The sequence below is a fragment of the Sitophilus oryzae genome, unplaced genomic scaffold (genome assembly GCF_002938485.1).
Source record: "Sitophilus oryzae breed Bouriz unplaced genomic scaffold, Soryzae_2.0 scaffold_1370_pilon_pilon, whole genome shotgun sequence".
Lineage (NCBI taxonomy): Eukaryota > Metazoa > Arthropoda > Insecta > Coleoptera > Curculionidae > Sitophilus > Sitophilus oryzae.
In genome coordinates this window covers 50,955-112,023 of record NW_022146027.1, presented here as the reverse complement: position 1 = coordinate 112,023, position 61,069 = coordinate 50,955, and the positions used below count along the sequence as shown (strand labels likewise).

General features: G+C 32.6%; 2 protein-coding genes across 2 annotated transcripts; both read right to left on the bottom strand.

The window, feature by feature from the left end:
- Positions 1-24,915: 24,915 nt before the first annotated feature.
- On the bottom strand, positions 24,916-25,497 carry LOC115875311. The gene has a single exon (XM_030890731.1). It carries the CDS (start codon positions 25,495-25,497, stop codon positions 24,916-24,918), a length of 582 nt encoding a protein of 193 aa, XP_030746591.1.
- Positions 25,498-27,813: 2,316 nt separating this feature from the next.
- LOC115875310 lies at positions 27,814-28,473 on the bottom strand. The gene has a single exon (XM_030890730.1). It carries the CDS (start codon positions 28,471-28,473, stop codon positions 27,814-27,816), a length of 660 nt encoding a protein of 219 aa, XP_030746590.1.
- Positions 28,474-61,069: the final 32,596 nt, after the last annotated feature.

The following is a 61,069-nucleotide window of genomic DNA, read 5'->3' as shown; positions in this document are numbered from 1 at the left end:
TTGTTGTACTTCGTTCAGTTGCGTGTTATGGTTTCTTTGTAATGGTCATGCATTTGGTCTTATTTGTGGAAATTTGCATGTTAAGTGTTTCTGCCTGTCTGTTAAAAGCTTGTAGCATTCTTTGGAGGTCGTCCTCTGACTCTGCAATAAGTACTGCGTCATCAACATAGCATAATATGTTTACTTTATGCATTCCCATTCGATATCCTAATCCAGTATTCTTGACGGTTTTATTACTTGATCCATGATTGTTTTGAATAACAGAGGGCTGAGGCTATAAGAACAAATACTAAAAACAGAATTAAATAAATGTTTTATAAATAAAAAGTACTTTCATTAACATTATCTTTTAAGTAGAATTTTTGCATAGAATCTTTTTTAATCGTTTTTTTTTTTTAAATTTATTTTATTGTGTTAGTTAATACAATTATTTTTAGTAATGCGTTTCCTCATTTTTAAAATTACTTATACGCGCATTCAAAATTGATTGATGATCTTGATCAATCAATTTTGTGATCCTGAAAAGAAACCAAAATGCATTAATATGCAGGGTGTTTGATTGAAAAAATAATCCCGATCCACTCACACTTTTGAGCTAACCAACCCTATAGAGAGTTAAAATATTTTCCTGAAATACATTCTCAGTATATACTTTGGTTTGGACTTCTTCTTTTTGAACTTGGAACAAAATTCTCAATTTTTTATTTTTTTTACTCAAAAAATGATGGCGCATGTTTTTTGAGACAGCCTGTATATCGAGAGAGGAAATTTTGTTCTACCAACTTTTCATGTTTACAAAATAATCACGAATATATTTACAGAAATTTGAACGAGACAAGGTATATCTTATCAGTTAAAATCTATACTAATATACCATAAAATCCTTAAATGACATACTGATTAATCACGATCCTGCTCAAAACCACTCAACGTGAAGCTCAATTTTGGCATACCTTTCAGGTTGATTCTAGGGTGTAGAGGTTCGATAAGAAGGGATTTTTCGAAATTCCAGTTCCAAGAGGTGAAACCACCCCTCAAATATTACAATATTTTATTTAAAAACGGTCAAGTTTCCGAAAAACGCTTAAACACGTATATTTTATTTTGTTTTTCCATATTTTAAAATTTTTTTAAAATGTATAGGAATTGTTTCGAAAATGTTTTAGGTCAGTGATTAATCACGATCCTGCTTAAGGGTGCTGACGTAAAAGCTGATTTTGTAAAACAGATTGACTTTAGGGTGCAGAGGGTCGATAAAGAAGGGGATTTTCGAAACTCGAATTCTAAGAGGGTGAACTGTCCCTCAAATATTAAAATATTTTTATGTAAAACCGGTGAGATTTTCGGAAAAAACTCTTTATTATGTATATTTTATTTTGTGTTTACATATTTTAAGATTTTTTATAGAATTTATACAGGTGTTTCATAAAATATGACCATTGAGTAATCACGATTCTGCTTAAAACTGCTTGACGTTTAAAACTGAATTTTTGAAAGCAAACAGTTGACTGTAGGGTGTAGAGGTTCGATGTGGAGGGGTTTCTCCAGATCTCAAATTCCAAAGAGGGTGAAAACGCCCTCTCAAATATTACAATATTTGTTATTTAAAACAGTTAGTCTTTCAGGGAAAACGCTTGGACAAGCATAATTTATTTGGTTTTATATTTTGAAATTTTTAAAAATCATACAGGGTGTTCCAAAAAGTTGTGTAATTTCTTAACCACGATTCTGCCTTAAACTGCTTGACGTCAAAAACTTATTTTTTGGCGAACAGATTTTTCGAAAGTCAAATTCCAACGAGATGAAACTACCTCTCATATATTACCAAGTTATAATAATATCGCCATATTGTTTTTTCTCATGCTGACATAAATGTGAGAAAATGTTATCCAGTTTATTATGTTAATGGAAATTCTTTGGCACCTTTATCACATCACCATTACAAATGATTAATTCGACGAACGAAGTCGCTGGTACCACCTCAGTTTAATAATATATTCTTTAACGTTAAATGGGAATTTAAATCCAGATAATATGCTTGTTTAATATATTAATCTGGGTACACACCAGACTTAGCAAAACAGTGTTCCGATGCGTAATATATTAATTTGTGTCACGAACAAACGGTTTAAAATTACATTTATTAACGCACCCTTCTTGCCACACTGTTGATTATACAAATCCATTTTCAGATGGAGATATTATAATTGGAATTTTGTCAAAAGATCCAGTTATGCTCAAAGAGTATTTAATTCCAAATCCATTCTGCTTTAATGACTAAAGGAGTTGATCTTATAATATATTTTAATTTTAAAAAGAAAAAGTTGATTTTTTGAGAAAGTTTTTAAATTTAACCATACTGCTATTTTTGAAAAGTGAAATTATTTTTTTGGAAAATTATAACAAGTATAAAAGCTTCACTCGGAACATCGACATTAATGGAATAGAATTAGTGGTTTCAAATACGTAGAGATTGTTTCCTCTAATTTGAATGTAAGCGTTTAGAACGTTAAAATTAGTGATAGGAATATTTAATTAATGGAAAAAGTTACCGAACTGTTAACTTTTTTTCCTAATTATACTTCAAAATTGCGAGGAATGTCATTTTGTGCTTTTATTATCATCCGTCTTGAAGGCTGAGAATGCGGAGTTGGTGCAGGACGGGACTGATCGCTGGGTGGTAGAGCAGGCCATTGCATTGTGACGGATGGTACCTCCATTTATAATAGCAGAAAAACAATGCCGAATTGTGCGGCTTTGGTATTTTTGATTTTCGAAAATCCGGTTTGCAAAATAAACTTTTTAGGTCAAGCAGTTTTAAGCAGAATCGTAGTTTTTTAGAAATTACCCAACTTTTTTGGAACACCATGTATGATTTTTAAAAGATTTAAAACATGTAAAAAACCAAATAAATTATGCTTATTAACGACCACTGAAAATTCTTTCGTTACAATTGAGGGCATTTTTCGCCTCTTGGAAGTGAATTCGAAGACTTATCGAACTCTACACCGATCAATCGACCCGCAAAATCGGCTTTAAACGTCAATCAGCTTAAGCAGAATCGTTGTTAATGAATTACCCAACATTTTGGAACAACCTGTATAATAAAAAAAAAAAAAAAAAAAAAAAAAAAAAAACAAAAATAAAACATACTGTTTAAGAGTTTTTTCCGAAAACTCACCGATTTAAATAAAATATTTTAATGTTGAGGATATTATACCGAAAATCCTTCTTATCCGAACCTCACATAAAAGTCAATGGTACAAAATCGGCTTTTGATCAGCACAAACGGGATAAAATTAATCAATGACCGAATTTTTCGAAAACGCCTGTATCCGTTTTAAAAATATTTAAAAATTATCATCGATTTTCGTTCCCCAGCCGTATTTGACAGCGTTTTTTTTTCGACCGTTTTAAATAAAAAATATTGTAATATTGAAACGAGGTGGTTTCGCCCTCTTGGGCTGGAGACTCGAAAAATCTAACTATCGAACCTCTACCCCTTAAAATCCTTCCTGTATCAAATTGAGCTTCTCCGATTGAGTGAACTGGCTGGAAGGGCCTCATGATATCAGTATGTGTCAATCACTAAAATTTTTATAATGGGCATAATAGCTCTTTCACTGGATTTTTAATCATTAAAAGTAGCATAGTACTGGAAAACATTCGCAGAAGCGAAAACTCTGTAAAACGCACTTGAAAATGGGACACCTGTACAAAATGAAGGCACTTTCTAATCGACCCAAGTCAATATTTAAAACCCTTTTTAAAAAAAAAAAAAAAAAAAATTTTGAAAGATTTTTTATTCTCTTAATGGATCTCCTTTCAAAGGCAGGTTGATTTTTTAAAACTTTTCAACGTTAAACCTAATTTAATATTGATTTAACTAATTAGGTCTGGCAGTGATAGGTCGTGTTTCCTCTCCGTCTGTAAAATCTCTAATTTCGCCGCTAGATGGCTCCACTATGACGGTTTCGAAGCTGGCTGACGGAAATCCCGTATCGGATTAGCCGTCAGATATATTGACGGAAGATATCGATATGAAATCACGGATACGATAGATAATTCAATATAAAGGAAAACTGTGATATTGGTTCAAGATAAACGAAAAACATGTTAGAAGGAATGGTGAATCTCGATATCTGAATCTCTACATATCGCAACTGATTTAGTAAAATCAAAGAATAATCATATATTATGTTGAAGAGCAAATGCTAGATTAAGCGGATCGTAACACAAAGATTGAACCTATCTTCAGTTCTTTTACTTCTTATTTTATTTTATTTTTAATTTTAACTTTTATTTTCAACAAAATTAGAAAATTTATATTATTTGTTGGGATTGCCTTCAGGTCACAATTACTTGATTAGGTAAGACATTTTATTTAACTAGATTTAGGAGATTATATTAAGAAAGAAAAAGTTTCTTGTCGACTGTTCCTTACAATATTAAATGATTAAACAAAAAGTTCTGAGATGCCAATTTTCAATAATTCCCATAACTTCCCTAAAATTATTTTTTTTAATCATCATTTACTTTTTAAATAATCTTGAAAAGCCTTATTCCTGCAATAATAAATGCAATGAAATCTCAACTCAGGAATAAGATCACAGACGTTTTGCTTACCAAAAGTATTAAAAGGTTGTGGTGGAGTTAAAAATATGTATATTTTTAAATATTGATATTTTTGGGTTAGGGATGTTATAAAAGAGCTACGAGGTCAGTTTTGGCTTGTGAATGAAGCAAAACATGCTGGGAATAACCAAGAAAGACCATAAAAGAATAGAGCGGATAGGACAAAAGAGCTCGGTAATAGATGTCATCCACACAATCAAATCCTTTAACTGGCAATGGGTAGGACACCTGGCAAGAAGAACGGACAACAGATGGACCACAATAATTAGAGCATGGAACTCACGAGGAATTAAGAGACCTAAAAGAAGACCAAACCCAAGATGGGATCATTATATTAGGAAATTAACAGTGATAACTTAGCCCTGCATAACTAACAATAGACAACAATGGGCTCAACTACAAAGAGAGTACCCAGGGCCGTTCCTGGCGAGCGTGCAGTGCGTGCACGCACGTAGGCGCAACATTTTGGGGGCGCAAAATCAAAGGGCCAATCAGTACTTTGTAACAAAAAACCGATACGCTTTCTAGCCAATAAACAAATACTTAAACCATCATAGGATAAAGTTTGCTTAGAGTCTTTTTTGCGTTGGCCGCACCGAAGTCTAGGGCAATCTGTCGGCAACACATTGATCTCATCTATTTATTTTTCATTTTATTCATTTTATGGAAAGCACTGTTCATTAAAATGCTGTATCCTATCTTATAGGACTTGGTTCTCTCTACAATTTCCTGTCTGACAATGTACCGTTTGTGTCGGGGAAGGGATCATAGTTTCATAGTTGTCGATTTTCGAAAGAAATCAGTACATGTATATTATTTCGTATATTTTTCATTTTATTGATACTATGGAAAGCACTGTTCATTAAAATGTTATCTCTGCTATTAATCGAAATGAATAATACTTCTTGCATTTTATACGGTGTCACTTCCCTGACACTTGTTTCTCAAAGTCATCTCAGCCACACAGATATTTATGAATATTGCGTACACGAAATGCATAAAGACAGCGGCTGTACAAGCACAGCGCTAGCGTGGGTTACATTAATATAAATCACTTCGACGTCAGAGAGAGAGAGAGAGAGAGAGAGAGACAGAAGAATCTTCATTGTTTGGTTTTGTATATCCGATGGAAATTTATGGATGGGGGGTCAATCTAGCTGAAACTTTGAACGTTCCACTATTTCCCCTTGTGACATGATGTTATCCATACGCGTGCCTCCGTTTTTTTTCCCTTCATTTCTCAAAAAAAAGAACGGAAAATGTATTTTAACTGCGTCGAGCCTCTTTAAGGCAGGAGAGACGCTTTTTGAAGCGGATATAATGGAGCATTTTATGCAGATTTGCGTTTCAGGCGGGCGCTTCAAAACTTCAGTGCATTTCGTTATTTTGAGCTGTATTTTTTTGCTTTTTATTTTACTTGTCAAGGATCAGATGTCAAAGAATTTAGATACGGCAGTTTCCTTACCTGCTTCAGTAGCGTATCGGATGTTTGTGTTAATAAATAATTATTATTACAGTATTACAGTTCTCAGCTTTCAATCCGGCAACCCTGCAAGTTTTCAACTCTTTCCCATTTTTTTTTTTCGATTTCCGAGTTTTCGCCGGATCGCTGAAGATTAACGATGAAGATGTCACTCGTGTGACACGTCATTCGTTCCAAAGTCAACTCATGCAAACACCATTGTGTCTAATATCCAGAATAAGCAGAGTCATAAAAAATATTGGCCGGAAAATCGTGACTCTAAAATGGCACAGCAGGAGAAAGGAGAAGGACCGGGATTCCGACTTCGCTGAATAGATTCTAATGAAGGCTTTTCAGTGCAGGGAAAATTGGGCGCTTTTCACCAGAGGAAATATCGCATAATTGCTAGGGAGATATGTATTTGCGGTAAACAAGCCTTTTAATTGGGGCGAGACTCGCGATTGGCGTTTGTCTGATTCGGGTTTCGAAGGTCAGGGGTAGAATAGAGAAAACTAACAGGAATAAACTCAGATCAGGTCGAAAAATCACCAAATTTCTTGTATTTTACATATTTTATAATTAGGAGAAAATTTAAAAAAATATATTTTTGTTAATTTTTGTGCACACTGAAAAAAAGGATCTCTCAGTCGAAATGAATATGATTTTGACCCAAAAGATTGGCGCTTTTCAATAGGGCCAAGAACGACGTTTCTTTGACCAAAGCATTAACTATCTTTTCATAAGCTTTAAAAAATTAGTTTAGAGAATAGAAGAATCTATCTGTCCAAAGTATTTCACTCTTGACCCAAAATTAATATGCAAAGAAGTTCTTGCTACAAGAACAATAGTCTCTTGGATTCATGCAAAAATTCTTGATTGAAAAGGGACATTTCTTGATTAAAGAGACGCTTTTCTTAAACCATTAGCGAATACCATTGACTCAACTAAAATTTATTTTGATCTAAGAGAAGTCTATACATCATATACAGGCATATTACGAGGTATATTATTTTCTGATAAATTTAGGTTTTCCTAGTTTGTAGTAAGTAAAGTGATATTATTTTCCTCGATAGTAGTTATTTCTGCTTCTTCACTAGTTGGTATTTTTTGGGGTGGTTCATCACTCTACAAATTACAAAAAAATGTTACATCACGATTATTAAAAGTAAAGCAAATAAATTATTAAAATTATTAGCTTTGGTCACATTTTGAATTTTTTAATACAACGACTTGAAATTCTAAAATTTTTGTAATTATTTGCATAAAAAAATCGATACCTATATTCTTATACTATCTATAGTCATGCATGCATTATCTAAACAGGTGCATTAAGTGAATGTCTCTTACCTTCCAATATAGCAAATAAATGCTCTAATTTCCATTTTTTCAGAAACTCCTTTGAAGAATCCATATATCCTAAAATTTGTTCATAAAAAATGACAAATGCATATTAATAACGATCTGCGTCTACGATATGCGTTTAAAAAGCAAATTATGCAAAATTCCAAGTGGAATATTCCAATCAACAAAACCCGTGCGCACTATGATGTGCGACCTATGAAATGCGACGTGAGACTGATCGGACTGCCGACTGATTGTATATAGATACCGTCCATCGTCATCGTCTTTACGTGTCGTTATTATTTTTCATCAAAAGAGTATTTAGCTATTGGAAAAATGGCCATGTTTCTTGAATGAAGTACTTCCTAGCATATTTTTCTTATTATCTTAAAAGAAGGTAACTTGCACTTTTTTTTTGGTTGAATGAAAATGGATTCAAGAGAAATTTTCGAATTTTTCAAGAGAACCAGTTTTCTTGAGTTAAGAGAGTTTTTCTTCAGGCAAAATATTTTCTTTTACGCTAAAATAAATTCTCTTGCCACTATTTTTTTTTTCAAGAACGATGACGATTTTAGTTCAAGTCTAATTTTTTTATCAGTGTACGAAAATGAGCCCTTCATGGATGGCCAAGAACATATAAATCGTATTGCAGTGTAAAAGAACTTAAAAAGAAAAAAGAATCTCTATCAACGATAATTTAGAGACGATCGGTATCCATGGATGCGAGTACACTGTTTGCTTGCCAAGGATTTAAACAATGTTTGTGCTGGCGTACTTGTTAAAATGGACACGTCGTGTGAGCGCCATACTTGCCAATGTTGTTTATAGGTGAGGATACTTGCCAAGTACGGAAATATTGGCGTACTTGCCAAGTAGACGAGTCGTGAGAATAAAATATCAATATTTTTTTTTTGTAAAATTATTTATATTTTTGCAGTACTATACTTATCTGAAACCAAAAGAGTTAATAAGCAAAAGAAACGATTCAGATTCAGACAATTTCATCGGCAACAGTATCTGTCTTTTGCTTTTTAATGCGACCGTTAATTCAAGCAAATCTGCCTCATAAAACATCAGTTTTCGTCTTAAAAAAGAGAACTTAGAGTCCTGGTGAAACCCCAAAGGGGAGCATCTTGTCTAAAACTGAAATTCGCACCAGCAGCGAGCTGAGCAGACAGTGGCGGCCACACGCCACGTTCGTTCCTAATATAAAAATTTATATATGAAAGTATGCGGTCATAAAAGTTTACCCGATGTAATGGCGGTCCAACTTTTGCAATTTGGCGTCGGAGGTGACGGGATATTAAAAGTAATAAGTTAAGAGAGAGAGAAAGGTAGAGAAGGAAAGAGCCGGAACCCCGTACTATGTAAATCACTTAGCGAATGCATGGCGTAATCGAAATCCGCCGACGTCTTTGAGATGCAAGCGCGTTTTCAAAGGAGATCGGAATTTCTAAGAGAAAGTTTAGAATTATATCCGACGGTTTGAGGAAAAGGGACAAAAATGGTGTAAAAGCAGCTATCGGCTCCTATAGATTCTTTCTTTACGCTTTCGTGGAGGTAATGCATGGTATTCCATGTAAAGATTGTAATTAAAAAATTTGTTTGGCATGTATAATAATGCCAATATGGCAATGTCCAATATGGCATGCCAATGGCATGCCAAATAAATGATTAAAGCAGACATGTTGTCTATCCCCAACGCCCTTCAAAATATTTTTTAAGAAAAAATGCTGCGGGATCCCGTTAAACGACAACATCATCTATACCTTACGTTTTGCAGATGACCAAGTAGTAGTGGCGCAAGACTTCTTCGACGATCTCGCAGCAATTTTTTGATACCCCTGTATAAATTTAAGAAAGCAATAACATTTTTCTGTAAACTTTCTATTCTCTACCTTTAAACTGAGCACAAGAATTAATTCTGAAAAGTAATGCACAGGGGTGTTAATAATATATTCCTACTTCTTCTTATCACGCCCTCTTCTGCCGAAGTTTGGCGATCCAAATTGTACCCATGAGATTCGCAGCATCCGTCTGTACACATACATTTCGAAGGTGTCTAGCTCTCACATCCATAGAGTAACACAGAAGACGTAGCATCTGGCCGTTTCGAGTTCTGTGCTCCGCACTGAGATCTCGTCTTGTAAATTATTTATTTCATTCCCACGAAGATTTTTCTCGCTTGCTCAATTCTTGAAATTATATCTCTTTTCGGGTCGCACTGACTATTGATGTTAAAATCCTAAATACTCCTAAATACTTTATTGAGGTCACTTGTTCGATTGTTTGTCCCTTGACACGCAGGTGTGTGCATTTATTGAGTCTTAGAAAAGAGACCAATCGTTTGGTCTTGGAGACATTGAGATGCAGTCCAAACATCTCACTATAGTGGACTACGGAATCAAAAGTTTTTTGAGCAAATTTTTCTTTTTCTCAAGAGCTTTGAAAACAGTTTAAAAAAAGACCAAGAAAATGGGAATTTTTTTTGACTTTTTTCCATACATATAGTCATGAAAATTGTCGATTTTGGTCAAGTCACCGATTTTTGTAAAAACTACGATTTTACCACAAAACCAAAGTACTTAAGCTCTAATATTTTTTTTTCTATTCTACTGTAGCATGTAAATATAAATATCTTTAAATATCTCAAAAACGAAAGATTTTAAACATATTTAACCTTTATAATAAATGCATTTTTTTTTGGGGCCCAAGAATCCAAAAGTTTAATAAAATACGTAAATAAGAAAAAATATAACTTTGGTATGGGTCTTAGTTCTGAAACAGCCTGTATATTTCAAAATAATTTTAAATTGTGCACATTGCCTTCCCACATATACCCATTTTTTTTTTAGAATTTAGAATGAGTGGGAGGGGGGTTAATCACTTCGACCTTACAGATCCATTGTGTCCCCCTTTCTTGAATCATAACTCATCATACAGTCCCAGGGCTTTGACAAAAGCCAGTATCTGGGACGGTTTTATAGAGGGTAGTTGTCCATCTCCAATATCAGTGGTACCAAAATTCATGGCACGAATGGTTGTCGTCTCGGCGCACTCAGTGATGAGGTGTACTGGTGTTTCCCCATCTTTCCCACAGAATCTGCATTCGCCGTTTCTTCTTAGTTTCAATCTACTGAGGTGTCCATTGAGGAGACAGTGTCCTGTTAAAAACCCCGTGACAATCCGAAGATTGTTCTTACTCAGACCCAGGAAGATCTGTGATTTTTCTTGATCATAAGCCCTCAGAAACTTCTTCGAGTGTCTTAGACCATTGCAAGATTTCCATTTCAGGTTGCGGATGGAATCTTCCAAGTTCTTGAGTTCCGCCTTGAGTTGGTTACCACTTGGAAAGCAGAACGGTTCTGGTCCAGTTAGTGGAGTGTTCGCTCCTTTCCTAGCTAACACATATACCCATAAAATATTTTGTTTCTACATCTTTCCGTTTTCGTATAATCAAAAGAGGCGAATGAGGTGCGCCACCCTGTATACTTATAATATAATACCTAAATGTCTCACGAACAATCTTATTTTCAATTACCTCAAAATGTTTAATCAAACACGAAGAAAGGAAGCGAAGAAAAAATATCAAAACGTATCGAATGTTCTCAAACGACAGTCATTTAAGTCGCGTAACTGAAAAAGTATCCGTTGTGGAGCCTTCAAGAGTATAGGGACGGGGTGGCGCGCGTGATGTAACTATTTCGGCATCGCAGTCCTATAAATTACCCCAGGTCGAGACGGTACGGGCTTCCCTCGTCCATTACCATAACCTCCCCTGACAGAACCCCCTCCCCGGGGAGGTAGGAGTGGAAGAAAATCGGCGCAATGCAGACCTTTTCACCGATCGGGTTACGAACACCAACTATTTTCCAGGCGGGAAACTTATTTCATATCGTCTAAAACGATAAGAATTCGACGCACGCTCTGATAATGTCGGTCTCGCGGGCCTTCGTTCTATCGCTACCTGCGAAATTGCCGGGCATACATACATGTCTGAGTTTCCAAGGTGCCCATACGTCTTTTTATTTTCAATAATTTCGTATGCTCGGCTGTGGAATGGCAGCTAGATGTCGTTTACTCTGGCAAGAAATATCGGTTTTGATTTTTTGGTGATAAGAAATTAAATAAACGTCCAATAGACCAAGAAAATGTACCACCGATTTTTGTAAAACTACTATTTTACCACAAAACCAAAGTACTATAAAAGCTCTAATAATTTTATGTATTCTAAAAGTTTCATAAAAATTCCTACACACCCCGAAATTTTCAAAACTTTATGATTTTTTAAGAGCTTCGAAAATAGATAAAAACGCCAAAAAATTGGCAATTTTCCTACTTTTTACCATACATACAGTCAGGAAAATTGACAATTTTGGGCAAGTCACCGATTTTGGTAAAACTGCTGTTGTTATTTACTAATTGAAGCACGTAGAATACGAAAATTTACGCAGTTGTGGCCTTACGAGTACAGTGTAGGCAAAGTTTAACCCCTTTCAAAAATCGCTATAAACAAGGTTTCACAAATTCGATTTTATAACAAAATCAAAGAATTTAAGTCCTAATATTTTTATATTTTCTAAAAGTACTTAATGTAAAGTACTTAAGAAACTAACAATTTCATTTCATCATTTATTCTACAAAGTAATATTAAAATATATTACACTTACATTTCCTACAAACCCTGAAACTTTGAACATTTTATCTATTTTTTTAAGAGCCTTGAAAATAGTATTAAAAAAGGCAATTTTTCGACAATTTTCCATGTCATGAAAATTGTCGATTTTGGTCAAAACAAACAAACAACAAAAAAAGGCTTTATTGTACAAAAAGCCAAAACGGCTTCATCGACAAAGCACCCACAAAACAAACAAAAGCACAAAAAAAATACAAACAACAAAAAATACACAATATAAATAATACAATTCAAAAAAATTAAGTCATTAAAATAACAAAAAGAATATACACGGACAATTGCAGAACAGTACGCAGTAAATAGATATAATTTTAGAGTTATAAAATATTAAATACTTGACCTTTGACCAGTGTGTGAGATGATCAAAATTTTAAAATTCAATTGTTCATAATTAAACATCAATAAAAAAGTCTTTTACCGTATATAGGGCTCTCTCCAGTAAGTATGATTTTAGAGCTTTGCGAAATGCGGGAAAGAATGAAAGCGACTTGATATTCAAAGGTAGTTGATTGTATATTTTTTTGGCATTGTACAGTATTGAACCTTTAACTACTTCTGAGCTCGGGGTTGGCAGATAAATATCGTGCTCCGCATTCCTAAGTGGATAGTTATGAGATGGCCTTTCGGGAATAGCAGATATGTGCTTGCGGATTAAACAAACAGATTCAAAAATGAAATGAAAAGAATGAATAAAGAAATTCTGGCAGTGAGTTCTACTGTTCAGTCCCAATAAATATCGAACTGCTCTCTTTTGAAGTCTGAAAATACGATCAAATTTTGTTGCGCAACCCAGAACGGAAGTGCATAGCTAAAATGTGACTCAAAAAGGGCATAATAGGCTATTCTAGGGGTTGAGAAGTCCCAAGTCACCGATGTTGATGAAACTGTTATTATTTTTTAATCCAAGGACGTAGAATATGAAAATGAGCGCCGTTGTGGCCATAAGAGTACGTTATTAGATGTAGCCACATTTCTAGCCATCTTCATAAACTGTTCATAAACAAGGGTTTACAAATTCTCGATTTTAACACAAAAATAAATAATTTAAACCCTAATATTTTTATTTTTTCTAAAAGTACGTAAAATTTCCTGCAAACCTTGAAAATTTTCACTTATAATATCACAAGAGCTTAAATTATTTTCGGAAATTTTTTTGAGGGCACGAATATTTTGAAAATTATAATAATAATTTTCCTAAAATATTCGTGCCCGAAAGAAAATTTCCAGGAATAATTTAAGCTTGCGTGGTATTCGGTAAGAAAATTTCACACCTAAATTTGAAAAAAAAATATTAATCCAACATGACATTTTAAAATAATTTCAATTTGTTAAGTTGGCCAAGGTATTGATGTTTTTGACATATTATGTGTTTTGTCATTTTTGTTTGCGATTCTGTCATTAAGCTATTACTAGTTTTAAAACGTGTGTACGTAGAGTAAGAAGTGTATAGCGAAATGTCGCGATTTGGAAAAGTAAACCAACAAGTCATTAAAGAAGAATTAAAATCATATAGATATATCCATCATATTTCGTTAAATAGAAAAATACCAGCTTTAGTTAAATAAAGGCGGCAGAACTATATTTTTTAGAACATGGCAATTTCGAAGAAATTCATATGTAGGTATATCTAACATATTTCCTTAAATAAAAAATATTACCAACCTTAGTTACATCAAATGCTAAAACTCAAATGGGTAATATTTCAATATATAGACATTGTAGTTCATTCACATTATGATTGTAGATCTTATGTTTACCTTTTCAACTGTCAAAAAATTTCCACTAAAGTTTCGTGGCGCCTCGAAAAAATTTCCGGAAATTTTTTCAGTTGCCATGGTAACTAGTCAACATTAAAGCATGTTATTGGTTGAAAAGTAGAGGTGTGAAATTTTCAAAATTTTATCACCAAATTTACAATTTTTCTAAAAGCTTTGAAAACAGCTAAAAATGAGCAATTTTTCGACTTTTTTCCATACATGTAGTCATGAAAATTGTCGATTTTGGTCAAATGACCGATTTTGATAAAACTGCTGTTCTTTACTAATTGAAAGACGCAGAACACGAAAACATACGCCATTTCTGTACATACAAAACATACAAAATTTCTAACCATTTTCAAAAACTGCTCGTAAACAATGACCGCCCTTTGCAATACCTTGTTACTTTAACTCATACTCTACGAACAAGTGTAATAGAACGACAGTTACCACTCTTATCTCCTCCGCTATTGACCACTTCATTAACCGGTATCAGCGAGCGTCTCGACTGCAGCGAGTCGCAAGATTTCCCAGCGGATTTTCACTTGCTTAAACGCCTTAATCAAATTGTGTGTGCAATTCATCAATTAGTCAAGACCCTTAGTTAAGAGTAATAGACCACTCCGCGGGATAAAGCTCTTAATGCCGAAAGAATTAGTTGGCTCCGATGCCGCCGCCGCGCTACCGGCTCTAATTAAGCCGCTCTTTTCCGTGCCTCGAATTTCAGAGCAACTCGCTGCTCAGACGATGCGACGGTGCAGTGCACAGTGGTTTAAAAATTTAAACAAACTGCACAAGTTCTCACAGAAATATCCGTTTTTTTAAAGAGCTTTGTTTTAATCGTTTTTGGTTCTGTCTAAGTCACTTGAAGGACTTACGAAAGAAAGAAGAAAAATAATTTTCCTAGATTTAAGTAAGAACAATCTTAGGATTGTCACGGTTTTTTTTATCAAGACGCTGTCCCTCCAATGGACACCTCAGTAGTTCTGTGAATGTGGAAGATACACTGAGAAAGTTAATTTGTGAATTTAATAACAATATTGAGGGTTATTTCTTGCCACAGATTATTGTAGCAAATTTACCATCCGTTCTTTTTTAGTTTTACAACTCGTTTGTAAAATCGCTGTATGGCTAATTTCTGGCATATATGCATGAAACTACATTGAAAAAAAGGATCTCTCAGTCGAAATGAATATGACTTTGACACAAAAGATTGGCGCTTTTCAATAGGGCCAAGAACGACGTTTCTTTGCCCAAAGCATTAACTATCTTTTCATAAGCTTTAAAAAATTGCTTTAGAGAATAGAAGAATCTATCTGTCCAAAGTATTTCACTCTTAACCCAAAATTAATATGCAAAGAAGTTCTTGATACAAGGACAATAGTCTTTTTGATTCATGCAAAAATTCTTGATTGAAAAAGGACATTTCTTGATTAAAGAGACACTTTTCTTAAACCAATAGCGAATACCATTGACTCAACTAAAATTTATTTTGATCTAAGAGAAGTCTATACATCATATACAGGATACAGGCATATACAATATACAGGCATATTACGAGGTATACTATTTTCTGATAAATTTAGGGTTTCCTCTCTAGTCTGTAGTCAGTAAAGTGGATATTATTTTCCTCGATAGTAGGTAGTTATTTCCGCTCTTCACCCTTGGTATTTTTGGGGTGGTTTATCACCTACAAATTACAAAAAATGTTAATCACGAATAATGAAAGTAAAGCAGACAAATTATTAAAATTATAAGCTTTGGTCACATTTTGAATTTTTAAATATATTTTAACAACTAGGATAAAGTAAAAATAATTTTACGCCTAAGCACAAAAGTACGGAAATGTATTATTAAACTGACATAAAGTATCAAATGCAACGAGCGCAACAAGAGTTAAAAAATTAATGTTAAGAACTGAGTTTGTTCCTGATTTTAACATTAAGTTTTTTAGCATGAGCCAACACTTTGTGAAATGAATAAACTCGATAACGTAAACCACAGTTTCGATATATAATTACATACAAGGTATGACTTTTAGATATTTTTATATTATTTGGAACATTTGAAATTGTTCGAAAGCTTACTTGTGGCGTTTGAAAAAAGATAGCATGTTCTATTCGGGGTAAAAATTACTTTTTGTGCCTCGGCTGACAATATCAAAAAGTTATTTTAACGCCTAAGCACAAAAATATGCAAATATATTATTAAACTGACATGAAGTGTCAACTTCAATGAGTGTAACCATAGTTTTCGATATATTAGTAATTTACATTAGTTAGCATCATCATGAAAACTAACATGGTTAACAAACGCGCGTCCAGTGCAAAAGTAATGTGTTTTGGTGTATTGTTGTGAATTAGTGTTTTATTTAGTTGTACATATTAGTACAGGCGTGTAGTTCGTGAAAACACGAACTACACTGTACTAACCAACTAATGAACTATTCCGACTCCGGAACGAAAGGAATTAGTTCCCAGTTTCTCAAAGAACTAGTTCCTCATGACCTATTCCGGGATCGAGATTGTACCCGATAATATGCGACGGCGACGGATCGGCCAGCGCGATCGCAGCCGGATGCTAGGTGGAGGGGAGTGCCAGCCTTATGTTACCTGTCCTGGACCGAGCAACCGACTGGAACTAGAGGAACTAAATTAATTAAAAGACTAGTTCACAGGAATCTATTCAGTCGGCAGATATGGATTCGGCCTTGTCTATTACCACAGCCGGCGTAATTAATTATTACAGAAATTGCCGTGGACACTATTTCTTTTGATTTTTAGTTTGTCCTTTGAATATTTTACGGGAATGTTTCACTTTAGGTCCCTAAAATGAAAGAATAACTTATAAAACGAAGTATATATTCTGAATTTTTAGACTAAAACAAAAGCTTGAAGTGAGGAAAATGCAATTTTGTGAAAAAATTTTCGTAATATTTGCTCCAATTGATTTGGTAAACCCTGATTTGAGTTTCTTTTTAATTTTTTATCTGCAATAAACTATCTATATGTTTTAAAACATACGCAATTACACATTTAGTTATATTTCTCTCGTACACCTATAAAAATTATAAAGATCATACTGTGAACAGTTCTAACTGACAACGAAACCCATTAGCAAGCAACGAGGATGTCAATATTAGTCGGGAACTATTGTGAAATAAAGACCTAGTTCAAGAAACTATTCCTCTAGAGGAACTAGAACCAAGGAACTAGAATTTCCACCTCAACCCTAGACGTCATTTACTAAATTAATTTCTACAAATCCAAAAAAGGTTAATAAATAATTGTTATTAGAATTAGTTCATTAATAGCTGTCTTGTCGTGCCGCCGAAAGAAACTGGAACGACACATCAACACAAACAAAAATGGAACAAAAGGAAATGTGCAGATTAAAACGGAAAATAAGTCGGTCGTTCCACGCTTTTCCAACTAAAAACGTTCTTTTTCCGCGAAACGGTTTAGCGATAACGATCTCCCCGGAATTAGCCTAATTCGGTACCTTTTTTATGTCACCTGCATTGCGGCACCACCGCCGGCATCATTATTACATGACAATAATAATGACATTGAAATTTCGAACGCCAGCCAGACACGCCAACTACGTCGAGACGAGGAAAACACACAAGCCGAACGAACAGTTTTCTTCGCGAGAAGACATGAAAACGTCGGTAATTGTGTGTTTGCTTTAGTTAGAAAAAGGAAAAAGGAGTTTAGCTCGAAGACGCGAGTGGCAAACAAATCTTTTAGGACTCTTTATGAATACTTTGACATTTATTTCGTGTTTATTTCGTTGTCGTAAGGTCGTGATTATAATGGGTGAGTCTTAAATAAGTGTAAATATTGTGCAAAATGTGATTTTATTAAATTTTGTAGGGAACCACTGGATCTTCTCTGATTTTCTTCTTCTTGTAAATTCCCTGGCTACTACCTATGTTGCCATATTATCAAAAAAAAAATCTAAAAAAAAAAATTCGAGAAAAAAACCTCATAATCGCGTTTCTGGGGTCAAACATACCACCCCTAAAAAATATTTGCACTTATTTAAGACTCACTCTGTATAATTAGACTTTTGAAGAAATTTTGATTGAAATAATTGATTATTCTGATTTTACGAGTTTGGTCGCCAATCAGAGCTGCAATGTCGCAGAAAACTTTTTATTTAAGTCAAGATTTTTTTTTAGGATATATATTTTACGAATGATTTTTATATAAACTTAAAAATTGAGTTATAAAACCGTATACCATTCTAGCTTTATATAATTTTGTGTGTTTTACCTTTGGCAGCTGTGGCCATTATACCAAAAATATTACTACATCTATATCTCTGACTACTATTAACCAACAATTTGTTTCGTGTGGTCTGGGGTCTGTTTTTGCTTCTTAAATGATTTGTTTATTATTCATTACTTGAAGTGATTGGTAATTTTATCAAATTATACCACACATTCTCTAATACTATTGGTTTGAATTAAACATGACAGTGTCCTTCAATGAAAATCCGAGTTAGTAACTCGAAATTCTATTTCTGAGCTGCAAAATGAGCTAAATGCTTTACCTAGACCGTTATTCAGAAGCTACAAATCTATCCATGAAAATATGCATTAAAATTTACTTCCTCTAGCACACAACCAGAGAATATTGGCAATTAGGGGATTCAATCCCGGACAATTTTATGTTGTCAGGATCCCGGGATTCTTAACCCCGAATCCCGGGATTTCAGTAATAATGCTGCCAATGTTACTTTCAAAGAACATTTTATTAAAATCTCTGGAGACAAACGTAACATTGTGAGACAGGAAATTGTAGAGAGAAACAAGCCCTATAACATAGGATATAACATTTTAATGAACAAGTGCTTTCCATAAAAATCAATAAAATGAAAATATTTTTTTTTTTGTAAAATAAATAATGTACCGATTTCCTTCGAAAAATCGACATCTATGAAAATATGAACCCTTCCTGAACACAAACGCTACATTGTGAGACAGGAAATTGTAGAGAGAAACAAGCCTCATAACATAGGATACAACATTTTAATAAACAGTGCTTTTCATAAAATCAATAAAATGAAAAAAAAATATAATGAAATAACATACATAAATTTGATTTCTTCGAAAATCGACATCTATGAAACTATGAACCCCTTCCTGACACAAACGGTACATTGGGAGGGGATTCAATCCTGGACAATTTTATGTTGTCGGGATCCTGGGATTCTTAACCCCGAAACTCGGGATCCCGGGATTCAATCCCTGGATTTCAGTAATAATGCTGCCAATGTTACTTTCAAAGAACATTTTAATAAAATTCTGGAGACACAAGTGGTACATTGTGAGACAGGGAAATTGTAGAGAGAAACAAGTTCTATAACATAGGATATAACATTTTAATTCAACATTATTAAACATAAATTAGAGTGAAAAATATTCGAAATAAAATAAATAATGTACTGATTTCTTCGAAAATCGACATCTATGAAAATATGAACCTTCCTGGACACAAACGGTACATTGTGAGACAGGAAATTGTAGAGAGAAACAAGCCCCATAAATATAGGATACAACATTTTAATGAAGAAGGCTTTAAAATCAATAAAATGAAAAAAATATTCGAAATAAAATAAATGTACCGATTTCTTCCGAAAATCGACCTCTACGAAAACTATGAACCCTTCCAGGAAACAAACGGTACATTGTAAGACAGAAAATTGTAGAGAGAAACAAGCCCTATAAATATAGGATAATAAACATTCTTAAACAAAATTAAAAATCTCAAACAAAACAAAAAAGAAACTGGACTGATAATATTATTCCATACTTTTAAAAAAATAGCGCAAAAATATAATATTGTCTATTGTGTCATCTCCCATAGCAGAACGAAATTTTGTAACTATCAAGCCTACTGACGAAAAACACCTTTCCGATTCTAGACTTGTAGGCGGTATTGTACTTAAAAAAATCAAAAGTTAGTAAGTTGTAAGTTTGTTCCACGTTGTCCACTCTTCTGGAACATATCCATTTCATTTTTATTTGGGCATCCAAGTTTTCAGTTTTTGTTACTGGTGGCACTGTCATTCAATTTGATATTTTTTGTTAACGCTTCATCTTGCCACTCCGAAAATGACACGTCATCATATAAGGCCTGGTACCTGTTCTGAATAGTAGCAATTGGCAAATTTTCATCCGATTCCGAACTATCTGAAGAATCTAATATGATTTTAATTTGTTATATCTAGTCGTTTTAAGAGGTTTGCTACTTTGTTTCAAACGTTTTTATTATTCCGGGAATCACCGACGTATCGCCCGTCGTAGAGGCGAGAGGAGAAGTGGCGGCGGCGCTATAAAGGTGCGTATTCATTATCCGCACGAACGAACGAACGAACGAACGAATGTTCGCTAGTAGTATGGACGGGGACCGCACGATAGATAGAGAAGACCGGAGGCATTTGTTGGCAAACGCCTTTGATGTACCGACTCGAAACGGATGGTCGAGCGAACGAACGAACGAACGGCCGCATGCGTTCGGTCCCCGTCCAAATAATATACCGCACTTCATTCGTTCGTTCGTTCGTTCGGATAATGAATACGCACCTAAGGGAAATAAGGAATTCAACCAAGAGTTTTTGTATATACAACCTTAAAATAAAGGGTTTTACCATAGGCCATATAAAAAAATCCTGATCTGTGGATTATTTTCCTGATCCTGATTGAAAAATCCGATAAAAACGTCGGAATCCCGGATTTTGGGATCCCGGGATTCCGAGTGATTCCAAAAAGATTCCAAAATTGATTGAATCCCTTAATTGGTACACATCAACGTTGGAGTATCAAGTTTTATTATAGTTATTTTCTTCGTCGGGTATGGTACATATCGTTAACCAGTGTTGTCACAAGCTTATTTTTATCGGGGTAGATTATCACGAGATAGGGGGATTAAATTGTTTTATAAAGGAGGTAGATGTACCCCGAATAGGTGTGTCAGAGCCTTGAATTTTACTCCCAATGTGCTATAAAGAAGTTTCACTTCAAAAGGCTGTAAATATTTGGAAAGACGGCCCTTTTCAGATGAACCCGGCAAAAATAAACGACGCCTCCGACGCTGGGCGTCTAGACTAAACGGCGCCCAAGCGGTCAGCGAACACCAACCTCGCAACGGCCACTGGGTCAGTCCCTAGGGATTGTCCTAGGACGCCTAATTGTAATGGGCACATGGGAATATACGGCGTATATAGTGTTGCTCAACAACCTTATTACCCATGATTGATAGCTAGCACTTTTTTTGTTAAATTATTTATGCCCAGATTAATACGAATATAGGATGATTCAAAAAGCATGTGCCATCTCTCGTGGGAGGTCTGTCATATAAAAATAAAACTTATTTCATAATATATCAATTAAACTTTAGGTTACGTAATCGAGGCCCACTCTTTTATATTCATTGTTGCCAACCATGGACATATTCGGTGCCGTGCTGAGACTAACTGGAATTTAAATTTCGCGCTAAGGATTCAGATGGTAGCTCTGCTCTAAAAAATGTCATGTTGCCGCATTTATTTACTTATTTCTTAACATTGTCATCTGTTTCCTTTGACGCTTTAGTCGTACCACGAGGTTTTGGTTTTAATAAATAGTGGTGGATACTTCTGAAAATGTTTACTAGACCTGCAGTCGAACATTGTTCTTTTAGAACTTTATTATTAAAAAATTTAATAGAAAAATTATATCAAAGTCGGCAACGCTGTGTCGGTCAAGTTTAATCACGTGACGTAAAGTTTATCTGGTATGAACCACCTTAGTGTTTCAACAATGCGAAATTCAGGGCGATTCTTGTTCAGGGTCATAGGTTTGTTTATAAACGTTGTTAGTGTCAATTATTAGATACTGTGGTATAAAGCATTTATGGAAAAATAATGTTTTTTTTAAATTGCACTTTAAAAGCATATTCAATGAAATTTTATGGAAGCATTACCGTTATGAAAAAACACCCTTTCTGGTAATTTTTTCTCAATTTTAAAATGAGTGGAAGGGTTTGAAATAAACCCCTATTATTCTTTGTTAACGAAATTTAAAGAAAAATCTTATCAAACACATGCTAAAAATTAATTTGGATAGTTTAGTTTGTTTAGGAACTTTTTTATCTCTTGTACTTTTTTAATAAAACTCACCGATTTGAAATTAAAAATAAAATGTAAAGCATTACATGTCAGGACAAAAACATTTTTAGATTAAGAATCTAGTGATAATAATGATAATAATAATCATCTAGATAATAACCTATTGCAGTAAATTAATGTCAAATAAAAATAATATTAGAAACATCCTAAAGTAACAGCGGCCGACTAGATTTATTCCTAAAAAATTACAGCAGTCCACCAGATTTTTTGTATCAGAAAAAATGTTTTGTTTTGACATGTAATGCTTTACATTTTATTTTAATTTCAAATCGGTGAGTTTTATCAAAACACAAGAGATAAAAAGTTTCTAAACAAACTAAACTATCCAAATTAATTTTGCATGTGTTTGATAAGATTTCTTCTTTAAATTCTCTGTTAACAAGAATGATAGGGGTAGTTTATTTCAACCCTCCCACTCATTTTTTAAAAAAGTGAAAAATTACCAGAAAGTGTGTTTCATAACAGTAATGCTTCCATAAAAATTTCATTAGTCCATCTCCCTCGCCTCAAGATAAAAAATAAAAACATTATTTCTTCCGCCATCTTTGTACCCTCGCGATATCTCCCAATGGTTGACTTTGACCCAACGCGTTTGTGAAGCAAACTACCTTTATTTTGAACAAACAACAGGGAATCACCCCTGAAGTTTTTCGCATTTGTTTCTTGAAACACCCTGCATAATCTTTAAAGTCTTAGTTTTGTTTTTATTTATTATAAGTTTCATCCAACTGCTTACAGCGATTTGAATGAAATCACCACAAGACTTTCAATCAAAACAAATCAATCGTTAGATACTATGGACACATTTCGAGAAGAACAGATGGACTGGAAAAACTCATCATCGAAGGAAAAATTAATGGTAAACGACCAATAGACTTCTCTCCGACGCGCTAGGTGGACCAGACTAAAGAAATTATTGATCATGGTCTGGAAAAAAATTCTCTAGCGACGCAAGATAAACCGGAATGGAGAACAACAATCCGCGCAATTGAGACATTGACATTGTCGTCACTATATTCTTTCTCGGGAGTTAACATAATGAAAAAAAATCAATTACTCATCATAAAATCCTCTAAAATGTATTGCAAATGCATTACTATTTCAATCATGGTACCTACCGTTTGCCGTTTGATGACAGTCGAACGCCGGTATACTCTAGTTACCAAATAAGGTCAAAATGGAGCTCCTTAACAACAACTGGCGATGGTGTATGGCTGCAGCGCGGTGTCGATTGGTCGTTATTAGAAAATTCATCGTCTTGTTCTCCCCAGGACGCCGTCTGTTGAGCAACATTTCCGAATTTATATGGTTGTCGCACATGTGTGCGCCGATTTTTATTGCTTGCCGCGGCAAAATTGCAACTTTATTAAATGCAGTAGTTGATACATAGAGGTTAAAATAAATATAGAGAAAACAAGTCATTCATAAACACCCTATTTGTTTAGCCCAGCCATAAGTTTGAAAATTCCCATTCTATCACTGTGACGTCAACGCCGAACGATGGGCTGCGGGGTTAAGGTGAGGTAAAAGTGGGGGAACAACATGTTAACATCCACGTGATATCGTATCGCCCCCTACTTTATGAATGATAGGCACGAACCGCACATAGGCGTAACGATTTTTTTTTTGATATTCATAGAAAAAATTTAATTGTATACAATTTTTAGCGACAAGTATTAATTAATAGTTTTATGTTGGGTTATCGTTAATTAATACAAAAAATATTGTTTTAATCGACAATAAAAAAAAAGACTATATTTCATTTAAAACAGACAACAGATAAAAGTCTTGTAATGTCTTGAAAAACATAAATTGTATTAAGTTTTTCTGCTAACATGGTCATTATCTCGAATAAAGGGTTCATAACTACTGTACAAAAACATATTAAATTATTGTTGCAGCATAAATGTTGCTACGGGCGAGAATTAAGGGGCTCAGTTCATTAAGGTGAGTTAATGTATCAGGACTGTGGGCACTCACCTTTATCCCCGTTCTGGACTCATTGCACCTGTTGATTTTGCTTGAACAAAACACTTGAGGATAGCGCGCGCTTGAAGGTGTACACTGTGTACTCGGCCGATCTTGTCTCTCTCTCGTATTCGACTACGGCTACGTACCCACTAAGGTTTTTCGGGTAAAGGATGGAAGGAAGGGATAGAATCCAACATACCGCCCACCAAAATGAAATATTTTCCATTTCCTTTCGTTTGAAATAGTAGCAAAATAAAAAAAAGTGAAAAATGCGTTATGTTTAAAAGAAAGTAAGAGTGAAATTTATGAAGTTAAATTTAGAGGAAATTTAGAAAAAAATGTACTATTGGGGTTAATGCATGAGTGTAATTTAATTAAATATTAAGAGAGTTTTTTTTTAAATTTGTTATAGAGTAGAGAAAAGTAATTAAATAAGAGATGTTAATTATGTTTATAATGAGATTATGTTTTTTTTGCGGGATTATGTTTTATGATTATGTTTTTAGAGAGTAAATTTTAATTATGAGATTTGGTAAGGCAGTGGCATATCTTTGTCACTGGTCTTTTAAGAATGCCTTTGCTGTTTTTAAAGTAACCACGCTTGTAACACGATCATGGCCCGGGTGAATCTCAAAGACTCTTCCAATGCTCCATTTGAGCGGAATAAGATTATCATCCCTATTAAAACAACGGAGTTTATTTCTATTGGAATAGTAGAGTCATTCCATTTAGCTCTTTGTAAAAGTGTTTGAAGGTATTCTTTAGACCATCGGCTCCAAAAGCTTTAAAAATCCGTGACATCAACTGCCAGCGAGAGAGATGATTTAATTTTATCCCGGAAAGATCATCTTCCGGAGGGGCGTTTAACGGCTCTAGGGTTAAAAATGTCCTGGAGTAAGAACTGACAAGTCATTAGGATCAGAGCTTTGTGGACACAATGGACGAGAATTAAGCACTGCTTCTATTTGAACCAGTAGCGTATAAAATTCCTCATACGTGAGCAATTGATCACCAATAACCCTTTTAATGTGAGTTTTTACAGACTTTATTCCTGCTTCCCACAGGCCACCAAAATGAGGCGCGCTTGGAGGATTGAAGCGCCAGGAAATTTGTTCTTGCTCAGCGTCGGATTTTAGCATATTAATCAGTTCTCTAGAAGCTCCAACAAAGTTCGTGCCACAATCGGAATAAATATGATTGCAGCGACCTCTACGAGAAATGAACCGACGCAGTGCACCCAGAAAAGCCTCGGAGGAAAGGTCGGAAACCAGTTCTAAATGCAAAGCTTTCGTGGCCATGCACACAAATAAGCAAATATAGGCTTTACAGGACTTAGCACCCCGTGCACGATATCTTAATAAAGAGAATGGACCACCATAGTCGCATCCAACTTCAGAGAAAGGTTTTACTTGAGAAAGTCTTACAGCAGGAATATCTCCCATAATAGGAGGCTGAGGCATTACTGGATTAGCGCGAAAGCATTGAGGACATTTAAAGAGAACACTACGAATTGTTTTTCTAGCAGAAACAATCCAGCATTGTTGAGCGAGAATATGGTGAAGAGTTTGGGGACCGGGATGCAAATAGAGCTTATGAGTATATTCTATGAGTAGAGTAGTAAATTTAAGATTATTGGGTAAGAGTGCGGATGTTTTTGAGAGAAATTTAGAGAAGCAATGCGCAAGCGACCACCAACCCTAAGAATTCCATTGGTGTCGAGAAAGGGGGTCAATTTTCTTAAGAATTTAGGTAGAGATTTGCAATTATTTATTAAGAGAATTTTCCTAGCATAATATTGTGATTGAACACATTTAATAATACATTCTAGAGTTTCATTTATTTCAAATTTCGAGAGAGGAGAGGTTTTACGAGATTTAGAATGTCGAGTATTATAGAGAAAGCGTCTGCAAAACGTGACACATTTATAATTTTAGAAAGAAGAGAACTTTTCAAAGAGAGTATCAAACAATGAGGGCTGTGAAGTACATGTCAATATAACTTTTCGTTGTTCTTCTTCAATTTCAGGGAAAGTAAAAATTGATTGTGGCCAATAAGATTCCGGTTGGCTTAGCCATGGAGGTCCCGCCCACCATAAGGCATTGTCGAGTAACTCACTAGGTTGAAGACCACGAGAACTTGGATCAGCGGGGTTGTCTTTTGAGACTACATGACGCCAAATAAGAAGGGAGGTAATTTCTTGAATTTGGGAAACTCTGTATTGCTTAAGCAAAGGTGTTCCACTTATATGGTTCACTTTTAAGCCAATGCAAAACAACCATCGAGTCGGACCATGCAATCGTACTAACATTAATAAGTTTATTAGAAAGAGAAGTTCTAACGAAATCAACTAACCTGGTCAGAAGTAAGGCTGCAGAGTTCCAGTCTTGGAACTGAGATTTTTTTGAGTGGAGCTACTTTGCCTTTAGCGCAGACAAAATTTGTTTTTACAGAGTTATCTGGAAGAATTATCCTAAAATAAATTACTGCACAATAGCCTTTTTCACTAGCATCACAAAAACCATGTACTTCCAGGGATAAATATTTGAGAGTGAGAAAATATCGAGGAACTTTGAGAGAGAAAATACAAGGTAATTCTTGAACGAGTTGATACCAAGATGTAGCAATGTTATTGGGAGCAGGATCATCCCAATTTATACCTAACTTCCACAAATCTTGTATAATCAGTTTTAGGTGAAGAGAGAGAGGAACCAACATGCCACAAGGATCGAATATGCTTGCGAGTTGTGAAAGAATATTGCGTTTGTTACAAATTTTGTTTGTCAAGGACAACACTGGTGAATCAAAAGAAAAATTCATCTGTAGAGGGATTCCAGTTTAGTCCTAGAACTTTAGAGGAAGAAAGAGAATTTTATATTTAAAGAGAGAGAAGAATCCATTTTGCATTCATTTGGAGATAACTGAGAAAGAAAATCTGAGCTATTCTAAGTCCATTTTCTAAGTTCAAAACCGCTGTGTTTGAGTATAGAAATGAGATCGCGTTGAATTTTTATAGCAAGAGAAAGAGAATCGCAACCAGATATAATATCATCGACATACGTATCCATATCTAAAATCTTTTATGCTTCGGGATTTTACTAAATTTTCTAAAGCAATTTGTTTTATAACTCGAATGGCTAAAAATGGGCTACAGCTTAAACCAAAAGTAACGCGAGTAAGTTTGTATTCTTGAATGGGCTCATTAGCGTTAAATCGCCATAAAATTTTGAGGTATTCAGTATGATTTTCATTAACAAGAATTTGACAAAACATTTGTTTAATATCGCTAGCAAATACAATCAAATGAGATCTAAAATCGAAGTAAAATAATAAAATATCTGACTGTAATTTTGGCCCAGTTAAGAGAGAGTGTCATCTAAAGATTTATTTGTGTAATCTCGAGAGGAAGCATCAAAGACAACTCTAAGTTTGGTCGTGAGACTATCTTATCGGATTACGCAATGATGATGCAGATAATAAGAATGAGCGTTGGGAGAAGGATTTTGCACGGCAATCATATATTGAGAATCTAAATATTCACGCAAGTAATTAGAATATTGAGAATACAATTGGGGGTTTCGAAGCAATCGTTTTTCGAGCGAGAAAAATCTACGAATGGCGACATCTCTAGAACCTTCAAAGATCGGTTCCAAAGTTTTAAATGGTAAAGATACTTTATAACGTCCAGAAAGAGTGCGTGAAAATGTTTTACAAAAGTGTTCTTCGGCAAGCTTTTCATCTGAAGAAAGCGTCGAGGATTGTGGAACGTCCTCTAACTCCTAGAATCTTTGAAGTGATTGATCCAAGGAAGCATAAGAGGTAAGAAAGTATGAGTTTACAGAGAGTGAAACACTAGATGTTTTAACTCTTCCTGTAATTATCCATCCAAATATAGTTTCTAAAGCGACGGGTTGATCTTGATCTGAGAGGAGTTTGTTTCCTGTTATCAAGAAACCATAAATATCTGCACCCAAAAGTATATCTACGGGTTTAGAGAGGTGAAAGTTGGGATCAGCTAAAGGCAATTGAGAAAACTTTGAGAACTGTTCAACGGGAAGAGAATTAATCGGTAAATTATCACTAATTTCATTTAATATAATAAACTCCAAGGAGTAGATCGGATCAGACTTTCCAATAGGTTTAATGTTGCATCTAACACCGTGAGAACCTTTGGAAATATTTTTCCCGATGCCACACAATTGGATGGGGAGGAAAAATTTAGATAAACCTAATTTATTAAAACAAGATTTTGAAATAAAGTGACTCTCACTTCCACTGTCAATTACAGCCCGTATTACATGAAAATTACCCCACGCATCTTGAACATTGATTAATGCTGTAGAAAGAAGAGCTTTATTCTTATGTTTTGCAAATAAATTTGTAGATACAACTTCTTGAGATAGAGCTGCTTTGCTTGCAGAACTCAAGAGTTTTGGCATGATGTATGAACGTTTTACATGGAGATTGTTATTTGACCGAAATGTAAAGCGAATGATGTTTTTGCCACAAGTTCGGCATGAGGAACGAGAATTACAACTCTTAGAAGAATGTCTAGTGCCGAGACAGTTTGAGCACCAACTTCGGGATTTAATTAAATCATATCTCTGTTTTGGAGTAAAAGCAATAAAATTTACAGTTATAAATAAAATGATCCTTTGTTACAAACTTGATTAAGTTAAATTTTGTTTCTAAACTGAGTGTTGACAACAAAGGAAGAGGTAGGATTATTTTTAACTCTTTGTGAATACTTCGTTTTAGTTTTGTCATAATTACCATTTTATTAAAATGAGAAAAAACGATTTAGTTAGGAGTAGGATTGTATCTTGGGGCTGAACATTACTTCTTCTTCTCTAAGAAATTCAAATGAGTGTATCTAAAAGGATTTGAGGTATAGCATATCTTGTGATAAAACAGAGCCACATTCCAGTTCAAAATTAGTTTGCAAAATTTCTAGAAGTCTATCATAAATCATATTAAATAGCACAAAACCTTACCTCTGTGGAAAACCCAAGCATTTAAAATTGTAATATTACGAGTATAAATATCAATCATATTTCTTAGAGCTTCATGATTATTTTCTGCTAGAGATGGGCTTAATATTCTCTAGAGCCTGCCAGTGAGCTTTTGCAATCAAACGTTTCTTATCGTATTTATTTTTAAGGCTTGATATGCTATAATATAATTCCTTTGATTGGCAAGTGGAGTACTAGATACAAAAGCTAAAGGAGGACCTCGTAAGAAACTCACTAGATAGTTGTATTTCGATATATCACTAAGAGACGAGTTACAGTGTATAAGAGAATCAAACATAACGATAAATGTTTGCCAATGTTTAAATTCACCATCAAAATGGTGTACCTCAATTTTAGGAAGTTTTACCGAACATTGAGCAGTAGTGTTTTGTAATTGTGTAGTATCCAGCTACGATTTCGTTTGGTGGAATGATAAATTTGTGAATAATGCTTCAATGTGAAAATAATAACTATCAAATTCAGTTTGAATTGACATGAGGATCAATATCGCCATTATCCCAAAAGTGGAAACCAATAAAATTATATTATGAATTCATCAAAAGCTCTGGCAATATCTCTAAGTGTTTTGTCTACATCTAAAGTTAGTGAAAATTTGATCTTCAAGAGCTTGATCAGCGGATTTTTTAAGTTCTTTAATTTTAGTAAGTTCTACAGAGCGTTGAGCTATAAGAGTTTTTAATTTGCGAGCGTCTGCAGACATAACGAAAATTATAAAAATCTCACTAGAGCGTAAGTAGAGAAAATGGAATGCTATAATGTGAGAAAATAAAATATTATAGAATATAATAATTAACTGAGAGAGAGAGAGAGAGAGAGATATTCTAGCTAACAAAATATTATATGAGAAAATACTCATTATATTTTTAATTTTATAAGGTGAGAAAATAAAATATTATAGAATATAATAATTAACTGAGAGAGAGAGAGAGAATGATATATTCTACAATAGAATATTATATGAGAAACAATTATTATATATTTTAAAAAAAAAAAAAAAAAAAAATAAAATATTATAGAATATACAATTAACTGAGAGAGAGAGAGAGAGAGAGAGAGAGAGAGAAATGATATATTCTACAATGAATAATATTATATGAGAAAATAATTATTACATTTTCACTTTATAAGGTGAGAAAATAAAATACATTATAGAATATAATAAGTAAACTGAGAGAGAGAGAGAGAGAGAGATAGAGAGAGAGTAATTAACTAAGAGAGTAAGAGAGAAATAGAATAATTCACTGAGAGAGTGTATGTGTGTGTGTGAGAGAGAGAGAGAGAGAAAATAAATTATTATTTTTAATTAAAATTAATTATATATTATAATAATAATTATTATTTTATTAATTAAAAATTAAAATCTATTAAGAGAGAGAGTATAGAACAGACCAGAGTTGAGACTAAATGCGTATCGATAAATTTGAGCGTGAAAAAGAAATATCCGGACCAGTATCGCGAAACAGCGCTAGATATCGCTTTTAACACCGGTACGGCAATTTAAAATCGATCGGTCGGTGGCAAATTCCTGGCTAGTGGAACCAGTGACAAAAAATGTACCACCTTTTTACTGCGTTAAAGAGAAGATAAATATAGATTTTGTTCGAGAATTTATTTTATTGAATATATTTAAAATAATATATTACAAAAATATTAATGGACATTTAGATAGTTTTGAGAAATTAATTATGATAACTCAATTTAATTGAGTATAAGTAAGATATGTATGTAGTTCAGAAAGGGATCTGCGGCGGAAGGAACAATGTTACGGGCGAGAATTAATGGGCTCAGTTCATTAAGGTGAGTTAATGTATCAGGACTGTGGGCACTCACCTTTATTCCCGTTCTGGACTCTTCTGTACCTGCTTGGATTTCTTTGCTTGAACAAAAACACTTGAGGATAGCGCGCGCTTGGAGGTGTACACTGTGTACTCGGCCGATCTTGTCTCTCTCTCGTATTCGACTACGGCTACGTACCCACTAAGGTTTTTCGGGTAAAGGATGGGAGGAAGGGATAGAATCCAACAAATGTTATTATTATTTTTTATTGAAGTTAAATTTTTTAGTGGTTGGTTGTTCTTGGTGTATGCTAAAGATAGAATGTAGATAATTTACCTACATTACTGTAAGATTTACATATTATATTCACAGACTTAACTTATATACTATAAAATTGAGGATTTGTTATTTTCTTTCTCTTTACATTCAGGGTAATTTAAAATAAATGTGTAAATCGTAAGGTGGCGATTCCTTGTTTAAACTGGCAGCTTCTTTCTAAATGTTAGTGGTACGGTATGTTATAGCGGTACTACATGGCGATAAAATATGTGTTTTAACTTAAAAAAGAAAAGCGAATGAGTAATGAAATGTTAAGGGAATATTATTACTATGAAAATGCACTGTATCTGCATATTTTTCGCTTTTGTTAATGATTGGAGTGGGCTGAAATAGAGTAAATGTGTTTTTCTGTTTACTAAATTTAAAGAGCTTGCTCTAGAACGTGGACTAATAGATTTGGATAACCCGGTTTAGTTAAAAACATTAAAAAAACTTTATAACACTTACTTAATTTGAAATTCACAATGAATGTGTTGGAACACAAAATCTTTTCAAAAAAATGGAGACATGAAGAGCTCATTTTTAGTGCTTTTTAATATATATCTATTTTCTTACATTGCTTATTCACATTTTAAACATTTCCACATATAGTTTCATAAAAATTATACTTTATTTATTATTTATTCACAAAACAAATTACATGAAAATATACCTATTTAAAAAAGGTTTACAAATTTAATAAATATGCATACTGATAATTTATAATATTAATGTTATTTAAATAAAATAAAACATAGGTGGGAGGTAAAAAAAGAAAAGGACAAGGGTCTAATTAAATAATCTACAGGACTTATTTTTCAACACTACTTTAATATTAAAAATAGTACAATGTATTAATGACGACATTTATTTTAAAATGCATTAAAAAAAGAAATATTTATATAATTAGACCTAACACAACAAAATACAAAACATATATTAGGAATAATGTATTATAGACTAATAGTTAATGAAAGATGAGTGACATGGTCGAAGATTTATTATACAAAATACAAATTAAAGTTATTACACAATAGTTATCATTACATCACAATGTTAGGTCTCATATTATATTCTAGATACCTACAGAATTAGAAGAAATTAAGTTAAAACTTAACAAATAAAACACGAATTTTAATAGAGTCAGAAGCCAACGCTTTGATTAATACTGTATTGCCTTCCCCAAGATAATATTAAAATTCCTTCGCCAAAATTGCCAAATTTCTGATAAGAAATTCTATTTATTTAAAAAAAATGTACATCAGGAACTCCAGAATAAGTTAACTTATAATTAAAAATAATAGCATATGATCCAGTAAAAACGGCGTCAAGTTGGCTTGGAAATGACAAGCAATGACATTTACTATATAATTTTAAATATAAACTGACTGGATATACATCTCCATGCCAACTCTATGCGGTTTTTTAGATTGTATTATACATAATAGTCCCACTAGAAAAATTCCGTACAGACATACCTATTAATAATAAACCATATTTTTAACAGATTGAAAACCAATAAAATTATCTTTGGTATATTTTTTAACACAGACATATATATTTACCTTTTCTATTTTTTTTGTTATTTGAAATGTATTTAGTTTTATCAGATATTTAACAAATATGAGTACCTATTTCCATTATGGGGCGCTCAGACGACTCGTGTACTTGACAAACATTTGTAATTGGTATACACAGGATATAGAGGGTGCATCGGTGATCTATACAGAATTTCTAAACTGTACGTTAATAAAAAATATTTGCCAAGTACACGAGTTCTCAGAGTCCGCCTTTATACGAAAAATAATAAACAAACAAAAATTATAATATAAATAGAAACATACATTTTAAGTAGCAAAGTTAAGCAAAGTTCTTGAACAATAGCATACAATTATATTATTTTATAATTATATTATATTAATTATTTGCGTTGTATTACAAACAAAACATGAATTAATGCAGAAAATTTATAAAAAAGGCTTTACAGAAATGTTTCAAAAACAATGTTATACATTGGATGACTGAGTGGATTAGATTAGATTCTTCAAGGTGACCTGATCCACTGCGACCTTTTCAGATCTATAACGGTCCTCTTCTGATCCTTAGGTTACATTCTCCAGTTCTATTCTTTTATTTTTTTAATATAGAGTTCTTTGTCAATGGCCTATCATTGGCTATTACAGAAACCGACTTAAAATGTGTTCTGTCGTTTCTTCTTCACATTGACAGAATCTGCACCTGGCTTCGTCCATCAATCCCATTACGTTCCCATACCTGTAGGAGTGCCCTCTTAGTAGATCCACTACAGCTTTGACTGCCGTTACTTATCAGGTCTACCGTGGTTTTTGGAGCTCAATACGATGAGGTGGAACAAAAAATATTGCTTGGCGCCCAGACAGTTTACTCTTCTACTTTGCTTTCCTTCACGTCCAATCTACCCACCAGAGGCCTCGCGGCATTTGTCAGAGAAAAATAAGTTACGTTTTTGCTCAACCCCACAACTTTTCTCAAAAATGGTATAGAACTGACAATGGTATAGTCCAGGCAAGAAGCTTAAAAAATGGGAATAAAATACACAAAAAAGCTACTTACTGCTAGTAATGGATGAGTTCATTAGAAAAATTCGCTGGATTGGTAATAAATATTTACTTGCTACATCGATATGGATATGAATATAGATTCCTATTCGCTTCCAGAAACAAGAGAAGTTATGATGTGTTTAGTAAATGACCGTTTTCATAAGCCAATCAGATATTTTTGTGTAGTTGGTTTAACAGGAAAAAAGCTAGTTTAGTAAAATAATATTTAACATTTCCGTGAGATACAGGTATAGTGATTACCTCTTTGACTGTTTAATGATGCTGATGCCTTAAATATAGTTTAATAATTAGCCTTAATTATATCAATTAACTTTGCCATTTTTATCGTCCCCATTCTCCCTGAAAACATATTTCTTGACTTATCTAAATGTAAAAGTTTATTAGAAATTATCTGAGGACAAAGTACAATGGTTTAACAAAAATAATAATAAACAACGTTTATTTTGAAACATGCAAATAAATATTCAATATATTTTCTGGAGCAATATGTGACAAATTGGCGAAGGTTTATTAAATAGTTAGTTATATGTTAAGTGTTTCATCATGCATCCTATTAGAGGACCCACGAAATCCGTAACAATATTAAATACTGACGCCTGTAAGCAATGGAGTTCTAAATAAGTTAGAATTTTTCTGTCTTTTTAAAAATTTCCATTCGAGTAATGCCCTTTATGCTATTAGGTAGTTTGTTAAATATCATAATGCACAATATTACAATAACAATCGAGACAAAATTAAATGGAATTATTTATAGTAACAAAAAAAATTAACAAAATTTTGAAGTTTTACAAGAAAGTAAGTTTCATAGCTTCAAAGCAATATAGAAAAGATAATGTTCAAATTTGATGCTCAAACGTAAAAGCATAGCAAATGCTTTTATTTTTTAAAAGATGTCAAAACTACAAGGTTTATAACGTTTAGAAAGATCTTTCTGGCAGCCATTCAGTGATACATATTTATTGTTTTACTATTTTTCTTATGTGATATATCCATATTTTGTAAAAATATTTTAATAAGTAATTAATTGATGGTCATTATATAATCAGAAACAGGTTTGCTTCTAGGCTGTCTAGCATCTATTGAAAGTTTATTTTCTAAATATATAAGTCGATTTTATTAAAATTAACTATGGTATGATCGTAACGAGTTTCAAATTTTCACAAGATCATTTAGAGACATGGTAAGAGACTCCTTCAATCCATTTTATGAGAGACGTCTGCCACGAGCCAAGCAAGCTATGTATAGCATGCAATGATATATCGCAGTCTCGCGCGACTTTTAAGTGCCCGCCCATACTGCGAAAATCCGATAGAAGACAGATATCAACGAAACTCCATAGGTTGGCTCGCGAGACCCGTCCACACAATTTGAAATATCTCGCGCTCGGCTCGTGCGCTTCTCGTCAATCTGTAGGCACCTTAAGTATCATTAGAGCACAGCGCAAATTTAATAATAATCCAACTATATGTAACAGTTCTATTGTTCTTGTTCTTAAGATATTTGAAATTTTGAAATATGTTTATATATTAATCTATACACTTTTGTGTATACATGTATTTGTACGATGGGATATTTAATGTTAATATGTATAACGATAAATAAATAAAATTCTTGAAATTGTACATTTCAACAAAAAACTGCACAGTTGAAAGAGGCAAAACAATTGTATATTAAAATGACACAAAGAAATTGTATTAAATAATTACAGAAAATTCTTCAGAGAAATATTAACTTATCCTATGAAATACTAGAGTATTAGTATTCATTTCGATTCTACAAAATGAATATATCATCTACATAGTCTTATCTAGGAATGTACTAAATGTCCAAATTGATCAAACATAAGGAAGTATATTCACTTTTACAAAGAAAAATTTATAGAAAATGTACTTACGCGTCCAATATAATTTGTGATATGTTATTTGGGAAGAAAACGTTTTAGTATAAAAGTCAAAGTAACCATGAATTTCTTAATCGAACATAAATTTGTTTTTTTAATTAACATAAATAAATTCTAAGTTTAAAATGCTGTTCTTAATATGCCAGTTAATATTTGAAATTATTTTACGAAACATATTGCATACTTTCAAGCTGAAAAGTACGATGGTCCTGTTATATTAAGTACTAAATTACATTTAAACAATATTTTGGTGCAACTAAAATCCATTGTGAGACAATAAAAATGTCAGAAAATTTTGATCTTGTTAGAAGCATTATGAAAAAATTAACCATATAGTCAGGGTTTCCAATTTACGGGATCGGGATTCCGTTTTGAAATCATGGGGTTAGAACATATAATTCCGGGATTGACTATCAGAATGAGAAATTTAATCTAAAGAATCTTTGAACGACTAAAGTGTATAAAGTCGAAATTTTAGAATGTTCATTTAAATTTTTCGAGATTTTCAGGATCCTGGGATTTAATATCGGGATTTCGAGATTAAACATACACCGGGATCCCGGTTTGGAAACCCTAATAAAAGTACTATTTCAAAACCAATGATCTATAAAACATAATTTTAATTTAATAATACAGGGTGACTCTTGGGTGAGGGAAAGTAAATAAATATTTGATATATAATTTTTTTTAAGTAGTCCATTTTTGTACCTATTCTATTATATATTTTTAATGAGTAATTTGTAAGAGAGCAGTATTAAAATGTTCGATTTTTAAAGTTGTTTTTTAAGGTGAAATACTCTTAGATACTATACAGGGTATCCCAATATTCCGTGGACATAGAACCATTACGTATTTTGGAATCAAAATAAGTACATTGGGCACAATTTACCTCTACGAAAGTGCTTTGTTTGTCCGCTAGAGGGCATGAAACTTTAAAAAAATAAACACATTTTTTTCAGATATTTTAAGAACCGTTATTTAAGTGCTCTAACATTTGACTTTCACAAAATTTAAGAAAAAGTAGGGAAAGGGTGAAAACTACCCTCACCCCTGCATACATTTTTAGTACAAATATTTTCTAACTCCACCGACGGCCGATTATCTTTTCGTAAAATGCTAAAAAACGCCACCGTGCATACTTTCTTCCATGAGTTGCAATTTTATAATAGGTTTGGAAAACTATTAGGGCGGTCGTTGTTTAAATATTCTCTGTCACTATACTTTACTACTACTGTAATTGTGAAATCATTAATGTGAAAATACAAGAGAAAACTTCATAAATAATCAATAAATCAATAATGACTTATCAAAATAATAACTTTTTCATTTTGTAAATTTCCTTTTAGTGGCGAAAAACCCAGAGGTATTTTCAAGAACATACATATTTTTAATAAACAAAAAAATTATGTAAAATTATTCATTGATTTTTAAATAAAATTAATTTTGTGTTGAGGCTTCTAATTCTTTGTTTTTTAATAGCATCGTTTTTCTTTTTAGTCTCATATGTGATTCTAATTTCAAAATAATGTTTTAACAATAATTTTATTACTTTTAAACAATGATTGTCTACAGGATCATCATCAAACAAATGATCTGCAAAGTTATTAAAAATATCGTTTGGCAGATCCTGAACAGTATTTGTAATTAGTAAATTTATTAAATGGTTGCCTATCTTACCGCTCACTATCCCATGAGTTTTATTAAAAAATCTAAAAAATCTCTCTGCTCGATGACAAATCTTAATTGTTACATCAGAAGCGCATGTTAACTTCCCATAAGTTTTTCTCTTTTGAAGTAATGAAACCTCATCTTTAGTTAATAATATTTCTAAACATTTGAAGCAATTAACAGAGGCTTTAACAGATTTTACAACGTAGCCCGCTATGTATGCCACAATATCTTGAACGTATATTGTAAGATCCCATGCAGATGACATCAAATAATTTTGTTCTGTTATATTGTCCCTGATACGTTTCTGTAATGTATTATAATATTCTGTATTTTCATTATTCTGATCTCCTGATATTTTGGTTGGACATGATAATATACTGATAGATGAAATATTTATTGCATTACCCCTTTCTCCTGCAGTTATTTCGGTGTGCACAAGAAGCCTTTTATAGGCTGCTTCGAATTGTCTTGCTGTCGGATTATTATTAAATCCCCCCCTACTTCTGATACTACCAAAAAATAACTCTAAATGGTCTTGAGATAACTTGTAAGTTAATATATATTTTAGATCCTTTTTCTGTAAAACATACATTTTATAAAATTGTTTTACACTTTCAATATTTATCAGAAAACCCAGAAAGCCAACTTTTCTAGCAGAATTTACAACGGCATTATCGTTTAATTTTAAATTATTAATATATAATGATGCTTCATCAAATAATTTAAAAAATGTATGTTCTGTTGCATTGGAAAGAGGTTTTTTATAAATATATTTACAAAATCTACTTTTTGAATTAAATATATCAAAAAGATTATTAAAAAGTAAAACAAATCTAGCGGTTGCCACAGAATTTATAAAATTCGGCTCTTTTAAATCGTATGCTAAAAAATAAAGCGCATCAGAAACGCTTTTGCTTAACGTTTGGGTGGCTAACCGAACTTTCATCTTTTCTCGAGCCCATTCTAAATGCCTTAATTTTAACTTAGTGCTAGCATGCAAACCTTCAATATTTTGTAATTCAACGAGTTTTTCTATGTAATCCCATTTAACTAAGTCGCCACTTTGATCTACTAAAACTTTTTGTGAAGCAAAACAATTTCTAATAAGTTTAATCATATGCGATGGGTCAAGAAATACAAAGACTTTTTCATTAGTAACGGGGTGTGGAAAACTAGTTTTTAGCTCTTTAACATTGCTTAGATTAGCACCTAGTGATTTTACCATGGCAAAATTGGCAGGTGCCCCATCAAAAGTTAATGAGGTTACATTAACTCCACTCTCACTGATAAAACTTAAACATTTCTTTACTAGCTCGGCTTTTTCAGACCCGCTTAACCCATCTATTAAAAAATACCCAACTGGAATTTTCCAATGATCATTTATGGCAACTAACATAAACACAATTGCTTCACGAGCCTCAGGTAACATGTCGGAATCAATATTTGTACCAATATCTACATACCCTGTAAATTTACTACCTGTCCATTCCACTTGTTTTCTAATGGACATCTCGTCCATAACCAAATTGCAGTAGATTGGTTTTTTCTGTTCCTTAACTCTACTTTTAAGGGCTATCAGTGCTTCTTGAGTAAAGCCTGGCGAACCATTTATGGACTGATACCACCGAGAAATTGTTCCCAAATGAGGTAAAGAACGGTTTAATGTTTCTCGTACATAATTGTAGGCCCTTGGTGAATAAAACGATAAAGTAAGAGCAAAGGACTTCAACTCTTCTGAATATTTTTGTGTTTTTGAACCCCTTAACATTCTTTCAAATATTGCTTTAGCACTGCCTACTGATGCCTAAAAATAAACCTTTGAAGTGCTTACATGAAAAGATATACGCAAAAAAATTTACCCTTATAGGTATTTCTGAAGATTCTGTTATCAAAGCTTTGCTTTTTAAATGGTCCAATAAAGAAGTTAAACTTTTTACTTTTTGCCTTAATCTTTGTAAATTTTTTTGTAAATTATGTATTTTCGATTGATATTTTTTGTGTGTCTCCTTTATCAATTTGATATTTTTTTCCTGCTTGGTCGGAGTATCAAAGTCCTCTTTACCCAAGTCAGCTACATAGTAACTTCTCTTTCTGAAATTAATGAAGATGTAAAATATAGAACCATGTTATTCTAACCTCACAAATTGCTACTTAATTCTAAAGGAATATGATCTGGAAAACTCTATAGATGTTACAGCTGAATATTTTAAAAAGAAATTTCTAGAATTTATTTATCTGTTAGCATCATTTTGATCATAAAACTGTTTGATAATAAGTAGGTAAAGGCGCGTTCACACGAGCTGCGCCGCTCCGCGCAAAACATTTCTTTAACATGTACCTTTGAAGTGTATTTTTTTAGCGCGCACAAAAGTATATGTTAAAAAATGATTTGAGCGGAGCGGTGCAGCTGGTGTGAACGCACCTTAATATTTAAGAATTTTTACCTCTTTTTATGTGGCATTTCAACTAAGGGAAGATTTCCTTGAAATGGACGCACATCACTAGGTAAATCTTCAGTTACCCTCATTTCACCCAGTATTACTTCTTTCGTTTCTGAGGCACTAGAAGTTACTGAGGAGTCAGAAATGGGTGAGTTACAAGGGACACTAGTCAATGTCTGTGTATCGTTACTACAAAAAAAAATTAATAAGTATACATATTAAACTAAAATTTTCAGAAGTGAAGAAAATTAATTTGCCTTATTTGGTTCTTTTATAGAAGCAAGCAGCACAAGAATTAACTCTGAACAGTAATGTACAGGGTGTTGACAAAGTTTTTTTATTACAGCATGCATATTTAAATATTTTTAAATATCTCAAAAATCAAAGCATTTAAACATATTAAACCATTATAATAAGTCTTATTTTATGCCCGAGAATCCAAAAATGAAATAAAATACCGGGTGTTCCATAAGAAAAAATATAACTTTGGTATGGATCTTAGTTCTGACAAACCTTGTACATTTGAAAATAATTTTAAATTATGCACATTGCGCCTCTACATATACCCATAAAAAGTTTGTTTCTAGATCTTTCCGTTTTCGTATAATCAACCGAGACGAATGAGGTGCGCCACCCTATATATGTATTACTAAAATTCTTATAAATACTTACTAAACGTATGATGCTGGCTTATTCATTATCATATTTTCTTTATCACACTCTTCTACAGAAATTAGATCAGCTGAACTATAACAAATAAATAATAATTACCATGTGTGCAACAAATTTCATAACAGAGTAGACTTTAGATATTGATATTTAAAAAATTAATCTTTATCTTTGCTGATATATACATAAACCTACCATACACTTGATGGCCCAGCAAAATTAATTAAACCATGTTCCTGGTCATACAGTTCAGCTGCACTAATTGTAGGACTTTCCCTAAAATAAATATAGCAATTTACTATGTTAATCTTTCTAGGACCAAAACTGATACAATAATAAATTTGAAATTGAACTACGTATTTGTTTTGAGTCAATTCTGGTTATTGTCGAGTGAAATTATACCCATATGATTGAATAAAATGGCGTTAAATAGACTTAGAAGTGACTATTTATAATATAAATTTTCATATGCTTCCTATATATGTATATAATATAAATAAATATATTATGTATTTCACATATAAAACCACATTTCTAAGCCAACTATGACGCCATATAATATTATATATCTTAAACTTACGTAGGTATTTTATCCATATTATAGACCTCACTACAACTTGACTGTATTTCATGAAGTACATGACACCTAATAATAAAATATAATTAATTAAGATAAAATATAACCTATAATTTTATTATAACATACTTTTTTGTTTCTGTGGATACCGTGTTTAAATCAGAACTGGAACTAAAAATTAACAAAATTGTCATTCTTTTTTAAATATTAATTTGTTCAAAAAATGTATATAATTTAATATCCTACATAGATATAGTACTTTTTCACATACTATGTGTAGAACAAACTGCTTATTTAATCTAATTTATCCAAATATTTATCAACCAATTTTAATAAATAATGTATTTATAACTTAGTTAAATCTAGTTACCTTGAGCCTGACGGTGAGAAACTAAATGGGTTAACTGGTTTTGGAAAAGCATCAGCTTTTAAAAATTTTACTCCATCAGTTCTATAATTAAAATCTGATGTTTCAAAATGCATACTACAAATTTTGGCTCTTTTTGATAGAATTCTGTTTTCAGGAAAGCCTAACAAAGCAAACCAAATTTGCTTTCTATCCATTTTCGTAGGAAAACTGAAATTAATAATATTATTAGTTATTATTCCCTTTTTTTGTTATAGTAAAATTTTTCTTTTTCCAAACAGGTGTTAAAAGTAATAACTTAACATAAAAAGTAACACCACTGTCTTACAGATAAAATGGCTAGCTCTTTGTTTACTTACCGGTGAAATGACAAGTCCGAATTAATTTTGCTGTTGTTTTTACAAACTACACAGTAGTGGTTCATTTTCACGTATTATACGAGTCTCTAAACACTATATATATATACACAAACACTAAAAAACTAAGAAATGTCAAAAAAAACTGTTCAAAACGTTCAAAATATAAAAAAACACAAGACGAAACACGGAACACCACCAAAACAATTTCACGCACAACAAAGGAATGTCGAAATGTCATTTCCTAATAAGGACGAAAATTGTTTACCCCACTCGATTCCCCTACGAAGCGTGTAGGCGCGCGGAAGACCATCGTAGTAACCTTGTAGTAAAAATAGTAACCGGAAACATCCGAAAATAATCGATTTATCCCAGTTTACTCCAATCGAAAGTGCCTATGCTGTCCGCCGTTGCCAATAATGCGGTTACTGTTTTTAATGAAATTTTCTTTACTATTTATGTAAGTAATATTATTATTTTATTATTGTTTTAAAGGGCTATTTAAAAATTATTAACTTCTACATTAAGTTTTCATTCCATTAGATCGGAATTGAACAACGTTTTTCAATATTTTCGCACCTCATTTATATTCAATACATTGCAAAATCCCTAAAATAGGAGGGTACATGTTGAAAGTTGGCATTGTTGCAAATTGCGTTTAGAATGCTCAACGTTGATCACGTGACGACTGGGTCACGATAAAATGTAAATAATGACCCTGTGATTTTTTAATATGACGAGGTGACTTTGGTGACTATTGGCGTAATACATAATATTGACGCCGCATTAGATACACTGTAACAAATTAATGTAATTTATTCTTGTGAATCACCGAATCTTTGGATAACAGTTGTGGGGATTTTAGCTTGGTTTCCTTTGGATTTTAAGCGAAGGTTTTGATATTATTTTAAGGGAAAGTTTCGAACAGTCGGCTACTAATTCTCAAGGTGGATCACGTTGTATGGTCAACCACTTAAAACAACAAATTGTTTATTTATTACTATTTATATTTTTAGGTTTTTAGAGACATTTTGGGGTTTTTTGATGCAAGCGTTTTAAATTTTTAGGGAGATAAATTTTTGAGAGTTGGAAACACTGGACAAAACTAAAAAAATAGACAAATATAAGGTAGGCCTGTAAAAATACTTGTATTATCTAAAATATAAATATCAATTCATTGGTGTTTATTCATAAAAACAAGAGTGTGAGATAGAAAATCAGAGGAGTTTAAATTTCAAAATAATTTTTTTTTTTTTTTATATTAGTATTGAAATAAAGTGTTGTTTAGTATAGTCCTGCGGTTTTGGATTAAGCGATAAAACGATAGCTCTAATCTCAGTCAATCAATCAATCAAACCATCGATCTGCTATCTATCGGAGTCCCGGTTTCTAAAGTTTTTACTTTTAATATGCATTTTCCTAGTCGTTTTTAAATATTTCTAGTCGATGTGTCAACACTCTGAGATTCTGGTAATCGCTTGTTATTTGCGGCTGATTAGTTAAATAATTCGGATATTATTAATTTGTTTTAAAAATGGTAAAAAGAAAATATGTTTTGGACAGATCTTCCGCTCCTTTAAAATACCTGTAAATTCTACTTGGGAATATACATGGTGATTGTTGTAGGAATTGGTATTGGCATAAAAATCCATAAACAGATTTTTAATATATCACCAATGAGATAAAAAATTCACACGGGACACAAAAAATCCCACTTAATATGGAATCGCCCATAATATATCGATCGAGCAAAATTTAAAGACCCACCATATAGAAATGGCCCTTTTTTCTGTCAAAGAAATTCGCGATATTTTATCGGATTTATTGTGACGTGATGTAGATGTTGGTGTGAATTAAACAGGCGGTATCCATTTATAATGTTAATTACGTAATATTCTGTTTAAGGAACGATCGTGTCTCGTTAGCTCGACCTCGTTCGAGTAATTTTAAGTAAATATTATTTAATGTTTTTTTTTTTTTTTATTTTTTTTGTCGTTTTAAAATGGTACAAAATATATTATAACTCTTAACACATAAAGTCATGTTGTTTGCAGTTTTGATATGGTTATGGTGTCGTGATCCTGGATTGGACCACCGTCGTCACCAATCTTGTAGTCGCTGCCACCAAATGTTGTAGTTCTCTATTTGACTCGTATCACCACTTGTTGGGAATGTTATTCTTTATTTTTTTTATAATTAAATTCTTACTAAGTTGTTATTACTTTTATTTTTAAACTTTTAATACAAAAATATAAATTTAGTATATATTAGGTCTATGAAAAATTTTTATGAATGACCTCGGTCCCTTCTGTGACCGTACTTTTATGAGAATGCCCTCTCCGAAAACCCACGGGCGTACCCACATTTCTTAACAATATTTTCAGGTAGGTTTGCAAGGGACAAACATGACCATTTCTTAAGTAAATAGAAACCAGACATCGCGTCTGAAAGTAAACGAATTCCAAAGGAAACCAAAATGATGCAACTATTTGTGACTATTTCTTCCAAATTTCATCTTAGGGTAATGGTTCTGTTTATTTGCATCACCCATCATTCTGAGAAGAATAATAATGTTGATGGTATTTTCGTAAAATCTTTAAATTCTTTTAGGCATAGCTGTAGAATAAGGGGTAAAAAAATAAAAAAAAAAAAAAAAAAAAAAAAAATACATATACATATAACCATATTAAATGTATGTTCACAACACCTCCCCCTTAATGAGAGATTTAATGAGGTGAAAGTGATATGAAATCTCAAAACAAATGTTTATATAATTAATTATTAGTATAACCTGGGATGGAAATGAATAAAAGTACATATATAAAAGTATTATACAAGTCTTAACTACTTCAATTATAACTAACTTAAGACTTAACCAACTAACATTTTTTTTTATAACTATTGCAGATTTAAAATGTATCAAATGCGGGAAATTATTTTCTCTTTTTAATGGTCGCCTGATGGCACCCAATGGGTCTGTGCGAGGGCGCCTGTAAATTAACATTCTCTCCTTCGGAGTTTTCATAGTTACCTACATTTTCAGAGTTTTGGCTAATATTACGATTATAATGAGCAAAATATCTATCACTATTTCTAGAAGATGGTTCCAAAGACTGATTAACTCTAATGCATAAGTTTTGAATAATTCCGCAACAGGATGTCTTGTTAGTACATTTTGTATACAATTTATAAATACAAAAATAATAGCAAGAAGAGCTAAGATATAGGCAACTACAGATGCTGGAAATGTATAATTGTTTACAAGTTTCCTCTTTAGAATTTCATCACCTAACTTTTCAATATCTTCTAGCTTAAGGCTCGCTACATTAAGTTCGGGGATGTGCTTTGTTAATTTCCTATAATGTTTGTTGAGAAATATTTCACTAATGTTTATTTTTCTTCCTTTATCCTTTCTCAACAATTATCACTAATGTCGAATGGTGGAATAAAATCACTTGAAATATAGGACTGGACTGTATTTCCATGAGGGATTAGCATTGATGATGCGCTATAAGCTTTACATTGTTTACCTATAGTGACACCACCGCAATTTTTTAGTATTATATCTACGTACTTTTTATTAATATACGATATCGTAAGAGTTTCTGGATGAGGAACCGCAAATAACCGCGTTATGGTAAATTATTATAAATAAATTAACCTCTAAAACAAAATATATATACCTAATAATAAGCTAATTAAAATTTATTAATTCTAGTTTTTATAATCTATATATACTGATTATGTTTAGTTTCCTAATAATAAAAATATTTTAATTCATTTGCATGAATAGTTTGTTTATTTTTTTTCCCTTTGAATTGTATAATTTACATCTGATATTTTTATAATGGTATATGGACCAATCCATATGGCGGAAAGTTTTTTACTTCTGCCATGTCGAACTGATTCGTCGTAAGTAACACTTTGTCACCAATCTCGAATATTCTGGTATAACTGTTTTTATCGTAATTATTTTTGATATGTTTTACATTTTAATAAGTTTTCTTTTAGCTAATTGATTAGAATGTTGCATTTTTTGTTTAAGATTGTTTATGAAATCATCATAAGTATAATTGACTTTAGGTGGTTGTTTAACTGATGTTGGTAATGTAGGAATATGTCCGAATAAAAGTTCAAATGGAGAAAAATGTGTAGCAGTGTGAGGTAGTATTATATGTAAATGTTGCATAGGGAATCTAATTATCCCAGTCTGTTTTAGATGTCTTAATAAGTGTCTTGAAATATTCTTCTAGGAACTTTAAGGAGAGCGTTCTAGCGTCTTGGTTTGGACTCTGGTGATAACTTGTTGTTTGGATCTTTTTATCTTTAAAACTGCAAGTACTTTTAAAATATCACTTAAAAAAAAAATTTGATCCTGATCTGTGACTAGCATGTCAGGTACTCCGTAAATGCATATAATACTCGTTACAAAATGATGCGCTACAGTTACAGCTTCTTGATTTCTCATAGGTATATTAATTATATATTTTGTTAAATCATCCTGAAAGGTTAATATGTATTTGTGACCATTTCGGTTTCTGGTGGTCCAACCATATCTAAAAACATTTTTCGAACGGTTTTGATGCCGTGGTCGTAATTACCATAGGCATTTTGTTTTTCGAGACTGTTTATTTTTTGACAAAGTTCACATTTTTTATAAACTCTTTATGTCTTTTTCACACCTTTCCATGTATATAATTGAGATACTTTTATATGTGTGGGATGACCCTTGATGACCTCCCAATGGACAATTGTGATTTTCATTTAATAATACAACTTTTCAGCATCTGAGGGGTTGATAAGACTGTTGTTAAATATTGTACTTCTGAAGAAGAGGTCTTTAAAAACATATCTTATCAGGAAGAACGATTCCATTTGACTAATGAGTTGTAATGATATTTTTATAAAATGATAGTTCGGTTTTCTCGTTGGATATAATATTTCGTAAAGTTAGTAAGCAAGACCAAACATTTTCATAATTAATATCACTGAATGTATTTTCGTTGTCTGTTAATAGAAATATATTACAATTATTTTGTTGATACTGGAAAACTGACGGCATGTCTAAAGGATTTGTGCTATCAAATGTTCTAAAAAATGCATTAATTTGTTTATTTTTCTTAGAATTTTTTTTTTTTTTTTTTTGTTGAATAATTTTGGCAAAAAATAAAAACCATATAGGTATAAGTTGTGGTGTTTCAAACAGATTTGTGTTTTTTCTTTGACTTTGGAATTAATAATTATATGGCTTTCGAGATGTGTTTTAAAATTATCATAATTGGTATAATAGAATTGACATTTGTTGTGTTAACTATTCTACTCAATGCATCAGCATTTGTAATAATCTTCCAGCTTTACAAATTATTTCATAGTCATATTCTTCAAGTTTTATTCTAAAACGCGTCAAACGAGAACCAGGGTCTTTGATATTAAATATAAAATTAAAAAAAAAAAAAAAAAAATAATTTTAAATCTTGTGCCAAAAATATATGGACGGAAATGTTTTACCGCCCAGACGATTGCAGTTAGCTCTTTTCTGAAGTTGAGCCAATTTTGTTCTGCTTATTTAGAGTTCTACTAGCAAACGCTATTGGACGATCACGATTAACCTTACCCTGCGATAAAATTGCTTCTACTGCGAAATTACTCGAATCTGTTGTTATAATAAATCTTTGGTAAAATCTGTTTTGGAGAACAGGTGGAAAAGTTATACTATCTTTAAGATTTTGGAAAGAATTTTCGCATTTTATACCCCAATTAAAAATCAGAATCTTTTTAATAATCTGGTTAAAGGTTTAGGCAATTTTAGCGAAACTTTTGATAAATTTCCTATAATATCCTACAAGCCCCAAAAAGATTTTTATATCTTTAGGATTTTTAGGTTACGGAAAGTTTGTTACACATTGAATTTTTGATGGATCTGTTTTAATGCCGTTTTCTGTAATAATGTGACCTAAGAATAAACATTCTTTTCGTAAAACTGACACTTCGAAGGTTGAAGTTTTAAATTATGTTGTCTAAATCTTTGAAAACTTCAATTAATCTATCGTTATGTTCATTTAAGTTGTTTGTATAAATTACTAGTACCATCTAAATAAATAAAGCATTTCATACCATTAAGACCGCTTAAAACTGTGTTCATGAGTCTTTGAAATGTGGCGGGAGCTCCTTTTAAACTGAAAGGCATTCTGTTATAAACGTCCTGTATATATGTGTGCTAAAAGTGGTTTTATTTTTTATCTTTTTTCTTGTCCATTTCTACCTGATGAAATCCACTAGTAAGATCTAAGGTAGTAAAATAATGAGATTCTCCTAACTGGTCTAAAATTTCTGCTATATTAGGTAGAGGATATGCGTTTCAAATGGTATTTTCATTTAACTTTCGAAAATCAACGCATACTCTAAATTTAGGTGATAATGGGTCACTTTTCTTAGGAACAACTAGTAAAGGACTATTCCAAGGACTGTCCAAAGCGGAAATTACCCCGTCTTTTAACATTTGCTCAGTTTGTTCATTAATTATTTCTCTATGTTTGAAAGGCAATCTATAAGGTTTTACGTTAATAGGACCTTTATTACTTTCTGTCGGTATAGTGTGTTTTATTGTGTTGGTGCTTGCTAGTTTATCGTCTTCTAAGTAAAAAATATCGTTAAAATCTCTACAAATATCTAATACTGAATTAGTTTCTTCTTCATTTAATTGGTCTAGATTAATTTCTTTTCTTATTTTAGCAAAACGAACGATAATGTCATTGCTAATTATATGTTTCTATAAATTCGTACTCATTAAAAGAAATAGGTCCGACATTCACTCTAGGTGTATGGATAGTTTGAGCTTCATTAGAAATATTTAATATGCTAACAAAACATTTATAGTTCTGGACTTTTGTTAGGCTTGACCCTAGATATAAGTGTTCGGATAATTGTTTTGAAACTACTATGCCTTCGGACGAAGATAAATTAGTTAGAGCAGGTACAATAATTTGACATCTCGCGGGAATTATTGCAGTTGCTTCTGACGGCAAAATTTTAAAAATTGTCTTCAAAATTAATGACCCCGTCTTCGTAATTTATTCTGGCTTTATAATTTCTTTGCAAAAATCAGTCCCAATAGTCCATCACTTTTAATCGGTATACAATCTGGCACAATGTGAAAAGGATGAGTTATTGCTTTGTTATTGTTTAATTTAATTGGGATGTTACAAACACCTTTAGTAAATACAGGTTCTTTACTATACCTTTTAATTCTATAATGCAAGTTTTATTTAATTTTAGATTATTTTGTAATAAGATACATCCTTTCAATAAAGATACATCTGCCCCCATCTAATAAAGATGTAATTCTTTATCTTTTATATCTAAAGAAGGGATTTTAATTATCTCTAATTGTTGGTAACTAACGGAAAATAATAATTGACTTATGGTATGTCAATTAAGTTTTGCTCAATTTTAATTTTATTTTATGCCTGTGGTAGTGTGTAATTCATAGAACAGCTATTATCTAATTTTAAGAAGAGCTTAATCGGCTGCTCGCGACCAGGGCTTCGCTCTCGTTTCCTGAAAAATTTTGAGATGTGCTCGGTTCTGAAAAATAATTATCTGCTGAATTGATTAACGACTGAGAATCTATAGTTTGAATTTGTTGTGGTGATCTATTATTTGAACCATTAAAATTGGTAGTACTGGATTCATTATTGTAATTAGAAAAATTTTGAGATTGTTGAGGTATCGAAACATTTTGCTGCCGTTGAGAACCTGTGAGTTATTAAAATCTCTTTGGATTCTGAGAATATCTATTATTGTAATTTGAACGAGGATTATTACTGTTATAATTGTTACCATAATTACGATTATAATTACGCACGTCGCTGTTCTGATTAAAATTTTGATTGTTGTAGTTTCGATTAGTGAAACGTCCTTGATTATATTGTACTGTATTTACTTCTTGTCTATTTGAAAAATTATTATTAAGCATAAAATTTTGCGGTGGGCGTGTCTGATTATTGCTAGGTACATTTCTACTATATAGGAGTTACCATTTTGTTTGTATTGCCTAAGCTGTCTACAATGTGATGTTAAATGATTATTTTTAAAACAAAATAAACAGGAATTATTAGAAGAATGATTATTTAATTGTCTATTTCCAAGCTCTACAAACCTATATTTTTAAATGCGAGTTTTTAAACCTGTCATTATTCCCAAGTTCCATTTCAATTACAATGATAAAGTTTTATCTAAATATGTAGTATTTTCTGCAATAATACGCATTTGAATTTTTTCATCGTTGAGTCCTTTTCTAAAAGCATTGACTAAAATGGAGTTTAAATTTTCTATTACTAAAAACAGTAGCTTCGCTATTTGCATAATTTAAGTGATTAATGTTTCTTTATATTTATTAAAGAGAATTTGTAATCTATCGCCATACTCTTTTACAGTTTCCCTAAAATGTTGCTTTATATCCATTATTTGTGTTAGAAATGCGATGGTGGTGTTTTATCAGTACAGTGCTCTAATAAGAAATCTTTAGTTCTTCCCACTTTGAAACTGTTTATATTGTGTTACCTCTTGTGCTTCCTTTTAATTTAAAACAAAATTAAATCTACTAGTAATTCTTTTGATCCACTTTGACAATTTTTATTGAACACAATTTTAAGAAAAATTGGAGTGAATTTGTGTCACCCTGACCATCAAAATGAATTGCATTAAATCAGAAACATCAGCTGGTGTCTTTACCCCCTGCCATTATTATATTTCTTATTAATTTATTACTTTAGTTTAAGAATTATTATTTATTTTTATAGATGTATTTTTAGTTTGAAGAGAGAAAAATATTTACGAATTTTAAGCAATATTTTTTTTTTTTTGTTATTTGCAGCCCAGAATTTTTATTGTCTTAACTTAAATCTAACTAACTAAAAATCAGAAGAAAACAGTAGCGTCACAATACAGTGAACAAATGAAAGACTTACCCTGTCATCATCTGGTGAAAACAAAGGCTTCCCTGGAGACTTGCTGCTGCGTCTTGCGCTCCTTCAGTGTCCCCAATGTCTACGTCTCGTGTCGGGCTTCTTTCTGCTTCTTGGTGCACCTTCAAGAACTGCCTGTTGCCTCTATCTTCTTCCAAAACTGGTAGGTTTTCTGATGCGTCTGGCGCACCTTCATGAAACCTTGGTAGTTTTTACAGCTGCCACCAATGTCGTGATCCTTGATTGGACCACCGTCGTCACCAATCTCGTAGTCGCTGCCACCAAATGTTGTAGTTCTCTATTTGACTCGTATCACCACTCGTTGGGAATGTTATTCTTTATTTTTATAATTAAATTCTACCAAGTTGTTATTACTTCTTTTATTTTTAAACTTTTTAATACAAAATATAAATTTAGCAGTATTATGTCTATGAAAAAATTTATGAATGTCCCTGGTCCCTTCTGTGACCGTGCTTTTATGAGAATGCCTCTCCGAAAATCCACGGGCGTGTACCTACTATTTTAATATTATTTTCAGGGTAGGGTTTGCAAATGGACAAACATGACCATTTCTTAAGTAATAGAAACCAGACATCGCGTCTTAAAGTAAACGAATTACAAAGAAAACTAAAAAATGATGCAACTATTTATGACTATTTCTTCCAAATTTCATCTTAAGGTAATGGTTCTGTCTATTTGCATCACCCATCTTCCTGAGAAGAATAATAATGTTGATGGTATTTTTCGTACCTTAAATTCTTTAGGCATAGCCGTAGAATAAGGGTAAAAATAATATTTTATACAATTTGTCGAATATACATATACATATAACCATATTAAATGTATGTTCACAACAATGGTATTAAAATAATGGTACCAGACATTAATTTTCTCGATATGGCTTCTCAATTTCTATCATAATTCACATATTGATGACCCTCATTTTCACGTATTTTTTTTAGACATTTATACATGGTGAACTGGAATTACACATTTTAATACTACACATTACACTTTTTAATACTCTATCCCTCAAATGGTAATGGGCATAACACTTGGCAAGAAGAATTGATAACCTACGAGGAATTAAGAGACCTAGAAGAAGACCGAACTTGAGATGGGACCATGATATAGGAAATTAGTAGGGATAACTTAGACCCGCATAGCTAACAATACACAACAATGGGCCCAAATAACACCATAAATGAAAATGGTTGGAATAAGTTGAAAATGATGATGATGATGATGATATTACATAATTTTAACAGATGGCGATGGACACATTCACTATAAAATGTCTATAAATTTATGTAGGATTCATCTCCAAAAATCCTATTTTATTTCCTGACCGATCTGACGAAGGAAAGAGATAAACTTTACGAAACGTTACATTTTGTGCGTTAGGCAAATTTGTTATCTGTAAACTTAACTTCTAACAAGTAGTTTCGTTTGGATTCTACACAGTTGTGTTTACAAACATAACCATTTTATTTTGTAGATTTTCTTGCAGTTGTGGATTTTTTGGAGAGATACATTCATTACTTTTTCAATCTGCTAGCCTTACATGTAGCAATTTAAAGAAGGTATCCATTCTTCTCAAGTAAAGAGACCTTGGTTTAAATTAAAACAATAAGAAAAGTTTGAGTCTTTTTCGTTTGTATAGTTGTCTTTTTCGTAGTGTTTGTATTTTCTTTAGCTTCCGAGCCACATAGGAATTCCTGGTAATGACAGAGCTGACTACTTGGTGGAAAAAACACCCAACCGTCATAAAACCAACCTTGTTTTCTCCGTGCAAGATCTAAAGAATTATGGTAAACATATGATCGATAGTATAATCCAAACTAGAATGGGACTTAGACATGAACGATAATAAGCTTCCATGAAATCAAAAGTACTATTTTGAAAATAATGTCGTTAATTTACCTAGAAGAGATTTCTTTGTGCTCACTAGAATTCGTTTAGAACACACGAAACTTACCCATGAACACCTCCTTAAAGGACAGAACCAGACCAATTGTGAAACATGTAATCTCCCAATATCTGTCAAACACATTATCTTTGAATGTCCAAAGTATGCCTTAAAACGAAGACAACACGGTATTGTGGATAACCCAAAGGTAGTCCTTTCCTTCCAAAATAACAAGGCGCTCTTAAGGATATCGACGTATATAAACATATATAAATAATGCGATAAAGTGACGCTAAAAGATTCTACAGTCGATGCGTCTTTAACACTTATCTCGCTTTCTCTCTTTTTGCGAAGTAAGTAAACGAATATATGGAGTATATATTGATTATACACTCTGGTTATAGTAATGGATATTTCAAATTTAAAGCCATGGAATTATTTTCTTTGGCTTATTACTGCCGAAACAAAGTACCGTCGAAGATAGACTTTTAGGAAACTAATAATTTAACATTTTAAAGCAAAACAACGAATTACACAGCGATTCCGTTTGCGTTATCAAACCCAGGACTAGGCGCGTATCTTCTTCTCCCAAGCAACGTTTCAATGCGCCCTTCGCCAGATGTTTTACCGTTTAATTAAGGCGCTCGTAAATCATGGCGCACTTTCGGTCTATATTAAAAATTCCTTCATAATCTTTCCATTAGTAAGAGAAAGTAGAAAGAGAGAGAGAGAGAGAGTCTGGTTGGCTTCTTTATTTTTCATTTTAATCTTTTTCGCTTGCAATCTATAAAAAATCTCCCTTTTCAGCAGATCCTATCGTGATCTGACAGTGGTACAAAACTTGCCACTTATGGATGAGTACCCAGTGTGTGGACATAAAACTTAAAATAATCTAGTAGATTAACTATATGTCTATAACATATTTACTGACTTCATTGCTTCAACTTTCTGTAACACGTTTTTTGTGCTCACCAAGTCATACATTTAGAAGACATTTAGTCTCTCCAATATACAACTCATGGACTTTGTATTAAATAATGTACTAAGTAATCGATTAAAAACGTAGTTTTTTGAGCAGGTCTTGAGGGGTCTGAGTGCGTGGGTGATTAGTAAGTTTTATAATTTAAGAATTTTAAATTTTTTTTTTTTTTTTTTTTTTTTTTATATTAATTATGTTTACATGTAGTTTCTGTAAATATAAAGCCAGCCTTCTTAGAAAACACAACTCATTTCTATTATAATTACTTGTAATTTTAGACTCTTGAAGGATTTCCACTAAAGTCGTCATCGTTCCTGAAATAGAGAGTGCGAGAATTTATTCTGAAGCGGAAATAAAATATTTCGCCTGAAGAAAAACTTCCTTCCTTTAACTCAAGAAAATTTGTTCTCTTGAAAAACCCGAAAATTCCTCTTGAATCTATTTTCATTCAACCAAGTGCAAGTTACTTTGTTTTAAGATAATACCAAAAATACGCTAGGGAGTACTTCATTCAAGAAATGGCCATTTTTCCAATAGCCAAATACCTTTATGAAAATAATAACGACAATGCAAAGTCGATGACGAAGGACGGTATATAAAATCAGTCGTAAGTCGCATTCCATAGGTCGCACATCATAAAATTGCACATCATTTCATCGTACGCACGGGTTTTGTTGCTTGAATTTTCCACTTGGAATTTTGCATAATTTGTTTTGAAACGCATAGCGTGTAACAAATCAGTGATCGTTATTAACATGCATTTGTCATTTTTTATGGACAAATTTTAGGATATATGGATTCTTTAAAGGAGTTTCTGTAAAAATAGAAATTAGAGCATTTATTCGCTATATTTGAAGGTAAGAAACAAAATAAAAAAAAAAAAAAAATGTACATTTTCTTGGCAGTCGCTGGCAGTCATCGGCAGTCTTCATGTATAGCCGCCTATAATAGCGTTGGCATGGCAGTCATAGGCAGTCTCTTCGTGTCATAAATTTTGGCAGTGAAGAATATTTTGGCAGTACATGTACATTTTTACCCGTTGGAGTGAGACACCCCCTCGTTTCCAGCGGTAGAGAGATGCTATCACCTAATGCGCCTGTTTAGATAATGTATGCGTGACTACAGATGTAGAAAGAATAAGAATATAGGGTAATAATTTTTGGCGTAAAATAATTACAAAATTTTTTTTTTTTTTTTTTTTTTTTTTTAAAAGTTGTTAAAAATGACTTTTATATTGTCAATCGTCGCATAAAATAATACTTTGTAACGTTTAAAAAAAGATATTTTATTTCGAGATTATGATTTTTGGTGACGGCTCCTTTAATTTTTTCCATGTTCCTGTCCTTTCCCACCTTGACAACTAGAAAATAAACGCAAAAATGTGAATTTCAGGAAAACTCGAGCGATAATTCTCCCCCAAAAACGTTCAGCTCGCGTAAATTATCCCCCGCGAACGACGTTGACGTACGGACGTTTCGAATAAAATCCTGATGAAAAACGCTCTATAAATCTCTATTATGATAATTTCCGGCCGGGTCACGTACATTCCGGGGTTATGTTTTAATGGGCCTCCGCCAACTAAGCTCTTAATAATTTAACGTTAAACAGTGAATTAAACAGCAATCCGGCAACGCGCGCTCTCGCACGTAATTATATTTTTTATTAAAGCGCTACCACAGCGCGAAAGAAAATTCTAGTTTTAGCCAAATTGGCCCTATCAATAATTTAGAAGCCGATACAAAATTCATTTTGTTCTTTTCAATATATTTTTTAGATACAGGGATGTTACTGGATCAGGGAAAAGCAGAACGTCCACTGGAAGTGCAGACAAGCATGAGATCGAAAGATCTAAATCTAAAGCCACAAAGAAATAGTGTGTCCTCTTCAGAGGACATATGATGCTGTCTGCTACACGAAGATTTTACTTCGAATATTGTAGACAATTATTCAATATAGAAACCGTGCAGAAGAGTTTCGGATTTCCATTGTCTCTTTATTTATTCTTTTGCTTCCACAAAAACGTACTCACCGAATGCACGGCGCGTCCAATCTAAACTTAAACCATTGATCAATTTTCAGCTCTCATATCAATAATATACAGTTTATAGTTGGGGGTTGGAACAATTAACAATTTACCTTTGCACTGGACGCGCATTACGCTAACCATCTTAGCATCATCAATTGTTTGAAACTAAGTTAACAAATTTCAATAATACGTGCACCGGTCATCTCTTCCTCATTTTTAATTTTTTGGATCTTATAGTCAATGTACTGTTATTTAGAATGTATTAAACATTGCTTTTAGCACACTCTCACAAAAAGCTTTACAGATAACGTATAACCCAAATCATCATATTGTATTTTTCTCATATTTCGCAATCTCCGGCGTGTATCTGTCATACCGTGTACATCTGTCAAGTTCTAAATGGAAATCTGATATTTAATATATATCTGAATCCGATGTTTGCCTATATATTTTTTTATTGGACATACATATTTTTTAACTTATTGCTGTGAAAATTGAAATGTTGAATACCATTTTATTTCTATGAGTTTATTTGCACTAAAGGCTCATTTACAGCAAAATAAAACACTAATTCACCACAATACACCAAAACACTTTACTTTTGCACTGGATGGGCGTTTCGCTAACCAAACCATATTAGCATCATCAGCAGATGATTAAAACTAGTCATCCGCAAGCGCGGATCCAGGATTCTGGAAGGGGGGTCTGACTCAAAAATCTGAGGATTTACATATATCATATATTACATAATAACTGGCTATAATAATTATAATATAGTATTAATATATATTAGGTGCTCATTTGGTGATTTCATTGTAATAAAGGGTAAGTTTGTGCTGAACGTTATCAACCATTAGGGGAGATATCAAGGGTACAAAGGAGACGAGTGGAATTAATGGGTTTTATTTTTTATCTTGAAAGAGATAGATCGAAATTTTATGGAACATTATTGCTATGAAAACACACTTCTGTGGTATTTTTACCTTTTAAATATTTTTATATTGTAATTTTTTTAGGGGTAGTTTATTAACGAAATTTAAACAAAATCTATCAACCACACACAGCCTTTAATTTGATAGTTTATGGAACTTTTTTTTTCATTTTGATAAACTCACCCTCGTATTGGAAATAAAAATAAAATGTAAAGCATTACATGTCAGGACAAAAAACATTTTTATATTAAGAATCTAGTGATAATAACGATAATAATAATCATCAAGATAATAACGTATTGCAGTAGAGTAAATGTACAAATAAAAATAATATTAGGAACATCCTAAAGTAACAGCGGCCGACTAGATTTTTCCTAAAAATTACAGCAGCCCACCAGATTCTTTATCAGAAAATGTTTTTGTCCCGACATGTAATGCTTTACATTTTCATTGTTTAATTTCAAATCGGTGAGTTTTATCAAAAAAATACAAGAGATAAAAAAGCTTCTAAACAAACTAAGCTTTTATCCAAATTTTTTGGTACGTGTTTGATAGGATTTTTCTTTAAATTTCGTTACCAAGAATGGTAGGGTAGTTTATTTCAAACCCTACCACTCCTATTTTAAAAAAGTGGAAAATAACCAGAAAAGTGTGTTTTCATAACAGTAATGCTCCATAAAATTTTTATTAATTCATCTATTTTGTTTCAAGATAAAAATAAAACATTATTTTTCCGCCATCTTTGTTCTGCGATATCTCCCTAATGTTGGACTTTTGACCCAACGTTAAGCAAACCCTCTTTATATTTTGAAATAAAGGAATCACCCCCTGAAGTTTTTCTTATTTGCATTTGTTTCTAAGAAACACCCTGTATAATATATACTACCTCTAAAAGTATTACTTGATTCCCTTCTTATGGGCTTCATTCCCCGAAGCCCTCCCCTGTAGATCCGCCACTGGTCATCAGTACCAAAAGTTTTTTGAGAACACCGAGAAATTTTATTTCAAGTCTTTGATACTAAATTTTCAGTGCTTGTTAAACCTACCTCTCTATAGGGAAATTAGACTCAAGATATCTATTTCCGATGACCTGATTTTCATCCAAAACGATAACCGGAATATCAAATCGACCCCCTTAAAATTTCCATTTCCTCTACTTTCTTCCCTGCCCAGGTCCCGAACACTACTATATTATAAAAGCAAATTCCTTTACATTAAATACAGCTTATATTCAAATTATCCCTAAGAAACTCGCCTGCCCTCTCTAGTAGTCTATCCAATTAGGCGCTGGCTCCTCTCGCCGTTTAATTGAATCTCGCCTCAGCAGCCGATTGTTTTCGAGACTGTTCCATATGTATGAGTATAAGTGAGCGCTTCATATCGCATGAATACTACGTAATGATTGTATAATGGGCCGACAGGTACGCTTTGTTTGATAAATTGCTCTGTTTCTATTGATGGAGGAACGGATGGTAGTTGGATGTCCGGTAGCAGTTCAGTTGGGTGTTTTGCATCCCTTTATTCCTTTGTACAGGTCTCGTAATCTATTCTCGCTACCGTTTGAATTAAAGTGGCGAACTTATCTTTTATTCTTTTATATTTATCTCTTGCTTTACAAAATTTAATACATTTGAGCTTCAGCTCTTTATGATAAGGAGAATGATCCTAGATATGATGTAATGGAGAATAATAATGTGTGATATGGATGAATGAATAATCTCTATTTAAGTTTTCTTGATATAGTTTGTTACATTGTATGAGGAGCATATCGGGTCGTACTTCTGTAATCCTGAGTACTACGATGTAATAAAGGAGTTATGAAGGTGAACTAGTGTTTTGAAAATACCCAAGCAATAATACGTTCTATATATAGACCTACTAAAAATACCATAAGAGTTTGAAAAATGGTCATGCGATGTGTGTGCACTGATAAAAAAGATAGACTTGAACTGAAGTCGTCATCATTCTTGAAAAAAAATCAAGAGAATCTATTTTAGCGTAAAAGAAGATATTTTGTTCGAAGAAAACTCTAACTCAAGAAAACTGGTTCTCTTGAAAAACTCGAAAATTTCTCTTGAATCTATTTCTCTTCTAACCAAGGGCAAGTTACTTTGTTTTAAGATAATAAGAAAAATACGCTAGTAAGTACTTCATTCAAGAAATTGGCCATTTTTCCAATAGCTAAATACCATTTTGATGAAAAATAAGCAAACACAAAGACGATGACGAAGGGCGGTATTTAATAATCAGTCGGCGGTCCGATCAGTCTCACGTAGCATTTCATAGGTCGCACATCATAGTATACGCACGGGTTTTGGTTGCTTGGAATTTTCCACTTTTTGAATTTTGCATAATTTGTTTCTTTTAAACGCATATCGTATAACAAATTAGTGATCGTTACTAACATGCATCTTAATACATTATTTAAAGTGCTTTTAATAATGGAAATTGTATACTTCTATTTGCTATATTTGAAGGTAAGAGACATTTACTCAATGCACCTGTTTAGATAATGCATGTGGGACTATAGATAGAATAAGAATATATAGGTATCGACTTTTATGCAAATAATTACAAAAATTTTAGACTTCTGTCGTCATACGTATTAAAAATTCAAAATGCACCAAAGCTTATAATTCTAATAATTTTATTTGCTTTACTTTGATTAGTAATGTAAAAATTTTGTTGTAATTTTGTAGAGTGATGAACCACCCCAAAAATACCAAGGAGTGAAGTAGCAGAAATAACTACTACTGAGGAAAATAATAATAATTTTTACTCTACTACAGACCAGGAAAACCTAAATTTATCGAAATAATAAATATTTTTATTGTAGTTTTAATTTATGTATTTCCTTTTAATCAAGAAATGTCCCTTTTCAATCAAGAATTTTTGTATGAATCAAAGAGGCTATTGTTCTTGTAGCAAGAACTTCTTTGCATATTCATTTTGGGTCAAGAGTGTAATAATTTTCACAGATAGATTTTCTATCTCTAAAGTAATTTTTTAAAGCTTATGAAGATAGTTAATGCTTTGATTAAAGAAACGTCGTTCTTGGCCCCATTGAAAAGCGCCAATCTTTTGGTCAAAGTCATTCATTTCGACTGAGAGAACTTTTTCAGTGTGAATGCATAAGTGCTGGAATATGAGAAAAAACCAAATGAGATAACTCCATTAGTGTTAGAGAATAAAAAGGATGGTAGTACCTACGGTAAACTTTGGAAATTGGCTACTATAAACATTTTGGAAAACAAAATTTTAATTAAAGTTATGTTTAATCTCGATTTTTAAGAATAATGCTTCTTTTTATAATTTTTTAACTATATATATACATGTATTTGCGGGTAAAACGTCCTATAAGAGAAATTATTAGAAACGTATTATCAATACATAGGATTAAAAACCTATTACATTTTCTTTGATGTGTTTTATGAATGAAAACAAAGGGAATACAATATTAAAAGCAGTAAAGGAAAAATAGAAGATCTAATATCTCTCTTTAACTATCAGTATATATTACATAGCCGCTATAGACGTACATTAGTATAATTAAAACAAAGAGATCAACAAAAATGTAAGCTCCCTTTACGCCGGTGCAGTATCACAAAAAATTAGACATCATTTTTCAAAGTATTTTCGCTATAAACACATTTTTTAAAACACAAAATAAAAAAAAATCTAAATAATTCTTTAAGAATGTATGCCACGTTATCTTCCTGCTTGCATCTCTAAAGCATATTTCTCATCAACGCTTTAACGTCATTTTCCCCTCGAAATATTAAGAGCGCCGACGATTTTGAGATTGCAGCCGCTAAAATAATCTCCTCCCACCGCACACCAGTCAGCTGTCACCTGTACGCGTCTCGTATTTTAAATCTGTGGGCGTTGGTGGAGCTGAATTCGAACTCAGGGACAATGTCTTGTCAATAAATTTCCTCCACACATGTGCCCCGGTATTCACGCACATCCCCAAGCCGCACTGCGCTGCTCAGGCTATTTCGTATTCTCTACGGCGCGGCGATGCGCTGCTGGGGGCTGTGGGAGTCCTAGGTCCCTTTCGCTGCCTCTTTTTTTCGGGGACTCTCTGCTGCCTTTTCGACGATCTGGGCGTTTAATTGGATTTCTTTCTTTGTTCCGATCCCTCGGCTTTGAAATTAACTGCATTGTCCGACGCTGGCGTCTGTCTAGTTTGGATGCCACCAGCGCTGTTGCGGGAGAGGTTTGAATGTCCTTACCTGTATAAAACAAATGATGTTGTTTTAGCTCGCACAGAACGTGTCTTTTTTGATAATCAGTGCTGTTTTTCGTCGGGAATATCATTAGTTTTAATTTTTAAAAATAAAAAAAAAAATTGTTATTGTTAAATTCCGTTTTTAACCAATCAAGCAAAAAAACTTGAGAATGCAATTTTAGAATTAGAAACTTTGGAGAATACTACTGTGTAGAATACAGACGGAAAGTAGCTTGTCATTGGTTCTTTACTAGCAATACGTAACTGAACGAAGTACAATGCAA

What these genes read in the sequence shown, in the direction of transcription:
- LOC115875311 (XM_030890731.1), bottom strand. Translation starts at nt 25,497, where the DNA reads ATGCCTCAGCCTCCTATTATGGGAGATATTCCTGCTGTAAGACTTTCT.
- LOC115875310 (XM_030890730.1), bottom strand. Translation starts at nt 28,473, where the DNA reads ATGCCAAAACTCTTGAGTTCTGCAAGCAAAGCAGCTCTATCTCAAGAA.